The 71,448-nt window shown below is 39.2% G+C and overlaps 7 protein-coding genes and 1 long non-coding RNA gene across 8 annotated transcripts in view; 2 read left to right on the forward strand and 6 right to left on the reverse strand.

Moving 5' to 3' along the window:
• Positions 1–19,178: 19,178 nt before the first annotated feature.
• Positions 19,179–21,038, reverse strand: LOC129746434 (zinc finger protein 501-like). Its single transcript, XM_055740085.1, has 3 exons — positions 20,751–21,038; positions 20,544–20,689; positions 19,179–20,485 (listed from the first exon to the last, which is right to left on the reverse strand). Exons 1-3 carry the CDS (start codon positions 20,871–20,873, stop codon positions 19,234–19,236), a joined length of 1,521 nt encoding a protein of 506 aa, XP_055596060.1. The 5' UTR covers positions 20,874–21,038; the 3' UTR covers positions 19,179–19,233.
• A 494-nt stretch (positions 21,039–21,532) lies between these two features.
• LOC129743437 (uncharacterized) lies at positions 21,533–22,543 on the reverse strand. Its single transcript, XR_008736606.1, has 4 exons — positions 22,424–22,543; positions 22,180–22,351; positions 21,847–22,126; positions 21,533–21,785 (listed from the first exon to the last, which is right to left on the reverse strand). It is a non-coding gene; the product is annotated as an uncharacterized LOC129743437 (long non-coding RNA).
• Positions 22,544–22,695: 152 nt separating this feature from the next.
• Positions 22,696–54,646, forward strand: LOC129742179 (zinc finger protein 587B-like). The gene is made up of 4 exons (XM_055734040.1): positions 22,696–22,769; positions 53,528–53,746; positions 53,817–53,944; positions 54,016–54,646. Exons 2-4 carry the CDS (start codon positions 53,618–53,620, stop codon positions 54,644–54,646), a joined length of 888 nt encoding a protein of 295 aa, XP_055590015.1. The 5' UTR covers positions 22,696–22,769; positions 53,528–53,617.
• Positions 29,192–35,524, reverse strand: LOC129742176 (uncharacterized). Its single transcript, XM_055734037.1, has 2 exons — positions 32,642–35,524; positions 29,192–31,498 (listed from the first exon to the last, which is right to left on the reverse strand). The coding sequence occupies exons 1-2, from the start codon at positions 35,522–35,524 to the stop codon at positions 29,192–29,194; spliced, it is 5,190 nt and encodes a 1,729-aa protein (XP_055590012.1).
• On the reverse strand, positions 45,029–46,660 carry LOC129742177 (uncharacterized). Its single transcript, XM_055734038.1, has one exon. The coding sequence runs from the start codon at positions 46,658–46,660 to the stop codon at positions 45,029–45,031; it is 1,632 nt and encodes a 543-aa protein (XP_055590013.1).
• LOC129742178 (uncharacterized) lies at positions 46,657–50,178 on the reverse strand. The gene has a single exon (XM_055734039.1). The coding sequence runs from the start codon at positions 50,176–50,178 to the stop codon at positions 46,657–46,659; it is 3,522 nt and encodes a 1,173-aa protein (XP_055590014.1).
• Positions 54,647–63,717: 9,071 nt separating the features above from the next.
• Positions 63,718–65,566, forward strand: LOC129748691 (uncharacterized). Its single transcript, XM_055743370.1, has 2 exons — positions 63,718–63,821; positions 63,902–65,566. Exons 1-2 carry the CDS (start codon positions 63,807–63,809, stop codon positions 65,189–65,191), a joined length of 1,305 nt encoding a protein of 434 aa, XP_055599345.1. The 5' UTR covers positions 63,718–63,806; the 3' UTR covers positions 65,192–65,566.
• Positions 65,567–70,463: 4,897 nt separating this feature from the next.
• LOC129748690 (adhesive plaque matrix protein-like) overlaps positions 70,464–71,448 on the reverse strand; it is an 11,629-nt gene continuing 10,644 nt past the window's right edge. The window contains exon 2 of the mRNA XM_055743369.1: positions 70,464–71,448. This exon is cut by the window's right edge and continues 1,701 nt beyond it. Within this exon, the coding sequence (XP_055599344.1) occupies positions 71,038–71,448 (411 nt within the window). The 3' untranslated portion in view covers positions 70,464–71,037.

Raw genomic sequence — 71,448 nt, forward strand, 5'->3', positions numbered from 1 at the left:
CCAATAAACTGCCTAGAGATTGGATTTGGAATGAATCAACGAGTGTACCTAAATCATCGTTTGACTGATGCCAATCAACGCCTACTGAGTGCCGCCAGGAGATTTAAAAACGAAAATCATTTTCAATTTGCCTGGTTCACAAATGGTTTTGTATATTTAAAAAAGAATGAACACTCCAAGCCTATAAAAATATGTGATATCCGTGATCTACCAACAAATTATTAATTTTGAATTCTTTTTATGCTATTATGAATTGTTATTTCTTAATTGTTGCGCTAGTTGAAAACTGAAAAATTTCCCCATCACCACTGAAAATATATAAACTTGTGTTAGTTTAAGATACTTGCTCCAGAAATTGCGCCTAATTGGTAGCTTCAACAGTTATGTAAACTTCTTAGCTACAAATGTTCGAATAAAGTAAAAAAAAAAAAAAAAAAAAATCCGATCACCGTCGCTACAGCCAGTTTGTCGGCACGCGCGTTAGTGAAATATTAGAGCTGACTGACATCAGTGAATGGAATTGGGTACCAACCAAGGACAATGTTTCTGACGACGGTACGAAATGGAGAGGTGTTCCTGATATCTCCGAGAACAGCCGATGGTTCAAAGGTCCACCATTTATCTACCAGCAAAAGCAAAAGTGGCCTAAAATTCCATCGACTCTAGGGGCTACCGAAGAAGAACTACGACCGAGATTGATGCTGCACTACGCTACCTGCCAGCCGATCGTTGAAGTTGCAGGGCTGGTAGCGAGTCACTTTTTAGTGACTTGGTCACTTTTTTTGGGTCAGTCACTAAAAAGTCACTTTTTTCATCATTTGGTCACTAAAGTCACTATTTTCCGAAAAATGGTCACTTTTATCACCAAAAGTCACTTTTTTCACCGAAAATAAACCAATGAAAGAGTAATTTGAATTGCGCGTGTTAATATTGACGGTAGTAACGGTTAATTACTTGATTAGTCAGTTAGAAATTTTTTTCGCCTCCGGCGGAATTTCGGCATGAATCACCCTTGGCTTGAGACATTTCGATCTACGACATTATTTGACGTTCATGAATTGAAACTAACTCTGATTGTAGATTTTATTTTTTAGTTCAATCAACCTTTTGTATTGGAACTCAAAACTTGATATACAAAAATCCTATCTCGTCTTTAGAATGGGTTTTTATTAAGAAGTGTAACTAAGTTTGAGATTGAAACGAACCCTTTTTTTTAATCTTTTATGTTATAACAAATGTTATGTTGATATGAAATATTCTTTAAAAAAACAATTTCATACTCAAATTTATTTCGTGTCTTTTGTTCTTCTAAATACTTAAAAAAAGGGTTTAAAAATTTACACAAGGCCACAAAACTTACATTTTTCTTAGGTGCAATGAATTTGAACGGTAATTTCAACTAATTTAGGTTCTCCGAATCTAAATATGTATGCAATATTTCTATCAGCTTTTGTTATTGAAATGACTTTTGAAAATAATTAAAAATCTTTAGAGAAGTTTCTGCACTTTTTTTTTTACAAAAACTCAAATCAAAATCATTGAATCAATTGATGAGCTTTAAATAAAATCAGGTTTTTTACACTTTCTGCTGTGATGTCAAAAATACTTGTAATGACATTTTTCCATTATCAGTTATCTATAAATGATTGATTTTACTAGTAATAAACTCTTTATTATTATGTCCTGCAAAACCGGACTTAACCAAGAGGAACCAATATAGAACCACGCTAGTACTTATAAGAAATAGCCAAACGGGAGGGCTCGGATAAGGCACTAAAGACAACTAGTTAGGTTATAGTCACGAATAGAAGTGACCTGTTTATTCCAATTTGACAACGAGCTACAAAAGGCACTCGCAAGAGTGCTTCACTCATCTTTCCATTCTCCCGAATGGAACTCAAAGGGATTAGCTCGATTGCTATAAAACAACTTGTATAATTCTGGATACTACAACTCCTCATCCCTTAGGAGCAAACTATGTGTAGCTAACAAACTTAAATTTGTATTTTTTTTTCTTTACAATTAGGTATATAATTCATTTTCAGGCAGTGCAACACAGTGCTCTTGAAGTGGCTTCGTTCTTTGCATTTTAATTGTTCCAATTCAATCATATTTTCAAATTTATGCTATTAGTTTTGGGTTCTAGATAGCTGAAAATATATCCGAAACAATTTTTTTGTGGATTTCGAGGAGGTTTGGAAGGAGGTTTTGATGGACTGTTGGCGATATTTAGTGTCACAGAATTGGAATTTGTGCTTTACGCAGGAAATGAGATGTTTTTTGAAAATCTGGGAGGATGGACTTGAATTTTTATGAAGGTTACTGGTTAAGTGAAGTTTAAGTGGAATAGTTTGATCAGATTGGTTTTCAAATGGAAAAAGAAACCAAGCGCTGATAGTGCGGGCGAGCTGTTCGAAATGCGGATCACAGAAGGCTGGGCCCCATTTGCTGGGACGCCCAATTTAAAGATGGCGGAAAGGAGAACTTGGTGAGAGAATTCCATTTAGTTGTCTTTTCTGCACTTTTTTGCGTGCTGCTTTCACCGTGTTCTCGTATATTATTGTTTGTAATTTTGAAACCAGATTGAAGTGTTTTCGGAGCATGATTCAGTATTCCAAAATCATGCTAGTTGTTCCATATATTTCGACTGATCCTTCTTGCTGTTTTAGTATTATTATTTGTATAAAAAAGCAGCATTTTTTCAAAACTTTATCACCAAACACATTGTGCCTCACCTAACAATTCATTATTGATATTTTGGTCAATGTAAAATGTGGTGAACAGAGACCAAATGTTCTCATGCTTAATCAATTACATGTGCTAATCAATTTTTTTTTTCCAGACTAGTATCCTTTTATTAAAAAATAGTGAATAAACAAAATAATCGTTTTCATACAATATTCAAATATATATTTCTATGATTTCTGAACTAATTTTCCTTACGGCCACATATTATATTTTGGGAAGGGAATATTTTTTGTTAAGAGGGAATGCATCTGGGGATAACCTGAAGAAACTATTACAAGCGGAGTGGGTTGCCAACCATTGTAGGTTTCTGAAGGTTGGATGTCTTCTTTCGACGAACCATCGGCCGTGGAAGCCCTAGAATATAATTCGAAGGCCAAGCCACACAGACATAGGCAGGACCTTGCTACCGATGGGGGACCCATACATACATATACATTAGACCGCTGCAAAAACTGACTTTTTGCTCCCATGTGTTTTTTCGATTCCTTTTAGCTCTCCAATCATCTCTGTTAAATATAAGATGATTTGGTTCATCCCTGAATTAGCGCAACGGGTTTTAAATTTGTATGGAAATTAGTATGGGGAAAGTTTTTTTTTGAGATTAAAATCGCTAGGGAAGCGATTTTGGGTTTTATGCAAAAAATAACTTCTTCAATGGGTTACTGTATTCTTAAACTTCAATTTTTACTAAGGTTACTTTAAGCTAGATGCTACCAGAAAAAAGTTAAAGCAATCTGTAAAAAAAAAATCATTCATAGTAGATCAACAGTCAAAACTGTCAGCAGCACTGGAAACCTGAACTTGCGTGCAATATTCCTAGATGAATTCTTGAATACAAGCTAATGCGTGGCATACACAAAGGCGTTTTTAATCGGGTAACGCAGATAGAAAAAAACTGCAGCACTATGTAGAAAGTAAAATACAAACTTTTTGAGATTATTGGAGATACATGGTGATAGATGTGGTGAAACGATCCCGAAATTCACAACCAAGTTGAAAAATAAGATTAAGTAACGCATGTGGTATACCTTTGCATACCGCGAGCGGTCAAATGACGGCAAACACTTTCCCCTAAAACTCTCTTGTTTCTCGACCGATTTCTACAAAGTTTATAGTTTTGGAAACTCGTAATGTGACTCAAATACGATTTTCAAACAAAATTTAGCTACAATTATTTTTCTCAAAGTTATTCAAAGTCAAAGAAAAAAAAATAGAAAAACAGGCTTCGGAAAAAGGCTATAAATCAGTTATTAAGTACTCGGAAAGAATTTCACTTAGTGCCTGAGAACGCTGCGCTCCAGTGCAAAGCCAAATCTAGGTGCTAGAATAGTCTCAGAAAAGGCAGATTGATAAAAAGCAAAAAAAGAAACAGCTACCTTTGAAAAGTCGTCAAAAATTCTGTGTTTTAGAAATCTAAAGGTGCCAAAATGTCAATTACGTCAAATTTCCAGTTCACTTTACAAGACTTTTCTACTGTAACGAGAACAGCTTTGGCGGTTGGTTGGTTTTATACATTTTTAGTGGCCGTGATCTTAAGAGATTTTCAAAAAATATTTCCATATGTGTAACTTCAGCTTCTAACTTCAGCGTTCTCAGGCACTAAGTGAATTTTTTTTTCGAGTAGTTAATAACTGATTTCTAGCCTTTTTTCCCGAAGCCTGTTTTCCGTTTTTTTTTCTTCAACTTTGAATCATCGTATTTGAGTCACATTACGAGCTTTCCAAAACTTTAAACTTTGTAGAAATCGGTAAAGAAACAAGAGAGTTTTAGCGGAAAAGATATGACTGCTCGCGGTATGAATAGGTATATAAAAAATGTCGGTATGTTTAGTGTTAAATTTGCAATTGATCATCTGAACTTCATTTTTGGGTAAATTTAACACAATACACACAGTATTTGTGAATTAATGATAGAAAACACGATAAATAACGCATTTTTTTGTTAGAAAAAATCAACTTTAGTTATGGTTTTGGACCTGATTTTAACATTTGAAAAAAAATCATTTCCTGTGGATTCTGTGAATCAGTGAAAACAAATGATTCAAGAGGTTTTTTACCGAAATCGATTGAAAATTATATAAGTTATGATTTTTTTCACTGTAATAATGGTGCTTTTTCTCTTAATAATACCACCATAGTGTAAAGTAAAGTTACTAAACTAGTTTATGAAGAATTCAACATTATAAATCTTCACATGTTAAACGGACTGACTTTGGACTAATTTCTGACCGATTTCGGGCCGATTCGGGACCGTTTCTTCGATCTGGGAAGGAATAACTTGCATGCAAGTTTTCAGCCAGCGATGCCATGAGTGAAGTAAACTCGTCTGAGTTTTTAATAAATCTTTTCTAAATTCCAAATATCTTTGTTGTGTTACAACTAAGCATCATAGTACCTTCACATCATTTGTAGAGATTAATTCGAGGAATAGTATTCAGCCTTTTCTTTATTTTTCCGATGTTTCTGTAAATCTGTAGCGATTTTTGAATAAAAAAAATTGATTCCCCATGTAATTCTCCATACAAAATTAAAACTCGTTGCGCTAAATCAGGACTCAATGTATCGCTTCCAAACTTTACGGAGATTTTTATGTGTGAAAATTCCGCCAAAAAATGGTATGGGAGTTGTGATAACTTATAAATTTCAGATTTCCTATACAAAGCCTGCAGCGGTCTAATGGATAGTTCCATGACGTATCTTTGGAGCCTAGTAACTGCCATGGTATTTCTTCCTTCCTTGCCTAAAATACCTATTAAAGGCTTATGGTCTGTATAGATTGTAAATTTTTTCCCATATAAAAATTTGTGGAACTTTTTCACAGTGCTAACTACCGCAAGAGCTTCTAAATGAAGAATTGGATAATTTTTTTGAGCATTATTTAACGAAAAGGAAGTAAAACTGATGGGTCGTTCTTCTCCTTTGATCTCATGAGCAATAACACCACCAAGTCCGTAAATGCAGGCATCCGTAACCACAACAACAGGTTTATCAGGGTCAAAATACTCTAATAACTTAGGCTTCAGTAAGAACTGTTTACAATCGTTAAAAACTTTTTTACATTCTTCAGACCAGATAAATTTTACGTTTTTCTTTAAAAGTCTGTATAAGCAGCTGATACGGCTTGAAAGATTTGGTATGAATTTTGAATAATAAGAAACTAAACCTAGAAAAGCTTTCAGCTCTGTTATATTTTCTGGAGCCTTTGCTTCTCTAATTGTACGAATTTTATCGGAACATGGAAGAAGGCCTCTATCCGTCAAAACATGCCCCAAAAATGGTAAACTGTTAACGAAAAATTTGCATTTTTTTAAGTTAACCTTTATATTTGCCTTGGCTAATCTTTCCAAGACTAAAAAAAGGTTCATCTTGCATTCTTCCAAATTTGTTCCCGAAATCAAAATATCATCCAAATAACATACGACACTTTTCAAACCCCGAAGTACCTGATCAATGACTTTCTGAAAAATTGCTGCGCTGGATGACGCTCCTTGTGGTAATCTTTTGTAAACATAAAGCCCTTTTATAGTATTTATTACCATTATTTTTTTTGAACGTTTCGAAAGAAGCAGTTGTGTGTAAGCACCTGCCAAATCCAAAGAACAAAATACCTTTGACCCAGAAAGTGTAGCGAAAAGATCTTGAGGTAATGGTAATGGGTATGTATTCGGTACGATGACCTTATTAATAGAGACCTTGCAGTCAATAACTAAACGAATACCTTGGTCTTTTTTAACTACTACTATCACCGGAGAAGCCCATTCGCTAGCTTCAATTGGCTCAATAACACCATCATTTTCCAACTCATCCAGATAATCTATTACTTTCTGTCTCAACCGTAGTGGAACGTTATAAGCTTTCTTAAAAATCGGGTTATTATCTTTTAAAACCAGATCGCCAACGAACCCCTGAATGGGTTTGGAAAAATCTTTATCAAATACCGAAGGAAACTTACTTTTTATTTCACCAACAGTAAATTCTTCCTTAATCGCGTTTGAATATCCAACTGTAAATCTTGAAAAAGTGTCTCTCCAGCCATCGTAGAACAAATCCAACCAAGATCTTCCCATGAGTGGAATGAAATCGTTTTCGCAGGAAAGGACCACCAGGAAAAGCTGCTTGCGAATTCCATTAAGCTGTGCAGTTACTCGAATCTTTCCTAGAATTTTCAGTTTTTTTCCGTCAATTACGACCAAACGCTGATTACACTCCTGCAGGTCGAATATTCCGAAAATATTTTTGTATAACTTTTCTGAAATTACTGATTCTCCGGAACCACAGTCTATTTCCATTTTTAACCGTTTATTTTCAATTAAGACCTCAGTATAACATGGCTCATTAATGCGGTTAATGGATGATACCATCATGCAGGAAATATCATCATCGCTTTCATCTAGATCCTTTTTGAGACGCTTGAATAGACCAGAAGAACTTGATGCTTTAGGGGAGTCACAAAAGTTTACCACCGACTGTCGTTTACGTGGACTTCTACGCCTAAGACGGTAACAAAATTTTCTTGTGTGGCCCGGCTTATCACAAAATGAACATACGTACTGAGGTTTACTATTTCTTCGATTATCTAGTCTACTGTCACTCCGATCACGAAATGACCTACGATCTCGACTATTACTGTGACTAGATCTATATTTTGATTTAGGAGGTGATCTAGATATTCTGCGGCCCAATCTAGCTACCAAACTACCATGATTGTCTAAACGACTGTTCAAATGCTTTGCTCTGTCTTCAGCCAATTCCTGGTTCACCACTATCTGTTCCGCCTTCGCTGCCGTCAAATTTTCCTCATTAAAAAATCTTTTGCGAATCTCGTCATCTCTTACCCCGATCAATAAAAGGTCTCGAATATTCCGCTCTTTCCCTTCGCCAAAATTACATTGTTCCGCCATGTACTTTACATCAAGCACAAAATCAACATTCCTTTCCCCCTCTTGCTGTCGACGCAACCAAAAATCAAAACTTTGAGCTACGTCCGAGCTCGTATTATCATAACATTTAGTTAACTCGTCTATAATTTGCTTGTATGTTAAATCTTGTATGGCTTGGCCCGCAAAAATTAATTTAATTTTAGAATATACAGCTTGCCCACAGACAGCCAAGAAAGAAGATTTGAAACGATCCTCTTTATAATTGTTATGAATAAAAATCCACTGTAACTGTTCCACATACTGTTTAAAAGGAATTGATCCTGGTATATAAGGCTCCATCGTAGCAGCCAAAGACATCCTTAACAAGATAAATGTACAAAACCAACAGCGCGGTGAAAAGGGGAAAAAAAAATATATATAAAAAAATAAATATCAATGTTTTGCACTCGTCAATAAATAAACTCAATAAAGAATAGAAAACAAATCACGTACCTGTACTGAAAAAACAGCAGTCGTCCAACCAACTCGAATGCAAAACTAAATCCAGTCAAAATCCAACAGCGTAAAAAACAACTCTGAGTTGCAGTTTCTACAAGCTGTCCCCTCAACAGCAGCAACTCCACAGAATACAACAACAGCAGCTCCAAACAGTACCCCAACAGCAACAACTCCACGGGATACAACACCAGCAGCACACCAGCAGTTTCCTCTCGACTGTAAATTCGAAGCAATTCTATGCTTGTGAGATTCTCGTGCTTTTTTTTTTTTACACACACAAAAATCTCACTGGTGAATGACTCGGAAATGCTCACTGCCAGCTCACCTTGGTGTCTCACTCACAAAACTTGGTGTCTCACTAACCAATGATTCAAGCGTTAGCTACTGCCGAACAAAATGGCGATTAAAACGCGCTGTGGAAAGATAACAATTATACTCTAGAACAAAAGCCAAAATGGCGGTGCTCTAAAACACAATGCTCTTTTGAAGAACAAAAAAAAAAAACGTGCATTAGCAATTTGAGTTTTGCTGCAACCTAAATTACACTGCGCACAATTAAAAAATCTAGAAAAAGCGTATAATCCACTTTCCAGATCACTTAGGTAAAATTACTTACAAAACCGTCGAAAAAACACGTTTCGTTACTACGGAAAAAAAATTCCAAGTGCACTTTCCAACCAGCTCTCCGCTAGAACTTAATCCCGAATCGTCGCCAGTTATTATGTCCTGCAAAACCGGACTTAACCAAGAGGAACCAATATAGAACCACGCTAGTACTTATAAGAAATAGCCAAACGGGAGGGCTCGGATAAGGCACTAAAGACAACTAGTTAGGTTATAGTCACGAATAGAAGTGACCTGTTTATTCCAATTTGACAACGAGCTACAAAAGGCACTCGCAAGAGTGCTTCACTCATCTTTCCATTCTCCCGAATGGAACTCAAAGGGATTAGCTCGATTGCTATAAAACAACTTGTATAATTCTGGATACTACATTTATCACCAAAACTAAATGTTTTCGGTCGAATTTGACAAAATTTCTGGTTTAGGACACTATTTACCAAATCAATAATTTAAAAAAATATGCACCAAAATGGTTATAGTGAAACATGTTTATTGAAAAAACTCTTCCTGAAATGTTTTTAAAAACTAATCTTTTTTATTTCCATATTGTTTTTTCAATCTTCAAATAATTTTACCGGATTTCATTGAACAGTTTTTTTTTTCAATTTTCTAATCAACTTACCGATTTTTTTTAATCAAACTTTTTAAATTTTTAAGACATATTTTTAAATATTGTTTCCTTGTTTTTAAATTCTGAATTCTCGTGTTCTTCAACCATAAGCCTTTAACTCCCAATTTTTAATAATAAATCATAATTTCAACCTTCTGTTCTTTCAGGACCCAATATTTTAATCAAAAGAGACAAAATACTCAGAGCTTGTAATTTAAAGCCTTAAAACCTGCGATTGAATATTTAAAAACTTTTTGTTAATATTTTTTATATGAAATCATGTTTTTTGGATCGATCATGATTTTTAAATTAATCTAAAAAGTTTGAAAAATTGTTCTAAGTAGCAACTTTAAAAATAAATTTTAATACGCAATGTTAACTAAATTTGTACTTGATTTGCGCTTTCAATATTAAAAAGTTTTGTACTCATTATTTTTAATTTTTCATCAGTTTTTATCATTCACGTAATTACTCATTTTCTAACATTTCTGTGTCAGTGTAGTGGAACATGAAGTTATTATTTAAGCTTAAAAAAAGAAATTTTGATAACTGGAGAATTTTACTTTTTTAAAGGTTTTATGTCTGGCTTATATAACTGGCACTTTTAAAATAATCATAAATATATTCTTCTTTTTATCAAATTAAATTAAACCATCAAACATTGAATAAATTCTGTTCAAAATTTATTTCTTATTCAGTAATCGGTAATTCACATTTTAAGTCGTGATTAAATATTTTTTGTTGAAATTAAAAAATTACAGCATTCGAATTATACCTTTTCCTTAAATCTATCGATCTCCGTGTATAAATTTCTTTTCCCTTTTCTGTTCCTTTCTCCAACTACAATAGTAAAATAATGAATTGTAAATACAAAAAACAAGAGTTTGGCTCCGTAAAACCAACAGTCCGAGCCGTTTCAAATAAACGAATTGTAAAAAAAAAAAAAAAATTACAGCGGAATTTCTCACTAAACTTTCAGTTGAAAATGAGGAAAAGAATTCCAAATTAAGATGAATAAAAATTAACAATTATTATCATTTTCCTAACATCGATTCATGGTAAGTTTTGTACAAGATTGGACATTTATTTTAGAATTCAGATTTTTTTTAATTTTAAATTTGCTAAGAAATTCTTTAGAAACTAATTTATTTCTTACTTTCTTGACTTATCGAAAATTTGACACATTCATTGTAATATGTTTCCAAAATTTTGTTTATCAGTCTTTTGTTTAGTTTGTGTGTTGAACATGAGTGACAAATGGCCTTATTCCGAGAGTCACGTTAGGTGATATGTAAAATTCACATCGTTGTGCCGACTCCAGAAACCACTCTAGGCTAGAAGTTTCAGCTCAAATGTCCTTGGATCGATTTATGGAGCTCATACAAACTAACGTTTCTTCTCTGAAACATTTCTTGGAGTCAGGATGAAGAAGTGATATTTTGTGAGTCACGTCACTCGACTCGCAGAATAACCCCCAAACGGTGTAAGAAAACCTTTTCCTTTTCAATTTTTTATTTGTTGTATTGTTATTAAGTTTATCTAAATTTGAATTTCGAAACCCAGCCCCCCCCCCCCCTGGACGGGTCCTTCGTACGGGCCTGATTTGGTCACATTTTTTGTAGTTCAAAGTAACTTTTTTCGTTCTACATAGTCACTATTTGGTCACTTTTTTCGGTCCTCAAAGTCACTATTTGGTCACTTTTTTCCAAATTTTGGTCACTAAAGTCCCTACTTTTTCATTGTCAAACCGCTACCAGCCCTGAGAATCTAAAAACCCAATAGTTTTGCCACCCACGCACCATCTTACCAAACTAATCGCACAACATTACCATCGAAATCTGCTACATCGCAATCATGAAACCGCAATCAACCGTCTACGTTTACGTTATTATATCCCAAAATTGAGAGCTTTCTTCCGTAGAATGAGAGGAGATTGCCAACAATGTAAAATCGCAAACGCTAAACCACAACCACCAGCAATGGCCGATCTTCCTGCTTCGAGGTTGGCTGCATTTTGTCGACCTTTCACGTACGTGGGTGTGGACTATTTCGGTCCGATACCAGTTTCTGTAGGTCGTCGGTCAGAGAAAAGATGGGGCGTCTTAGTCACCTGTCTAACAACCCGAGCAATCTACATCGAGCTGGCGCATTCCCTTACAACAGATTCCTGTATAATGGCCCTAAGAGTGTTCATGGTTCGACGAGGTGTTCCTGCAGCCATTTACAGTGATCGTGGAACGAATTTTATAGGAGCTTCGAAAGAATTGTCCATAGAACTGGATAAGATGTGTTATAATACTACCCCAATCTACCTTAATAGAGAAAGCACTGCCTTAGGATTACTTAACATATACAATTAAGCTAGAGAGAGAGAGACACGTCCGACCAGTCAATCACACAAAACTGTACTTTGTAATTCAGTCCCAAATATATATCTAAACCGTACCCACGTGAGTTTTATTACCGGTTACTGTAAAATACTACATGGTATCAGAAGTGAAAATTTGGACTTAAGTTGTTGAAAACTTGTTCGGCCAGGTGGATAATTGTTGTCGGTAGTGCAAACGGTGATATTGCTCGATTGAGTTTAGTGTGGGACTAAAATAAATCGAAAACTTCTTGTGAAAGAAAAGCAAGATGGCGTCGTCTTTGGAATTGCGACTCCCGCAGCCACTGGATTGTTCGAACTTGGCTGCTGAGTGGCCAAGATGGAAGCAAACTTTTTTCATCTACATGATTGCCAACAACAAGGAAAATGATTCGGAACAAAGCAAAATAGCCACATTCTTGTGGCTTATCGGACAGCGAGGAGTTGAGATTTTCAACACATTGTTTCCGAACGACGGAAGCTTTGACAGTATGTTTGTTGGTGGTGTTGTGGCTGGTCCTGCTCGTGTTGGTGAAGAGGTTATCCCCGCTGGTGGTGGTGGTGAAGATATGGCTGACGGAGAGGATGCTCTTGCTGATGGTATTGGTGCGGTACGAGGTGCTGCTGGTCGCCGCTCACTTGCTCAAGTCATTATTGCTTTTGATGATTATTGTTTGCCGAGAAAGAATGTTGCTATGGAGGCGTTCAAATTCAATATGATTACACAGAAAGAAAAGCAATCGTTTGGAAGTTTCGAAACTGAGCTGCGGACGCAGTTGCAATATTGTGAATTTGAGTGTTCCAATTGCCGTACCTCGTACGCCGAACGGATGTTGAGAGATCGCATCATCCTAGGAGTTCAAGACAAGAAGTTGCAGCTTAAACTTTTGGACGGAAAAGATGATCCCCTACCGAAGGTTGTGGAAGTTTGCAAGGTGTTTGAAGCTGCAGCAGCAAACAAACAATTATTAGATCGAAAGTTTGTGGGTCCAGCCGAAATCAAGACACTAAAGGAGGAAGATACTAGTCGTGAGCCTGCGGAAGTGGCTGTTGTAAAGCGTAACTGTTACAACTGTGGACAAGTTTTCAATGCCCAGCATCCGAAGGTTTGTCCTGCAATTAAAATTAAGTGCCACAAGTGCGGAAGAACCGGACATTATTGGAAGTATTGTCGGATGAGAGGTGCCGGAGAAGACACAATCGTCGATCGTCGTGCTACGAAGGAGGACATCAAGAAGAAGACATCTGTGAAAGCAATAAGATCGATTGACTGGCGTGACTCAGGTAATTTTATTGTTAAAAGATTAGAACAGGATGGCAGTGCTGGGCAGGTTAGCTTATCAGATATGTTTTATTACAGAGGAGGTGTAGATGACCGGGTTGTTAATCGGATCAGATGGATCAAAAAGTTTTTCATTCACGATAACCCAGTTGCGTTCAAACTTGACACCGGGTCAGATATAAACTGTATTCCATACAATTTAGTGCAAAGATTGAAAATAAAAATGTCGGATTTCAATCGATTCAAAATTCTCGATTATAGCTCAAATGAAATCAAAGTTCATGGTCAAGTTTCACTATTGTTGAGGGACGAAAATAAAACTGAAGGTCATTTGGTCTCCTTTATCGTTGTAGATAGTTCATTTGAACCTTTGTTAGGGTTGGAAACTTGCGTTACCTTGGGTTTGATAAAACGTACTTATGCTATTCAGTTTGGGAATACATTGCCGACTAATGCTGATGAGTTTATAACCATTCATAAAGAGATTTTTGAAGGTTTGGGTAAATGTCCAGGTGCGTGTTCAATTGTCATCAAAGAAGGTTCAATCCCCTCGTTACACTATCGTAAGAGAATCCCTTTTAGCTTGCTCGACAGACTCAAGGATCAACTAAATGAAATGGTGGATCAAGAAATAATATCTAGTGTAGATTACCCTACGGATTGGGTCAATAATATTCAGATAGTGGAAAAACCAAATGGAAGTTTGCGAATATGTCTAGATCCTAAACCGTTGAATGCGTGTATAAAGAGGGAACATTTTCTAATACCGACTGTGGAAGATATCATGAGCCGACTTTCCGGGAAGAAAATTTTTACTGTCCTTGATCTTAGGAGTGGGTTCTGGCAATTGGAGCTTGATCGTCAGAGCTCTGATTTGACCACATTCATGACGCCTTTTGGAAGATTCCGCTGGAATCGGGTTCCTTTCGGTCTGAACAGTGCGCCAGAGATGTTTCAGAAAAAAATGGTTCAGCTTTTTGGAGACATCCCTGGCGTGGAGGTGTACTTCGATGATATAGCGGTTTCTGGTGAAAATTACGAAGAACATGATCGAGTTTTGATGATGGTAATTGAAAGAGCAGTGAAAAACAATATTCGTTTTAACCCTGAAAAAATTCAATACCGGTGTAGTGAGATTAAGTTCATGGGACACATTATCAGTGATGGTGTTATTAGGCCGGATAATAAATACATTCGGGCAATAGCTGATTTTCCGATTCCAACTAATAAATCGGAAGTTATGCGATTTCTTGGGTTACTCAAATATTTAGCCAAGTTTATACCGAGTTTGTCAAAGAGGACTGCTCGTTTGCGTGACTTAACCAGAAAAGATAAGGAGTGGGAGTGGACTGAAGCGCATGATGAAGAAATGAGAGATTTGACAGCGGCTATATCGACCTCTCCAGTTTTGGCAATCTATGACCCAGTGAAAGATGTCGTTGTTCAGACCGACAGTTCGAAGGATGGTATGGGCAGTGTGTTGCTTCAAGACGGAAAACCAGTAGCTTATGCGTCTCGGTGTTTAACTAAAAGTGAACAAAAGTGGGCTCAAATAGAGAAGGAACTGTTGGCCATTGTGTTTGCCTGTGAGCGGTTTCACTATTTCTTGTACGGCCGAGAGTTTGTTGTGCAGTCTGATCACAAGCCCCTATCAACTTTGATTACTCGTGATATTGATGCGGTGTCCCCTCGCTTGCAACGGATGTTTATGTTCTTACACGCAGAGAAAACTTGGATTTTGAAACAAAACAAAACTGACTTTGATTCAAAACACTCAGTTTTTTTAATCAAACTCCTGTTTTCTTTGAATCAATGAATTCTCGTTCTGATTCAAATGAATAATTTTTGAAAGAAAGAATTAATTTTTTGAACCGAATAATTTTGGAATTTGATTTTAAACAAATTCTTTGATTCAAAAGACATTTTTTCAATTGCATATGTCTTTTAAAACAAAGTAAATTTTCTTTCAACCAAAGAAAAATGTTTTCAACAGAAAGGAATAATTTCTTTAAGTTAAAACTTCAAACTTAGAAGATAATTTGGATTGAGCAAGTACCGAATTTCGAATTAAGTTTCGCCGGTCGTGTTAAAAATCAAAACTAGTGAATCAGAGATAGCTATTTAGGAGGATTCAGGATGAGGAATGCATACCATGGTAAGTGCGTGTTAATCCATTAGTCAAAAAGTGAATATTTAAGATTTTATATAAACTTTTACATTGTTACAGGACCACGGCTGATTCCGCCCAAAATCCAGCGGTCTGATTATCTTCGGGCCGATCTTCAGCGGCAATCACCAGTTGGATGACCGGAGTTGCTTCCGGAAGTTTATTGAGCGGTCCAAGAAGAATGCCCTCAGGCCAATATTTAGGACCGGTTAATTACATTATAGTGAACCAGTGTTTGTGTTAAGTTTGTAATAAAAATGAATTTAAGATGTAAATTGTTTCTTTTTATTGTTCAAAATTCCTAATTGGAACTTCTGAACAACAGAAAATATTTTTTCCAATTGGAATAAAAGGAAAATATTTCAATGAACCAATGCTTTTAAATCTAAATCTAAATTTCATTGTAGCAAACGAAAACAACTTTGCATCAAATGAAACTGTTTTTTGTTTCAAAGCATTAAGATTTTGACTCAAAGATTTTTCAAAAGAAAAATTCTTTGAAACAAAGGAAAATGTCCTTGAACCAATGGAATTTTTATTTATCCCAAAATCAAAGGAAAAAATCCTTTGTTTTTGCGGCACTTTCCTTTGAAATAAAAAATCTTTTTTCTGCGTGTACTTAAGTATGCCGGTATGACTATTGTCTATACTCCGGGCAGAGATATGTTGATGGCAGACTGTCTATCGAGAGCTCCACTTGGTGACCCTGTGACCGATAATTTGAACCTAGAAGGATTAATTCATTCTGTGACTCGTCGTATTTGCATGTCAGAAGATAACTATAAAGCATGTGTAAGAGCTTTAAGGAACGACGAGAAATACCAACGAATTTGCACATATGTTCAAAAAGGCTGGCCATCATTCCATCAACTTGATGATCTGTCCCAACAATTTTACAGAATTAAGGATGAGTTGCACTATGAGCAGGAACTGCTTTTCAAGAACTTCAGGTTGGTTATTCCAACGGAGCTACAGCAAACAATATGCAAATGGTTGCATGCTCCTCATATGGGAATTGAAAAGACATTATCTCGTGCACGTTTACATGTATTTTGGCCTGGGATGACAAAAGACATTTCTGAACTTGTAAACGATTGTGTGGTCTGTGAGAAGTTCAAGCGTAACAATCAAAAGGAGCCGCTTGTTCAAGATGATAAACCAGAATATCCATTCCAAAAAGTGTCTATTGATATTTTTGATTATGCGGGAAGTAGCTTTTTAGCTTTAATAGACTCCTACTCTGGTTACTTGTGTTCAGAAGTATTGATTGATAAGTCCGCTTCATCGGTTGTGAAAGTTTTAAATAACATTTTTTGTCGCTATGGTTATCCAACGGAGATAAGATGTGATAATGTGCCATTCAACTCAGATGTGTGTGATCGTTTTTCTAATGACTATAATTTGCGGTTTGTTTTCTCTAGTCCTAGATATCCTCAAAGTAATGGGCTAGCAGAGAAGGGTGTTGCTATTGCAAAAAATTTGCTAAAACGTTGTCTTGAAGAAAACGCGATGAATATGTATCAGCTTAGGTTGCTCGAGTATAATGCAACCCCTGTCGCAAGTATGAAGCTATCACCAGCACAACTTTTCTTTGGTCGTATGATCAAAACAACTTTACCAATTGATGCTAAACTGCTTCGTCGAAACAATATGGACGAGGCTGTTATCCAGGATCGAATTGATCGAAAACGTCTAGTACAGAAAAAGTACTATGACCGGCATGCTAAATCTTTGCCAGTACTGAGTGAGGGAGAAAGAGTCATGTTTAAAAAGAACGGAAAAGAGTGGCATTATGGTAGTATTGTTAAAAAAGTTAATGATAGATCATACATAGTCGAGGATAACTTCAAAAACTTGTTTCGTAGAAATCGACGTTTGATATCTAAAACCAAAAATAATGACATTGATCCAGGGGAGTTGCTCTTGGAAGAGCACTTGATGAATCGTTTGAGTCCGCCGAATGATGATGTTATTGTTACTCCTAAAGTATCTGATAGGGGTGGTTCGACTCTAAATAATGTATTAGAGGGCAAAGATAGTAGTGATCCTGATACTAGTTCAAGTTCTTTGTATGATACGGCATCTGAAGGTTCCGGGGACTTTAGAGGGTTTGATTCAGATGGGTTCGAGGGATTTGAACCAGAAGTGTCTCATGAGGAGATAGCGGTTGATGAACCAAAACGCACTCAGAGTGGTCGTATCGTGAAACCTCCACAGCGCTATGGAGACTGGTCTGTCTAGAATATAAAAGATTTTTTTTTATAAAAAAAAGAAAGCGTGTTATAATACTACCCCAATCTACCTTAATAGAGAAAGCACTGCCTTAGGATTACTTAACATATACAATTAAGCTAGAGAGAGAGAGACACGTCCGACCAGTCAATCACACAAAACTGTACTTTGTAATTCAGTCCCAAATATATATCTAAACCGTACCCACGTGAGTTTTATTACCGGTTACTGTAAAATACTACAAGATGAATCAAAACAAATTGATAGCAGCAATCGTATCTCCAGATACCAGATGGGAGTTCAATCCGCCAGCTTCTCCGCACATGGGCGGTTCGTGGGAGAGGCTCATACAAAGTGTAAAAAAGAACCTGCAAAACATGACGTTGACTAGACTGCCATCTGATGAAGTACTCCGGTGCGCATTGACCGAAATTGAAGGGACAGTCAACTCCAGGCCTCTCACCTTTGTTGCATTGGACGACGAGGATTCACCTGTTCTAACGCCGAATCATTTCATCCTGGGATCGTCGGATGGCCTGAAACCGTTGGCTCTCTTTGACGATAGTTCTAAAGCGTTGAAGAAATCCTGGCACACCTCTCAGTTGATCGCGAATATTTTCTGGAGACATTGGCTCAACGACTATCTTCCGTGTCTTACACGGCGGTCCAAGTGGTTCAATCTAGCTCGTCCGATTTCCGTAGGAGATGTCGTCGTGATTGCTGATCCCAACTCACCCCGGAATACGTGGCCTAAGGGCAGAGTCATCGGGACAAGCCATGCCAAAGATGGACAAGTGAGATGGGCGGTCGTCCAGACGGCGCATGGTATTTATGAGCGCCCTGCAGTTAAGATCGCGGTTCTCGACGTTGCCGTTCAACCTATTGCGTCCCAGGAGGAATGTGGCCGCACTACCGGGGGGACTGTTATCGGCGCCGTGTCGAATCCCTCGATCAGAAACGTCCGATCGTAACCACCAACACAATTGTACGATGGAAAACGTCATTAGACTTGTCAAGTGATAGGCGGAAAACGAGGGTGATTTTTTTAAAGCTGGCGTCTTAAATGATAGCGTGATTTTTGCGAGAGTTCCGAGTTGAATACTCATTGATTATATAATTAATTCGAAAAGTGTAAAGTTATAAAAAGGTTAGTAGATTATATAGATATTTGCGAATCGCCTCTAATAATAATAATATCTAAACAGAGGGCAGATTATCGAAGGTTTTCTTGTGAAGGTTAGGAGTTGCATTTGATTGCACTCGGTGCAGCAACAAACGGTGAGCAACCATGTGGAAAATAAAATGAACATAATGTTATCAAAGTTTATATCCATATAGGAACCGATTATATTTCAAACCGACGAGAATAGTACAGGGAAAAAGGATTTAAATGTACACTAAACGTAAGTTCTTTCTTATAATTCGCGATTTATTTGCTAACCCTAAACTACTATTGCAGGAGAATTTTAATCGTTCCTGAAATACACGATTAAAAATTCCGGAAAAAAGCATTTCATTAATCCGAAGTTGGCACTATCAACACCTTCCTTTTCCCTTGTTTAAAGTTTTTTTTTTTAACTGTTGAGTCGCCGCGACTATTACGGCCCCCTTCCCTACTAACCTAGTGAAACGAATACACTCGGCACATTGAAACTTTGTAAAAGTAAAAGGCCTTTAATAAACTAGTTTTTTAAATAAATAAAAAAAATAAATAAATAATATTTTATTAATTTATTAAATCTTAATGATTTTATTAGAATAAATACTTCACGCTTGATGCCTTAAAATTACAGTACACACAACTTTACCATATATAATTTAACTATCATTCCGCGCTTTCGTGCGTTTTCATATGATTCAAGCATCTCGCCTTGTGGGTGAAAGCCATCGAACAAACCTCGCAAACATACGGTTTGACGCCTTCGTGCTTCAAGCGAATGTGTCGCCGTAGATCACGCTGATAGATATAGGTCATTGGGCACTGGTTGCATTTGAATTGCTTCTCCCCTAAATGTTCCTTCATGTGATGGTCCAGTGCTTCCTGGCGCTTGAACGTGATCGGGCAAAGGGTACATTTAAAAGGCCGATCTTCGGTCTGGGTGTGTATTATTTGATGCTCCCGCAAGGCACACAGCTGCCGGAAGCCCTTGCCGCAAAATTCGCACTTGAACTGATCCTTCGGGGTGGCATGAAGTTTGACGTGGGTTTTGAAACAATTTTTCAGTGCAAATCGCATTTGACATATGGGACATTCGTACTGTCGAATGTTGGCGTGACTCCGCTCGTGATCCTGAAATACCGATTTTGATCGGTACGTTTTCCCACATTGCGAACATTGGTAACGATGTTTGATGAAAGGTCGACGTTGGTGAAACAACAGTCCTTTTTCGGTCATGAATCGACGTTTACAGGTTTCGCATTTGAACTGACTCGTTGAGTGCAACTGATTCTCATCCAGAGGATGCTCTTTTTCGATGTGTTCCAGCATGGATTCTTTTTTCTCAAACTGTTTCATACAAACGCAACACTTTGGAATTTGCTGCCGCAACTGATCGGCTTGATCGCATATTTTCTCACGCTTATGGAACTGTTGCATGTGTTTAGACAGCTGAAAATCGTTAGCGAATTCTTCGGGACAACGTTTACATGGATGCAGTTCCTTGGCAAACATCTTCCGTTGATGTTTGGTTAAATCTCTTAAACAAACAAATCTCTGGAAGCAAACCTCACATTCTATTGGCCTAGCCTTCATTTCCCTGACATCTGTAATCCGATGTCTAACGTGATACCTTTCCGTGTGCTCCTCGACCTGCGTGGCACAAGTCAGTGGCTCCTTACAGCCACAGCACCGTTTTGGGTCTTTTTTCTTCCAGTTCGATTCCCGAAGCCTTTTTCTCTTGCGCTCCAGCTTCTCCAACTCTGTATCGTCATCCTCAGGTTCCCACACACTGTGGTCCGAGTCGGAAAAGCCTTCGGAATCCAACGAAGGTTTAACTTCGACGATTTCTATATTTGCTATCGGCTTCTCTTCAGCGAGTTCAGATTTAATCGTAACCGAATCAACATCCAACGGGTCGCTTAAATTAAAAATGACATTAAATAAATAATATTAAACTTCCGAACAAAATCACGTACCTGTGGTGGACAATCTGTTCCTTGGAATCGATACTTCCCAGTTTGAAGTGTGCTTGCTCTATTTTTTGGATAAACTCAAAGGTGGCTAACAATTCGTCCCTACATATCTCGCAACAAACGGTGATCGGGGAACCGTAATCCTCGATCTATGGCAAACGGATACATTAGTTGAGTAGTTGAAACAATTACTTGACCAAATTTATTTACTTTGAGTCTGTTGAAGATTTCGCTCAGCATCTCCTCGAGGCTGATACCTTTAACAATTTCATCTAAAGACTTACATCCGACTGCTGCTACACAAATGCGGCAAATCTTATCCTCACTGTCCATTTTTTGCTTTGCCGGGAACTTTTAAGATGGCTTTTCAGTTGCCAATTTGGTGCATAATGTTTATTTAATCTAACTTTTGGAAGTTTACAAGAACATTGATGTAAATATTTGTTATGAAAACGTCTGCCTCCGAGAATGATTTCTATCTTTTTTTCTACTTTCTGACTCCTCTCGATTTTCAGGGGTGTGTTTCGCAGGATGATCTGCTATAAAAATGGTGCGAGAGAAAAAAGGAGGAACGGGAGAATTAAAACAAAATATATGATACTCTCTCGAATTCTCCGCTGTTCCAAAAAATCCGAATCTTGTAAGCTGACATTAACCGTTTTTTAGAATCACAACACGGACAGAAAAAACAACCCACTCTAGGTACTTTTTACGTAAATCGCCACTTCAGTGCAGGAACTTACTAGTAGGTTAAAACACAACAACCTACAAGTAGGTAGTTGCGCTTTAAGGTCCCAGTGGGTGAAAATGACTTACTTCGTCAACTTTCGAGAAAATCAATAAAATTGCAGAAAATGATTAAAAACAAGGGAAATTTGGATTTTTTAGCATCGTAAATAGTTTTAAGGCTTTCTTTAGGTCATGAGTATTGTGTTGATAACAAATTAATTCTTTTTCAAAGTTAATTTATTAAATTTTATTATATTCAGTATCACACGGTTCTCTGGATTTTTTTTGTCTGATTTTAATGTTGCAACCTGTTCATAATCAAACCTCTATTTTAAAAACTACCTTTCCTGTCCGGACAGTCGCCCGTCGCTTAACTGATGAAACAGTTCAGTATTTCGTTGCAGCTCGTAACTTTGTGCTGTGTATTTTAGTATCATTCCGATACTGCCCACTCATGTTGTCGGTCTGTACGGTTACTTTTCCGGGCGGATTGATTCGAAATGCGTTTCAATACACCTAAACGAAATAAAAATTAAATTAAATTTCTACTAACAATCAAGTTAGATCAAGTTTTTACCATTCCTATGTATAATGCTCGCACAAGTCCGAGCGACTTTTCAAACTTCCCGATTGATGGGCCCAGGCTGTGGCTGATTAAGATTCCAAAAAATGCTACTACCACTAGGAACGATTCATCCATTATTGGTTTTGTTTCGACGTGACTCGTAGGTTCCGGAATATTTTTTTTATATTTCATTGAACACTTCTGTTGCTTCTTCGCAATTAATCGGAATTATTTAAGACTTCGCTACGAGAATTCGAATAATACGGGAAAGCAGATACGGGTCCAGTATACACTGAAAACTGAAAGATTTTTATATTTTTCAACAAAAAAAAACCTCCAACCTACCTGGATTTTTGGAAATTTGGAAATAATGAATATTTTTTAACGAAGGAAGCAGCACTCGAAAATATACACCGCTGCTTCGTTGATGGTGACCATCAGATTCCGGATTTCGTTTTACTGCCATCTTCGCTTATTTCTTCCTGATAAACTGGCGTTCGGTTTGTGGATTTTTTCACTGAAAAAGAGAGAAAGAAATTTTTGAATTCGAGCATTACATTTTTTATGAAATACAAACAGAATAACTTACCTGACTCGCTCTATTGTCGGGGATATGTGGCAAACTATATTTAAGTTATGGAGAACGGTGTCTAGCTGCGCAGAAAAAGTTTCACACACGATGCGTCTAAAAATGAGAAACAAAATGTCGGACCACGGAGTGGGTAGTTTTTACAAAATTTAGGTTAATCGCAAAAAACCTTCAAGTGAACTAAAACTACCCACTCAAAACAACGTACTTTGGGGTTAATGCTAATCTACCCAGCAGTGAGTAGTACAGTGGGTAGTTTGATTTTGTCCGTGAAGAAGTTATTTCCACCAGTTTTATGAAAATACATAGTTTGTGATAAATCCTTGAAATACGAAATTCGTCACAGGTAAGCTGTTCGTTGAATTTTTCTTTTGACGGTAGTATTCCTATTTGATAAAGTATCACAAAATGAAAAAGTTTGGCGAGCACGTTTCGTAACAAGCGTTGAGAAAATATGACTGTGCCGTTGCATTTTTGCGCGCTTTTATTCTATGGATTCATAAGAAATACAAAAGTTTCGTATATATTCTAGTTTAGAAATTATTTGAAGATCTATCGGGTGTTCCGGATCTCAATTTTATTTTATTTTTATGATTAAACGAACACACATTTAGGATCGCAATTAAATTTCAGTTTCTTTGGAGAGATTTATTTTTCCTTAATACGTTTGTAAATCGATTTGTTTTTAGATGATGCATCAGTCGATCGGTTTTTTTTTTGGTAGATGTCACTTTCCAATGCTTTTGCATACGTTTGTGTATAAGGCCCTTCGAAATTTCCAAAAAAAAACCCGAAGGGGGGAATAAATAAAGTTTTATGTATTCTATGGAAATTTCGAAAAATTTATCAAATATCCGAAAGATTACAAGGGCAAAAACCAATTTGTTTTTTTTCTTTTTTTTTTAAATTTAAAACTAGTTTATTAAAGGCCTTTTACTTTTACAAAGTTTCAATGTGCCGAGTGTATTCGTTTCACTATGTTGGTAGGGAAGGGGGCCGTAATAGTCGCGGCGACTCAACAGTTAACCTTCCTAGCAGCGGTGTTTAAACTCGCCTCGGAAAGAATCATTCGGCTGATTTTTTCCGAGTTTAACTTGTTGTGTGCAGATCGATTTTATCTTCGTTCCAATCATGACGTGATTGCACACAAAACAAAGAGAACAGTTCCGAGTTGATGTTTTCCCCTCCTCGCAGGAATAAAATCACACCAATGAAACAACAGAACGAAGCTTACCGTAAACGAATGCTCACGAGCGATTGTTGCCCGACGGACCGAGTTAACATTCCTCGCACCCTTCTCTCGCTCGTTTCCCGTTCCCTTGTATCTATCACTTTTAGCCACGCCCCCATGCGTTGTCCGATTGATGTGTTCGGCTGCCGAACGAAAACGATTTTTTCTTTAATTCGCTGAACTGTTCGTTTGCTTCGCTGATGTTTCTCCCCCGATTGCTGTTTACTCCTGCCGAGTTTACCCGAAGCTTACTTCCTGATGCTTTCCGAGTTGAACTTTAGATAGCATCATTGCAGATTGAGTTTAACGAAATAAAATCGTTCTGCAAAGAAGGGCAAAGTGCGAGTATGTAGACTCGCGATTTTAACATCTCTGCTTCCTAGGCCGTTCGCAAAATTTTGAACAAATTATTTTTCGCTTGTTTTGACTAGTAAATTGATTTCGTTCCACTGGTCACATATCTTGACCGATATTTAAGACTTTAGATTCATTGTTTAGGTAATTTATTCAAGATTTTAAATATATAAAATTTAAATCGATTTGACTGAGCCTTAACTTGGCATGCTCCTTATCTTGGCATGCCAAAATGCATTTTGGTAATTTATATGTCAAACATATGCCTAAAAATATAAAATAAATCAAACATAAAAGAAAATCGCATTTGTCTACATTCTGCATAGCATTTGTCCGCAATTGAATATAAATAACTGCGTAATAACTTTTTTTCACATGACGAACTGGAAGTAAAATAACGATTTTCGGAAAAAAATCTGAAATGAACCTACCTTGCTAGTGCATCTGCCACTTTCGGATCGATTTAAAAAACACACTTCCCTATGAAAAAATCACTGAAAAATACCGTTGGTTACAGCAAAACGTGGCAAAAAATATAAAATTTTAGCCTACTCCAAACAACGTAAATATTTGATCTAAAATTGAAGAAAATATAAACATTTTTTTCGCCTAATCTTGGCATGAAATTCCACTAATTGAAGTTTGTATGTATGTGTGAGAACGAAATCAGAAAGCAGACGGTAGCCGGAAGCCGGCAGCCGAATCGTCGGCCGTTAGTGCACAGTGGTCTGGAAATTTAAAACCGGTCGAAAGTAAAAAGAATGATTGAAATAACTTAAAAATACCATTAATGTATTTCGGACTATAATCAATTTATTTATCTCTCAAGCGTATTTGGCATCTTAGTTGGAATTATAATACTAAAAGTTTAGCTGCCTTTTTTTTGGTAAATTTCTAGAACTTTTCCTCTCAACTTCCGAGCACGAAATCAACAGGATTCGGATCCGAAACGATATCTTGGATCTCAACGTTGAAGTAACTTTATCCATACCAAAAAAAAATTACAATTGGAAATAAGGTTCAACGTATTTTTATTTCATTTTATTTGTGCTGGAGATGAACATTTGCTGTATATGTGTCGCTTTGAAAGGAATGGTTACAAAGTTCAAATTATGACATTCTAAATATTATGTTTATTGAAAAAAGTAATGGCATTACAATGTTGAAAAATAATGTTATTTAGAGCTAAATTTTATTGTTTTCAATTTCATGTGAAATCAAAAATTATATTTTGACCAAGTTTGTTTTATATTATGGATCACTGTGCATCAGCAGAGGTGACGCATTTGTTTTCCGTAGGAAAGGAATATGCGAAGGAAGCGCTGCCGAGTTTGGATGATGATTTTGCATGAGTGCGAGTGAGATGCAGCTTGAATTTCACCCAGCTTGAAAATTTGTTGTTCGCTTCCATTGGCTATAGTTCCCAAACGAACGAGTGAGATGCAATCTATTTCAATCAGGCTGGCTGGAGTGAGCGATAGTTTGTCTTGTTTTGCTATCCGGGTGTACGCAAACGATTGCTAGAAAATTCCTAAGGGCGACATTTTAAATATGTAGGTATGATTCAAAGAATCGTTAGCTTACTTGAGTTTTAGCTTTAGCTTGCTTCTTGCCTAGGTCATAATGGTTTTTAAAATGTCTCTCCTCCTTTTATGGGAGTGGAATAACAAAAATATGAACATTCACTATCGTATGTTAACTTCAATGGAAACAGATCTACCATGATTTTATTTAAAAAAAATTGAACAAACGATTTGTTTGCTCGGTTAATAAACATATTTATGTTAACCAATGCAATATTTTGGAACCTATTTGTTCTAGATTGTCATTCTGATAATAGAAATTTTAAACACATCAAAAACTGAAACGAACAAGTGAAACTTTTTTACGTTAGTTTATAATTCTGCACGGAAATATCAATTCTAAAAATTGGTTGACATTTCGTACTTTCGACTTTTTGAAAACAACACAGAACATTGTTGTGCTTCTTTCCAGGATATTATCAACGAATTCGTGGGGGCTGTTGTTGTATTAGTGAGGCAAATTTCTTCCAGAGGCGGCCAATTTAAGGAACTCATAAAGGGCCACAATTCGGAACGGGGGCCACAATAAGGAGCATTTCAATCAATAGTTTGATCAGGTTTATCTCAAATTATCCACCGCTTTAAAGCAAGGACATATTTTTACTACATTTCAGGCTAGTAAGCAATCATATTTGTCGAAGGACTTTTGAAGGTACATATAACAGGGAGACTACAATCATGGGAAATATAGTCAACCATGCCTTAGGGGCCAAGTTCGGGTACATTTACCCTATGACATATAGAATGCTTTGAACGGAAAAACTCCGAAAAAAGACATCATTTTAAAATTCTTATATCTGCAGTATATGTTGGTGTATCAATTTTTTTTTATATGTTTTGAAATTGTGAAAAATAAATCTTTTCAAAAATATATAAACATTTTAGGGTCCCATGGGAGTTTTGACCGTAATCTCGGAATTACCGGAAAAAAAATTCTCACTTTTCAACAGAGGTAACATTTTTTCTTAGCAGCGCTGTATCTCATTCCTAATTGAACCGATTTCCAAAATTCAAATTTTAGTTTTATTTTTATAACATGATTATCATTTTCACTGAATACTTATAGTATCTCAAATATTACTGTTATTCGTAATACGAGAATGAAAACAAGAAAAAAATCGTGATTTTTGAACCCGTCTGTTATGATGCGCACATTTCTCATTTTGTTATCGTGATTTCTTAAAACTTTTCATAAAACCTGCCCACTTTTTATATACCCAATGATAGATTTTAATCTCTATAATCGATTGATATGCTTTTTATGTGGTTTTTCAAAAATTTGTAGCAACGTTTTTCGAATTTACTAAAAGATATTCTATTTCTACCAGATCTTCAAACGTTTGCAGCAAGCTAGCACAACCCCCCGAGAGAATTTAGATCGAACAAAATAAATTGCTCTCCCGGTCGTGCTCTCGAAATCTGCCTTCCTAAAGCAGACTGAAGGAATCGCCCGCATGGTTACGTAGGGTGGTTTGTGCTGATACTTATGAAAATGTTTTACGTAATTCATAGCTAAGTCATTGTTTTCATTATTTTGATTGTTTTTCAGCTTTTCAAAGCTACAGAGACCTAGTTCAGAATTTATTTTATCTTTATTGCATAGTGTGGTTTCAAAACGACGCTTAATTTAAATTATTTCGGAAGCGCGTGGATATTGTTATATTCAAAACAATCACAACCAATATTACCACGATTTAATCTTTAAGTTTATAATACTATAAATATCGAGTTCAAATTTACATGTGAAATATTAGACAAAATATGCATAAAAGTAGTTTAAATCATAATTGGAACTCTTCGTGGTGTTATGAGAATTGAAAGATGCTTTTGATGAATTAGTAGTTCTCATATCAATTTAAAAAAAAGTCATGTTTTAAAAGGTTAAGACATTGTGTTCCAGAAAATTGTCATATTGCATAATATTTTGAACAACATTTTTTGTTTCAGAGATATTATTTGAAATAGACATTCTTAATTTATATAAGTGTGATTTTTATTATTTTACTCATATTTTCTTCAAAAAGATTCAAAATTTTAACTTAATATTAGGATTCAGAACAAAAATTTGAAAAAAAACTTCAAATAAATTATAAATAACTTATGATTCAAACTTCACAAATAATTTTATGGATTCATAATACCGTGCTTCGAATTGTGAGATATAAACCAGTTTTTCGTGTTTTATTATTAAAATTTTTGACTTTCCAAGTATGAATTATGCAATTCAAATCAACATTTTTCTAAGAGTTCCGAATCGGAATTTATAATGAAAAAATTCATAATTGAAAACTAAGAAAAAAGAATTGCTTATTCTTAATTCTAAATTCATAACTTGTAACCAGCCTTCTGCTAGATACAATTAAAATTCTGCTGTTCGGGTAAACTGGTTTTGATGTCTTTGTTCGGGCACGGCCGATGGGGGGGTTCGGATTTCGGGGAATTTCTTTCCGTCTCCAGTCGACGGCATCCACCAACACAGGAACTCCAGGTAAGTCGCACAATTGATGGCACAGCAGTTGATCGCCCGCTCGGGGGAAGATTTTGTTTGCACTTGGGGGTGTACGTTGATGTGTTGAAAACACTTCGCAATTCAATTGCGGTTCTACTACTATCACTTGATTTCGGATGCACTTATTGAAAGTCGCTTTATTGGACTAATTACTAATTTATTAGCGAAGTGAAAAATCCGTGTGTAGTATTCAACGTTACAATCTATTCTATTCTAAAAATGGCTAACTTTCTATTCTATGAGCGGTTTCATACTCTCTCGAAGAAAGCTTTTATGTTAAGAGAGAGTTATGCTTATCCTAGGGTACATATACAAATAGTGGTGTTTTCGAGCAAATTAATTACAGTGTCAAGTGAACATAAATTAGACACATATTAAAAACTAAGAGTATGGATGGTATTTCCTGACCGGTACAGTACCGATCATTCCGGCCACCTTGAAACTGCTGTTTCAACGCATTTCGGACCACTTGATTACGGCCTCCTCAGTCGGTTGGACCATGCGACACCGTTGGATCAGGGGACATAGTTGGACCAAGGTACCCGGTTGAACCAGGAGACACGGTTGGACCAAGAAACGCAGCTGACACGTCGCACATCGAGGACTCTGCTTCGGCACTGGTGCAGAATCTGTGAAGACAAAAAAGACCCGGTAGACCGAACGGCGTAGGGTAAGGTTATAGGAACGCTAATCACCTGTTAGCGCCCCATTAGCGCGTTGAGCAACGTTCGGCGTGCTCTACCGATCTTTGTAGATTCTGCTACCTTGTGGATGTGGCCGGTCTTTGAAGATTCTGCGTTGCGGCTTGGAACACGGTGATGGAATATTAATGGAGTAATGTTTGAGATAGGATCTTTTAGCGCTTGGAATGCGCATCGAGACACATTCGGCGTGCTCTGCCGGTCTTTGGAGATTGATCTCGTTGAAACAAACAATGGCTAGGCTCTACAGGACACATACGGATCTGGAAGCAGCAAAGACCCGGTAGATCGAACGGTTTAAAGAATAAATTTGGAACGCTAATCACCTGATAGCGCTCCATTAGCGCGTTGAGCACGTTCGGCGTGCTCTACCGGTCTTTGTAGTTTCTGCTAATCTTCGGTGGTTGTTGGGTTAACGTCTTGGATGCTGGCGGTGGGTAAGATGGCTATCCGGTTCACCGCTCTGATGACGTCATCACGCTTGGCTGTCTTCAGTCCCACAACACGAACAACTCCATCTCGGCCGGGATGAAGTTTTGTGATGCGACCTAGTGGCCACAAGGCTGGTGGTAAGTTGTCTTCCTTGATTACCACGATTTTTCCAACCTCCACCGGAACCGCCGATTTGCTCCCCTTCCTAGCGCGAGTTTGTAGTTGGGCGAGATATTCGGGATACCAACGAGCCCAGATACCCTGCATCCGTTTTGTGGTGAGCTTCCAATGGTCGAGATGGTTGTCGGGCTTTGCAGTAACATCCACATCGTCAACGGCTTGCAAGTTGGTGCCCACAAGGAAGTGTCCTGGAGTTAACACCTCGAGATCATCGGTTTCCGTCGGGATCGGGGTGATTGGACGTGAATTAAGGCACATCTCCACTTCAGCGAGCAGTGTGGTCATGTCCTCGTAGCTCATGTTCGTGTGTCCTATCTCACGTAGAATATGGTGTTTGGCAGACTTCACCGCAGCTTCCCATAATCCACCGAAATGCGGAGCTCGCGGAGGAATGAATTTCCACTGGATTCTTTCCGTTGCACACCAGTTGAATATCTGCTCCCTGTCTTCGCTGTTTTTCTTCAGCATGTCGTACAATCGGTGAAGAGCGTTCGATGCACCTTTGAAAGCTGTCCCGTTGTCCGAATGAATTTCCCTCGGGCGACTGCGACGGGCAACGAAGCGACGAAGTGCTGACAGAAAGGCGGGCGTTGACAGATCCGACACCAACTCAATGTGAACGGCCTTCGTAACGAAACATACGAAAATGGCACCATATGCCTTTGTTGGACCATGACGACGAATCGGTGACTTGATAAAAATGGGCCCGAAATAGTCGACTCCACACACAGCGAATGGACGATCTTGGATCACACGGGATTTTGGTAGATCTGCGGAGCTTTGCTCAACGAGGGTCGGCTTCTGCCGAAAGCATTTCATACAGCCATGGTACGTTTGGCGAGCTAAATTTCTTCCTCCATGAATCCAGTATCTCTGGCGAATAGTGGCAATCATCAACTGCGGTCCAGCATGCAAAAGCGTTCGATGGTAATGCTCCGTAATAAGCCTTGCCAGTGGATGCTTAGCCGAGAGAACTGCTGGATGTTTGACACTCTGCGCAACGTCTGCATTCCTTAGGCGACCACCAACGCGAATAATACCATCATCACAGAGGAAAGGACGTAGGTATCGTAGCTGCGACGACAGCGGATTTCTCGTACGTTTGGGATTTTGGAACTCGGAGAGCTCTTCCGCGTATAGCTGTGACTGGGCTAATCGGAGCAGCGCACGATCTGCCTCGGCTAAATCTTCAGCTGAAAGGTAGACGATCGCTAACTCATTGGGTGTAGGGAACGGCGTAATTAGTTGATTTTTCCTCCTTATAGCTGCAGCTTGGAGTGCCTTGATGTATTTGATACAAGCGGCTGTTACCCGGTTGAGTCGCTTGAACGTTGAATACCGAGTGAACAGCTGGTCTGCAAAATCCTCTTTTTCGGAAACGGTGGCAGCTAAACTGACAGAAGGACTTTCTTCAGCGACCTCTGGTGAATCATTCTCCGGCAAAACACATCGTGGCCAATATTCCGATGACGACGACAGCCAATCTGGACCGTTCCACCATCGAGCTTGGTTGAGAAGATCGGAGGGCTGTAGTCCACGAGAAAGTTCGTCGGCTGGATTCTGCACTCCCGGGACGTGTCTCCAATTGAAACCTTCAGTGCCAGTCTGGATAGCAGTAACGCGATTGGCAACAAAGGTTCTCCATCGATGCGGTGGCGACCTCAACCATTGGAGGACTGTGGTTGAGTCAGACCAGAAATAAACGTGTTCTGATGACCCAATCGCGCCTTGTACCTTCCGGAACAACTTTGTGGATAGAACAGCTGCGCATAGCTCCAAACGTGCAATCGAATGTTTCTTGGCCAAAGGAGCAACCTTGGATTTGGAGGTCAACAACCGCACTCTGATTTCGCCTGCAAACTCGGAACGAACGAAGCAACAAGATCCATATGCAGCTTCAGATGCGTCACAGAAGAAATGGAGCTGGATCGAACAATCTGCATATCCGTTGACAAACCGAGGAATTCGAATGTCGGCTAAAATGTAGAGCGTTGCATGGAACTGCTTCCACTCCTCCTGCAGCTTCGAAGGCAGAGGCCGATCCCAATCGTACGGTTCGTCCTTTTCTGATCTAAGTCGCCACAACTGTTGCATGAACAGCTTGGCCAGTGTTATAGCTGGTCCGACGAGGCCCAACGGATCGAAAATCCTCGCTATGTAGGAGATTACTTCCCAAGCAACCAAAAGTCGCGTTTTTACTTAACTCCGAACTCCGAAGTTCACATTTGGCTGAAAAAATGTTTTACGGGAACTTCAGGTGACTCTTGTCGCGTAAAAGTTACTCAGGAACTTCTATCGCCCTTTGAAAGGATAAACTATCGATAACGGAACTTCTAAGCGCATTCAATAGAACTACTTTCAAGAAGGTCGATAACGTTCGCGTAACATTCTAAAACGTACCATTAAGATACTTGAAGGTGTTTTGAAGAACCTATATGGGAATACTAAGCGACATGTCAAAAATGTCTTTCAAGAAGGTCGATAACGTTCGCGTAACATCCTAAAACGTACCATTAAGATACTTGAAGGTGTTTTAAAGAACCTATATGGGAATTCTAAGCGACATGTCAAAAATGGCTGTCAATTTCTTGTCATGGTATTTGTTTTGTTTATATCTGTACTGATATTTACCAAAGGAATTCAAGATTTTTTCGAATTTTTCTTATAAATGTTAAGATATTCGAATAAATTTTTGATGATGCGAATTATTGTTATTATTCATATTGTGTACTGAAAGTCCTTCAAATGACATAAGGAACAAACTATTGACCAACCTATTCAATCATCTCAAATGATATTGAGTTTAAATACTAATTATTACAATGGCAATGATCTATTGCTGGATTGGTCGAGAGGCTGGTGAGTTTCATCGCAATCTAGAGAGCAGCGGTTCAATTCCCTAGGCGTGTAAGCAGATTTTGTAATCAAAACAATATAATTAAAACCAATGAGATAGACCATGATAGACCGGCAACCTAGCAATCTGACATCTGGTTGTCAGAACAATCTGTCAATCGGATTTTTTTTCGGCGCGTAGAAGTTTCTTGACATTCTCTTAGAAGCTGAATAGCGTTCTCTTCAGCTACCTAAACGAACTTGAAAGTAGCTTTAAGAACTTAAATTTTGGGCTGATTAGCATTCCCTTCAGACACAAACGAGAGCTGATTAAGCTTCTGTGGAACCTTTTTAAGGGAATTCTGGTTGCTTGGGTTTCCTCTTGGTCAGCACCGACGCAGGAAGTGGAAGGTTGATGTTGAACCGCAGCATATCAGTTCGAGTATCCCAAACTAGGCCGAGAGTCGATACCGATTGATCTTCGTTCAAGTCATGCAGTGGATCGATGGCAAGGTCTGCAGATGGAACGTCTACAAGAGCCGATCGGTTGTTAGAAGCCCACTTTCTCAGCTGAAATCCTGCAGACTGACACATCGCGGACATCTGGCGGCGTTTTTGTACAGCGGACTCTAGATCATTGGCACCGGATAGTAGATCATCCATGTAGTAGTCATCGATGGCTTCGGCTGCGACTGGGAACCTATCTCCTTCATCAATGGCTAGCTGCTTCAAAACACGAGTTGCCAGGTACGGAGCTGAAGCGGTTCCGTAAGTAACGGTGCGGAGTTCGTAAGTATCCAACGGTTCAGAAGGGTTCTCCCTCCAAAGGATTCGATGAAAGGGCTGATCATCGGGATGTAAATTAACTTGACGGTACATTTTTTCAATGTCCGCCACAAGAGCGATGGCCTTTGTACGGAATCGAAGGGTGATGGACAGCAGATCCTGTTGGACGACCGGACCGACGAGCAGCATATCGTTCAGCGAATACCCGGATGTGGTCTTGCAAGAAGCGTCGAATACCACGCGTACCTTGGTGGTTGTGCTGGCTTCCTTGAAGACCGGGTGATGTGGCAGATAGCAGTGTGGTTTGTTATCGACGACAGGATCTATCTTAAACATGTGTTCAAGTTGTGCGTATTCTTCGATGAATTTGTGGTAGGCCATTTTGGTGGAGTCATCTCGCTGTAGGCGGCGTTCTAAGCTGTAGAACCGGCGAATTGCGATCATGCGAGAGTCTCCAAGGGTGATCTGGGAATCATCAGTCCGGGGCAGCCGTACGACGTACCTTCCATCGTGATTTCGAGTGGTGGTGCTGGCAAAAATCTCTTCGCACTTCCGTTCTTCTGTTGAGAGGTTTTGGCCTTCATCGACGGTGTCCAGCTCCCAGAAACGTTCCAGAGTAGAGTCCAAGTTCTGGTCAACGGCGGAGATGTAGCACGCTCGTGGTGCGGTGGTGGAGCCGGTCGTTACCTTGCCGGAAACTGTCCAGCCAAAGTGTGTGTCCACCAAGAACGGGAAGCCGTTGCCAAGAGATTGGCGAACGCCGGTGTGGAGCTCGTGATAGCACTCTCCACCGATGATTATATCGATCGTAGCTGGAACATTGAAATGGACATCCGCCAAAGGCACTTCAGGAATGTTCCACGCAGATGTGTCGATAGGTATTGTGGGCAGATTTGATGTCGGCTTCCTCATAACTAGAAAATCGAGTGTGGTGGAGAAGTCACTGTTCCTGGAAACAATTTTGGCCGTTAGCTGGTGCTTGATGCGCTTGACGGACTCTCCTATTCCTGCAACTGAGATGTCCACGGGGCTTTGTCTAGTGGCGAGCTCGTTCGCCAGCTTCTTCGTGATAAAGTTAGACATCGCTGCAGAATCCAGAAGAGCGCGTGCTGGAATTTGCCTTCCATACCGATCGACCACTAGAAGCGCAACTGTTTCCAGTAGAACCGTCGAGTTGGAATGCACAGATAAGTTGATTGCTGGCGGGCTGAGTGAACCACTGGTGCCTTGAATCGCCGACGTGGGTTGCGGGGCTGGTTGATCGTGCAACATAGTGTGGTGCTTAGCTTGACAGTTTCTACAAACAAACTTCGACTTGCACGCTCGTGCCTGGTGATTTGAACGGAAGCAGTTTCGGCAAAGACTGTGTCTCGTGACTAGTTCTCGCCGCTGGGAGATCGACAGCTTCTTGAATGCTGGACACTGGTGCAAAGGGTGCGTTTTGGAACAACAGTGGCACTGTTGTGTGCTGGATTGCGACTCGGATGTTGCTGCGTTGACGACGGATTTGATCGCTGACGGCTTCTTCGGTGTTTGTCCGGCCACCCTGGAAACAGTCAACACTGTTGAACGGTGCTGCAGATCACTGGCAACGGATTTCAGCATTCGAACATGTTGGATCAAAAAATCGATGAGCTCGTCGTACTTTACTTCGTCTTTTTGACGAGTATCTTGCTCCCAAGCGCGGATCGTTGCTGCATCCAATTTATTCGAAAGAATAAAAATAAGTGGAGTGTCCCAGTGCTCTACTGGCTCGCCCAATTTTCCCAATGCCTTGACATGTCGCTGAAAGTCATCAACCAGAGTGTTGAGGTCCTGTGCTGACTCACGCTTTATCGATGGGAGATTGTACAGGCCTCGAAACAATTCCTTCCTGAGAAACCGTTTATTATCGTACCGCTTCTTCAGTGCATCCCATGTCGACGAATAGTTGTCCGCTTGGATGTCCACAGACTCAAACGGCTTCTTAGCTTCTCCCTCCAGTGACTGTAGAAGATATTGTAGCTTGTTCACGATCGGGATATCTTCGTTGCAGTGGATCATTGAGATAAAGTTGTCACGAAACGAGATCCAACGCGACTCATCTCCGCTGAACTTCGGCAGATCGATTTTCGGCAAACGATGGTGGAAACTAGCAGACATGTTGTGTGAAGACGATGCGTGCATGATCGTCGAACTCAACGGATGCTCCCTACTTTCCAGTTTGGACAGCAGAAAACCTTTCGCCCTGCAGAATCGATCCTCAAAATCCGCCCGAAACTCTAGATGACCTTCAAACCTCTCCTCGTGATCACCCAGCTCAATATCATTCTGCACGTTCAGGAACAGCTCGTTGCATTTGTTCAGCGCCTCCAAACGCACCGCAACCTGGCAACAATCTCGTTCATAGGTGTACTCCGCGATGAACTTCTCCACCACATCTCGCTCGGCACACGCTCGTCGTCGCGTCAGAAGGTCCGCTGCTAATTTCTTCTCCGCCTTGCTAGCCATATTACCACCACTCGAATCACACTTGTTGACACCAAAAATACCGGACACACCACCAATGATTGACTTTCGGATATTTTCTCGCAAATAAAATTCCCAAATTTATTTTTATTTTGTAGATGTTGCTATCTTTTTGGACCGTACTGTAGTCAGCAACTCGTATGAACAGCACCCAGCAATGTTGTAACACAACTGTTACGATTTGAAACCAAAAGTGATTTGCAATTTCTCCAAAAAATGTAGTTTCCGAAGTGTCGCTATTATTTTGACCGACACTGTAAAGTGCAACAGGCTAAATGCACTTGCAATTCGTTCTACAGCACGCCTTTATTTATCCAATGCAATTTCTCCTCAAAAAGTTTTATTTAAAAAAAACTTGTTCCGAAACTTTTGTGCTCCAGTGTAAAACCTCAAAATTTTGTGAGACAGTGTAATTGCCGTTTGTTTTGGTTCTAATAAATATCAATCACCAACTTGATTCTAATTGCTGCTGTTGCAATTGCAATAATTGGACAAATTTTCGTTGGCCAAGTGAATAATGGGCCTGAATATTATATTCACGGTGAGTATATCACAAAATGGCCTACCTTGATGTGATTGTACAAACCACAGCTGCTACTGCGCTTCCGAAGATGGCGAATGTTGGATTCCAATGCTGGTCCAGATGAGCTTCTGTCCTCGAATCCGGCTCGAAGGACCAAATGTTCGGGCACGGCCGATGGGGGGTTCGGATTTCGGGGAATTTCTTTCCGTCTCCAGTCGACGGCATCCACCAACACAGGAACTCCAGGTAAGTCGCACAATTGATGGCACAGCAGTTGATCGCCCGCTCGGGGGGAAGATTTTGTTTGCACTTGGGGGTGTACGTTGATGTGTTGAAAACACTTCGCAATTCAATTGCGGTTCTACTACTATCACTTGATTTCGGATGCACTTATTGAAAGTCGCTTTATTGGACTAATTACTAATTTATTAGCGAAGTGAAAAATCCGTGTGTAGTATTCAACGTTACAATCTATTCTATTCTAAAAATGGCTAACTTTCTATTCTATGAGCGGTTTCATACTCTCTCGAAGAAAGCTTTTATGTTAAGAGAGAGTTATGCTTATCCTAGGGTACATATACAAATAGTGGTGTTTTCGAGCAAATTAATTACAGTGTCAAGTGAACATAAATTAGACACATATTAAAAACTAAGAGTATGGATGGTATTTCCTGACCGGTACAGTACCGATCAGTCTTTAAAAAAAATTGTTATATTTTTTTTGTAATTGTCCGTAAATTCCTAAATACAAATATGTCATAATTTGTGTTTAGTAGCCTTAGGTTGGTGTCGCCATTAGATAAATTAAATTTTTGTTATTTATTAAATTTTCCGTATTACTTGTTTCTTGTTGTTTAGTTTTTTTTTTATAATTAGGTAGTTATTTATTCTATTCATTATATATGTAAAAATAAAACATTTTGTTAGGGCATCCGCAGCAATCGCGAGCAAAGTGAAAATGCTCGCGAATTTAATCACTTCTATACCGCACCGGGGGTTAGTATCAAGGTGAGCAAAATAGGGCCGTTGCCGTCGGGACCATGATGGCTCTAGATATGGTGGTCTTACTTTGGCAAAAAGTAGACGAGGGTTGGATGCGGAGGAGGAGCCGAAATTTGACAGCTGGCTGTTCGGCTGGCTGCTGTCTGGCTGGGATGCCAGGTGCTCTGATTTTTTGTAAAACACGAAGTTTTTCCAATCATCAAGATATTGCTTAGACAAAAATTGCGCCTTGATTTTTGCAAATATAATTCATAGAATCGAAGCAAAATTTTCCGGCTGAGTTCCGGGCTAGTAAGCAAAGCTGGAAGAAGTTGGACCTATAAACGACGGTGCCAGCTTTGTCGGTAGCGGTTAGTAACATTAATTTTGCATTACTTATGACAAATTTATGCTTATTCAACACTTTTTTCTTTCAAGAGCTATCTAGAAGCAGCAGAAAGTCATCGAATCGGATGGTAACATGGCGAGGCGTTACATTCCATCGTCCGAGAAGCGGCTGGCCCTCCTGCAGGAACATCCGATCTTCATCGAGATGAAAAAGCTGCTTCAGGAGGACCCCCGTCTGTTGCCATCGCTGCTCCAGAAGATCCAATCGAGTAATCCGGATCTGATGGGTAGCATTTGGAAAAACCAGATGAAGTTTTTGGCACTTTTGAATGAGGGAACCGATGAGCTGAAATAGGAAAATAGGGGCAGCGTTAGGCGCCTGAGCAACATGACGATGAGTGGGTTGGGGAATCAGTTCGATCCACTGCAGACTGTTGATTGTCCGGAATGAATTGAGCCCCTGAAGGATTCTGCAGGTGATGCTGTCCAATTGCTAGTCATCCTCAAGTGCAGCAAAGCTCCAGCTCAGCGCTGCTCGTGGGTGGTGGTGAAGGTAGATTAACTGAATATGTTAATATTAAAAAAGGCTTAAGCAGTATTTACATGATGCAACAGTTATTTGAAAATAAAATTTCGAATCATAAAATCGTTTATCATTTAATCATGAAAATAATCAATAGCAGAATTTTTAGCATTCCTTTAGCAGAACCGATTTACGTTTATTTTCATCCAACACTTTTCGATTAAAGGGAAACAAAATAGCTCTTTGGATAAGGTAAAAAGAATATATAAGGAGCAAGCAACATCCGGTTTAGGGTTTTAGTTGTTTGTTCCACCCTTTAAGATCCTTTCTATCATAAAGGTCAATGAAAAGTTTTTTTTCGGAACATACGGATAGACCGAACTGTATTGTAATTTTATTAAAAAAAGCGTTTAGAATACAAATCAATTCATTGAATATACTCATATCATTGCTTTTTTCCGAAAACTCAATTTAAATATAATAAAATAAACTAAACCCCAGTACGGTTTTAAATCTTTTGATCTTTCGTTTACGATTGGCTTCTGCACATACACACACTTTTTTGCCATCTGATTTTTTATCACTAACACCTGGCATCCCTGGATCCCTATTTTCGTAAACACTACAGCCAGCTGTCAAAACTTTTTTCAATATGGCGGAATGGCGATTTGGCATATGAGATCACCATATCTAGAGCCATCATGGTCGGGACCGACAAAATCACCAAATTTGCTCACTAGAAAGGGGCGAGAGCAAACATGCACTGAAAAAATTCTACCGTTTTAAGCAGAATTAAACAAACGAAGTTGTTTACTCGATTCTGAATCAATGCGAAGTGGCCAGCAATATGGCTCGTTATGACGGAAGCGAACCACTGTATGTATGTCAAAACACGAGCCGAGGGCTTCAACGGAGTTGTTAAAAATCGCATCTTGGGCAGAAACTTTTTTTTATTGCACAAAAACTAATTCCATGCAATATTTCCAAAAAGCCCTTCAAGTCCGACGATTGCTTCCTGAAGATTTAATGGAGTAATAATAATCGAGACCAGTGCGCTGTGCAGGATATTTGTATCCAACCGGCCAATATGGGTGGCATTCCAGTACTGTTTTTCCCCGTTTTTCGGAGCAGCAACTATTTCAGTCAGCACGTTGGATAGAAAAAAGTTGAAGATTTTTTAGAAAAGTATGATTTTAATAGAAATATAATAAATAAATAAAGTTGAATTTTAGTTGAACTGTTTAGTTTGTTGAATTTTGTTTTTCGGGTCCATGTGTTAGGAAATATAAGTGCCCGGCGTTTTGAAAACAAAATCGAGCTTAATTCGAAAATACATTCTTATCTGAACTTATTCTATTCAATCAAGTCGTCCTACAATTCAATAAGTTTTTAATCACAATCCAGCAAACGGGTGACACGGAATTGGAAACACCGTAAGGGAAATTCAACGCTTTGCCGAAAGGATCAAAGTTGAATCGGTCGCCGAAAACAACCACCACCGGTTGAAAGCGGTGTCCTATAGATATGATAACGAGGTCAAGCGAAGCAAACATCCTGCTAACTGCTAAGAAGTTCTTGCTGCATCCGTCATCGGACCCGATTGCTGGTCGTCTAAGGTGCTTGGCCTTAAGTCAATTGCTGCTGCTGTACGGCATGTTCAACCAGGATGTAGACTTTGACGTCACGTTACGGATAGCAGCTTTTAAGACCAACATTAATCGAAATTTTAGCAAAAAAAAACTGACGACTCCGAAAATTTACTCGGTCCGTATTAATTTAAGATTAAGATTTTCTTCAAAAGTTTTCCCAGTGCAATGCTGAATTTGAAAATATAATTATGCTACCGCCCGGTGCGCGAAAGAGTGTGTATCCTAAAACCGGTCCGCTGAAATGAGCAAAACCGGGCCGCGTATACTCACTTATTGGTGCGTTTGCTCTTAGGACTTTTAAAATATATTACTATTAATAATTCATAAAAAAAGGGAACATCGTATTAAAAATTTGAATTTGAACATGCCATAATGTATATTTTGAAAAAAAAAACATCGAATTCGAAAAAAACAGACACCAACCATAAAAATAAATTGTACTGTTCCTGTCAATCAATGAAGACGTCAACGATGGGGACAGGATTTGATGGGCGGAAATGAAAAGGAAAGGACGAGAATCAAAGGTACACTCAGGCAAAATCTTATTATAATTTTCATAAGATACGTCTTATGAACCCCTTTTTTGCGCCCAAACTAAGTTTTCATAAGAATCTTATGAAATTCTTTCAATTTTCATACGAAGTTATTATGAACACGTCCTTTCCATCAGTCATTTTTCAGTCGTCAAACGAAGTTGTGTAATAATTAGTTTCATTCTTTTAAATGGTAAGTTTGAATTGAAGTTTATTTTTGAAATCGTTAAACATATTTGTAAAGGTAAACTCTAATTTGTTTTTTGTTTACTTTTCAGCACGTTGACCGGGAAAAAATCCAAGTTCAAAATAACGTATGCGGCCGAACAAATTCATTGGAACCGGGTATTGAAGTGCTGCTGATGTTGACCATAATGTTTGTAATTCCAAACAAATTAGCCGAACAATAAAATAAATTTTTAACATCAATTGTTTGGAATTATTCTCATCGAACGTGACATTTCCTGTTTTTATAAGACCCTCTTATGAAAAGCCACAACCTCTCATTGGAACAGGTGTTCATCTGCAGAGTTCATTCGCGTCATAAGATAATCTTATGAATTTCATTGATTTTTCTTATGGCGCCACTTCATAAGAGAATCTTATGGCATGTATAATAGAATTTTTCTGAGTGTATATATAGGACCTCCGAAAGTAAAGCAGGTCTCTTTTCTAAAATATCGATCGATTAGTCCGGGAGTGAGTTTAGGAAAAACGATAGTTTTCCGCGCCATACCCCGTTTTTTTTGTGACAAGTAATTCACTGGTGAACCGCGAGTGCGCAATTGGATTAAGCCTCTCAACCACTATATGAAGATGGCAAATCGTGAAGTGATGTGACTAGGAAAAAACCAAAATATATTTCACCGTACATCCCAAAAATCCGCGAACGGCAAAGTCATCGCCAGACCTGCCGTCTCGTAAGCCACGCGCGAGTTTCCTGTGTTCACCTTGGCACCACTCCCTGGACATGATTAAGGTCCCCGTAAAAATTGACCTTAAGTTCACGTGGACATTATAAAGGTCTCCGTCAACATAGACCCAAATTCCACGTGGACATTATTCTGGTCTACGTCAACACAGACCATTACTGCCTGGAAATATTCGCCTGAAACAATCAACTCAATTTCTGGATCGTCATCGTCGAGCTTGTCGTTGCCAGCCCGTCAACCGTCCCCCAACGAGTCGACCAACGAGCATCACGGCCGCATCGAGTTTTGCAAACACATCAATAAATCTACCAAGCGCAAGTACATATTCCACTTTTTTTTAATCCTTAATCAGTGATGTTGTGGTAAACTTGCCCTCTCATGCAAAAAGTGACACTTTTCCATTAAAACCCCAATACGATGAAAAATAAAATCAAATTGTATGGTCCCCATCTAAACCAGTTCTAGTGTGCTATTTTTTGTATATATGATGTTCCCAAAGTAGTTAAATTTTCTCACGAAATTCATAGTTTCATTTCACATAACCTTCATTTAGTTGACATAGCTCCACCCGTGCAGCAGAGTTTGGGAGAAAAGTCCCGCCAAAATCGTCATCTCCTGGAGACCAATATAGTGAACGCCCAGCCGGGCAATCAAAACGTTCGTAAAGTAGCTTATCTAGCCCTAACAAATTGATACGTTTCAAACTCAACAAAAATCAGAACGTGAATTCCAATTTAACATTTTCGAATTTAGTATCCTAGATATGAAACTAACAACTTTTTAGTACGATTTTTCAATCGTGAATTTATTCTTTTTTGAATCAGGTTTTAAAAAAGAATGGAAAATTGTGGATTTTTAATTCAAAATTCACCATTGGAAACTTAGTATTGTGAACAATGAATTTTTAAAAGTGAATTAGAAGCTCATTATTTCGATTTAAGAGTTTTGAATTCAGAAAAAAATAATTGTGAACAAAGAAATATGAATCGTGAATCTTGAATTATTAATTCTAAAATTTTATTCATCATTCGGATTTGAAGTTCAGATTAGTAATCTGAAATATAAACAGCAAATCTTATTTTAATACGTATGGTTTTGAAATATTTCAAAAATTAACATCGAAAACATTCACACTTGTGTAAAAGTAGTATGTATGTATGTAAATTTTATGTTATAATAAAAATCAAAGAAGATGCCACCGTAATTATTTTGCAAAATGAGGATTCTTAAAAATATCTTAAAACATTTATGAACTAGGTCTCTGTAACTTTGAAAAACTGAAAAACAATCAAAATGATGAAGACAATGACTTAGCTATGAGTTACGTAAAAATATTCATACGTATCAACACAAACCACCCTACGTAACCATGCGGGCGATTCCTTCAGTCTGCTATAGGAAGCTAGATTTCGAGAGCACGACCGGGAGAGCCATGGATTTTGTTCGATTTATGCTCTCCCGGGGGGTTGTGTTTGCTTGCTACAAAACGTTTGAAAATCTGGTCGAATCCGATATCTTTTAGTAAATTCGAAAAACGTTGCTACAAATTTTTGAAAAACCACATAAAAAGCATATCAATCGATTGTAGAGATTAAAATCTATCATTGGGTATATAAAAAGTGGGCAGGTTTCATGAAAAGTTTTAAGGAATCGCGGTAACAAAATGAGAAACGCGCGCATCGTAACAGCCGGGTACGAAAACTACGATTTTTTTCTTGTTTTCATTCTCGTATTACGAATAACAGTCATATTTGAGATACTATGTGTATTCAGTGAAAATGATGATCATGTTATCAAAATGAAACTAAAATTTGAATTTTGGAAATCGGTTCAGTTAAGAATGAGAGACAACATTGCAAAACAAAAGTACGAAAAAAGATGCTTTTTTTCAGAAATTCTACTCTAGCGACAGAAAATTCCATATTACCTTCAATTTTTCTATATGTTTGAAAAGATTTATTTTTCACAATTTCAAAACTTATAAAATAATTTCAATACGTAAAAGCAATTAGAAGTAATGGGTATTCTGAGAAGACATTATTTTCGGGGTTTTTTTCCATTCGGAGCAGAATCCAGACGTTCGGATAAGTTAAAACTACTAAAATTTTATAGATTCAGAAACTAGAATAAATTTCCTAACTAATGAATGTAAAATCATGAAAATCGGTTAACATATTTCATCAGGGGAACGCGCGCAAACTCTCGGGTCATATTGACCCGAACGGCTTATGTGTAACTTTTTTTTTCGGCTTGCCAGTTGTGGCATTTCCGGTGGTCACCGGAAGCTGCTTTTTCTACAGGTTATGTATCTCGTGGTTTTAGTAATATGTTCCAAATTTCATATTTTTCCGATTTTTTCAAAAGAGTTATGACGATTTTAAAGTTCGCTTCGGGTCATATTGACCCGAACGGCCTAGGAAGGTTAAAAAAACTTTAAACAAGGGAAAAGGAAGGGATTTGTAGGGGTTATTCTCCAATATCAGTTTTCATTAGGGTCCGGTGGTGGCCTCCTGTAGCTGTGGTTTCGGTAGCTACGGTTTGGTATCGGTTTCCGATCTTCTGGCCAGCTTTCTTCAGGAATGTGTCGAACCCGTTGGATGAGAGGTGGTACTAATAAATAATTAAAAAAAAAAAAAAACAGACATTAAATGAAGAACACACAAGGGGAGAGTGTTGAGGATTCAGGGGGTAGCTTACCGGGTTCAATTAGATCGGAGGCTTTACCATTTGCTGCTTCCGCAGCAATCAACAGCAACAGCAGCGGGTGCACCTCGGGTCGATCAATCGATTAGCGCTGATGGTTGGTTGGCTCGCAGCTTTTCCACTGCCGACGGGTCAGGAGGAAGGTATTTGTTGCACCCTTTTTAATCCGCAGTACAACACACAGCACAAATCTGTTTCGGGTTTCGGATGTGCTTAAAAATAACACCGAATAGACGACCGATTGAACAAATTAAAACACCACTTTATTAACTTCTACAAACTCGACCGACGGAACAAACAACGAGTAGTACGGAGCTGATGTTGCCGCTACGAGATTTATTTTCAACTGGTTTATGCTGACTTGTTGTTGTTGCATCAGCTGGTTGGTGAGTTACCGTTTCAAAACAGTTCATCCGGTAACTCACTGCTATGCTATTTCTTATACTAGGATGGTTCATTTTTTACATTTTACAATAAATAGAAAATAATTATAGAAATTTTACACATAACAATTAATTAATTTAAGGTTGCAAATATTGTTACTTTTCGTTTCGGTATTAGGTTTGGTAACAAACATTCCGGCCACCTTGAAATGGCACGGACATTTCAACATAAATTTCGGTGACATTGGGGAGCCTTCATCTGTTTCCTTTATCTTCGGCTGCGTGGACCAACGAGACGCATCATGGCACCAGGGGAGCAGGAGGAGCGATTGGTACTGGGCGGTACGGACACCATCTGGAGCTTTGCTTTCTGGAACAAAGAGGAACCCAGTAGACCAACAAACATAAAATAAAATGATTGGAACCGCAATCACCTGGTGCTAATGGTTTTCATACAGGAGCTAACTTAGAGTGTAGCTCTACTCATATAAGCTGCGACCACCGACTACTGCTATCAATAAGCCAGTGCTAGGAATCCGATGGGAGGAGATGTCCACCACACGAAGCCGGAAATGATGAAGTGCGACCACACTTGGAGCGTTGATTTCTGCGGAGCAAGAAGGAACCCAGTAGCCCAACAAACAAAATAAGGGGGTATTGGAATTGCAATCACCTGATTTTCAAAATTGATATACAGGAGCTAACTTAGAGTGTAGCTCTACTCATTCAGGCTGCAATCTGCGACTACTGGATCTGGGAGGTCCGCAATATACAGGCGGAGACGACGACAAGTGGTTCTGGGAAGCAAAAGGGAACCAAGTAGACCAACAAACAACCTTTAAAAATATTGGAACCGCAATCACCTGATCCATGAAATTTCGTACAGGAGCTGTCTTAGAGTGCAGCTCTACTCATTGGTTGTTTTCAGGAACTGCGGTGACCGGTTCTCCAACGGGCTGCTCATCAGCTGGATTGGGTTCGGGTTGTTCTGGTACGGGTAACAGAGCAAGTTTGTTGACACACCTGGAAACGACATCTCGCTTCGCAGTGCGTAAGGTGACCACTCGTACGACGCCGTCTTTCCCAGGATGAACGGCTGTGATGATCCCTAGTGGCCATTGGGCTGGCGGAAGCAGATCGTCTTGGATGATCACCATTTGGTTGGGCTGGATTACAGTTGATGGTCTACGGTGCTTGGTGGCTCGGGCTTGAAGCTGCTGCAGATATTCTGGGTACCATCTACGCCAGATTCGTTGGAACCGTTTCTGCGTGAGCTTCCAATGCGACAGTTGATTGTCCGGAACAGTTGCGACGTCTTCTTCGGGTGGAGATCGCAGGCTTTCATCGACAAGGAAATGTCCAGGTGTCAGGGCTTCTAACTCGTCGGATTCGGTTGGCATCGGAATCAAGGGTCTGGAGTTCAGACACATCTCCACCTCGGCTAGTAACGTCGTCATGTCTTCGTAGGAAATGTTGGAGTGGCCTATTTCTCTCAATAGATGGTGCTTCGCTGATTTCACTGCTGCTTCCCATAGACCTCCGAAATGGGGCGATCGAGGTGGTATGAAATGCCACGCAACTCCAGATTCTGCACACCAATCCAGGATGTTCTTGCGTCCTCCGTGTTCGGTTTTCAGCATCTGGTAAATTCTGTGCAACTCGTTGTTTGCACCTCGGAACGCAGTGCCATTGTCGCTGTGGATCTCGTGGGGAAAGTTTCGGCGGGCAGAAAATCGGCGAAGAGCAGCGATGAAGGCCGGCGTGGAGAGATCAGACACCAACTCGATGTGAACGGCACGTGTGGTAAAGCAAACGAAGATGCAAACGTATGCCTTCGTTGGGCCTCGGTTACGGACGAGAGACTTGATGTAAACTGGTCCGCAATAGTCCACACCAGAAACGGCAAACGGTCTTCGGGGCGCAACACGGGACGTAGGCAAATCTGCGATACTTTGCTGGATCATCTTTGGTCTGCATCGGAAACATTTGTGGCACTCATGGAATGTGCGGCGCACTAGATTGCGTCCACCAATGATCCAGTACTTTTGACGGATCGTGGCGAGCATTAGTTGTGGGCCGGCGTGAAGTAAATTCCCATGATAATACTTCGCCAACAGTTTTGAAAGTGGGTGTTTCGCGAGCAGAACAATTTGATGCTTCGTAGCTTCTGGAACGATTGCATTGGCCAGAACTCCTCTAATCCGAATGACTCCATCCGAATCCAGTTTTGTGCGAATGTACTTCAACTGCGATGAAGATGGAAGGCGGCCGGTCGATGCTAGGGTGGCTAACTCCTCAGGAAAACTCTGTTTCTGGGCAAGACGACAAAGTGTCAAATCTGCTTCATGCAGATCGGCGGTGGTAAGCGCTTGGATTGGTTCCTTTTTCGTCTTCCGTGCAGCAGCTTTCAACAAGCGAAAGTATCGCATGCAGTGAGCGATGGAGCGCCTAAGTTTTTGGTAACTGGAGTACATTCCAAAGATACGATCTGCAAACTCGTCATCCTTCACGACAGCTGGAAGCGCAGCAACTGGAACTCTCATCTCACTCGTCGAACTGGTTTGGCAGGCTGACAACTCGGTTCGTGGCCACTGCGAAGGCGGTAACTGGAGCCATGGAGAACCAGTCCACCAAAGCGGATGATTGACGAGCTCACGTTGAGCTTCTCCGATAGGCTGACAGACAGAACGGCTCCACAAAGTTCCAAACGGGCAATGCTATGGTGGCTCTTCAGCGGGGCGACCTTCGACTTCGATGTCAGCAATACGACACGGACGACTCCATCACATTCCGACCGAATGTAGCAGCAGCTGCCGTAGGCCTTCTCCGACGCGTCCGAAAAGAAATGCAACTGAAAGGATGTGGCATTGGCGGAAGACACGTATCGAGGAACTTGGATCGTGGCGATGGTATCCAGCGTGCTATGGAACTCCTTCCAATCGGCCTGGTACGACGCTGGTAGTGGGCGATCCCACTCGAAAGATTCTCCGTTCTCTGTTCGAAGTCCCCACAAACGCTGCATGAACAGTTTGGCGACGGTTATAATCGGTCCAACCAAACCAAGTGGATCGAAAATCTGGGCGATGTACGACATAATCTTGCGCTTTGTGAGTACTGGAGCTGGCAGGGGCAATTGGACTCGAAATCGTAGTACGTCAGACCTTGTTTCCCAAACAAGTCCGAGCGTAGAGACAGCCTGATCGTCCTGCAGGCTGTGGATTTCGGATACGGCTAAATCTTCTCGAGGAATACCACGAAGCGCTTCAGGAACATTGGATGCCCATTTCTTGAGTGGTAAACCGGCAGAAGCAGCTAGAGCGGATGCTTCTCGGCGGAGTTGAACAGCGGATTCGACATCTTCGGCACCAGTCAAACAATCGTCAACGTAGAAGTCGTTCTTAAAAGCTGGGGCGGCAACAGGAAAACGACTGATTTCATCCTCAGCGAGGCGTTGTAAAGCGCGGGTGGCCAAAAATGGTGCTGAAGCGAAACCGTACGTAACAGTCTGCAGCTCAAATGTTGCGAGAGGCTCTTCGGGACCTTGGCGCCAGAGAATTCGTTGGTACGTACAGTCGTCCAGGTGCAGTTGTATTTGGTGATACATCTTTTCAATGTCGGCTACGAGTGCGATTGGGTGGGTTCGGAAGCGCATAATGATCGACAGTAGATCGTCCTGGATAGTAGGTCCCACCAACTGCATATCGTTGATGGAGTAGCCGGTTGATGTCTTGCACGAAGCGTCAAAAACAACACGGACCTTGGTGCTTGTGCTTGACTCCTTGAAGACTGGATGATGTGGTAGATAGCAGTGGGGGACAGAGTCGTCTACTGGATCAGTCAACTTGATCATGTGGCCCAAACGTTCGTAGTCGGCCATGAAACAAACGTAGGCTTCTCGAGTGGCAGGATCTCGCTTAAGTCTCCTCTCTAGACTTTGGAAGCGGCGCTCGGCGATGGATCTTGATTCACCAACACGTACCAGGGGGTCACTAGTGAGTGGCAATCTAACTACGAAACGACCGGACGAATCGCGAGTGGTGGTAGCACTGAACACTTCTTCACACTTTATTTCTTCAGCTGACAGAGCTTGGGACGGCAACAGAGATTCGAGTTCCCAGAACCTTTCGATGGATTGTTCTAGGTCTCGATCGATGGTCGTAAGATGGCATAACCGGGGTGTTACGGAGGAATTTATCGGAGCCGATCCGGATACAGCCCATCCAAAAACAGTCTCCACTAAAGTCGGCATCTCATTGCCGAGGGAAATCTTGCTGCCGCCGTGAAGTTCATGGTACACTTCTCCGCCAACGATGAGGTCAATGTCCGCAGGAATGAAAAAATGTGGATCAGCCAGGTCAACGTCGGGAATTTTCCAAGCAGCAACATCAATTCTCACTGTCGGTAGGCAAACTGTTGGCCTTTTGAGGATAAGGAAATCTAGCTTCGTGGCGTACTTTGTTACGGTTGAGCGAATCTTCGCTGTTAAATGGCGCTTGATCTGCTTGGATGATTCACCAATCCCTGAAACAGCAATGTCAACGGTAGAACGGCGGAGATCGAGAGTGTTGGCCAACTTCTTCGTCATGAAGCTGCACATGCTAGCGGAATCAAGCAGCGCCCGCGCCGGAATTTCCTTCCCCGTACTGTCAACCACCAAAAGCATCACCGTTTCTAACAAAACTGTACTGTTCGTTGCCTGAACAGTCATACAAACTTGTTGGCTCGAAGTAGATGGTTGCGGATCTGAATCTGGAGGAGCGGTGCTACGTTGTGGAGCTGGGAGTGGTGGATTCGACAAAAGCGAAGTTGGTTTCGGAACCGAATTGAAGTTGGTGGTCTTGATCGCATCATGGAGGAGAGAATGATGCTTTCCATTGCAGAAACGACAAGTGTGTCTGGAGGAACAGGATCGTGATAAATGGCCGGAATTGAAACAATTCCAACACAAACGATGGGATGTGACAACTTGCCGTCGGTTGTAGGGAGAGAAACTTGCGAATTTCCTACAGCGAAATAGATGGTGTCGTTCCGAACAAACTACACACACGGGTAAATCGGGTTTTGGATCAGACGCAACAGGATTGGCCACTAATCGGAACGCCTTCTTCGGTTGGGATCCCGTCATCCTCGCTGGAATAGTTTGCAGGTTGCGCTGTTCTTCTGAGACGATGGTCTTCAGCATCATCGCTCGAGAATACAGGAAATCGATCAACTCTTGGTAAGTGATGTCTCTCAGGTCGCTTGTTTTTTCCTCCCAGGCTCGAAGTGTCGTAGGATCCAGCTTGTAGCACAGTAGGTTCACTAGCGGAGTATCCCAGTAACCTACCGGCTCACCCAGTTTAGCCATGGCCTTCACATGGCGGTCAAAATCATCAGTCAACGTATGAAGATCCTTTGAAGACTCTTTCCTTAAAGGCTGGATGTCGTACATTGCCCTGAAGAGCTGTCGTTTCAGGTACCGCTGGTTATCATACCGCTTCATCAACGCGTCCCAAGTTATAAGATAGTTGTCAGCCTCAACGTTCACGGACTCGAAAGGTTTCTTGGCTTCGCCTTCCAAACTCTGAAGCAGGTACTGCAGCTTTGCAACCGCTGGAACATCTGGGTTCGAGTGCACCATGGACTTGAACGTGTCTCGGAACGACAACCATCGCGAAAAATCACCATCGAACCTCGGCAAATCTATTTTGGGCAGGCGTAGGTGAAACATAGCTGTGCTGGTTGGTGCGGTCGGCTCTGCTGATGTAGAACTGCTCAACCTTTCCGGGATATTGTTCAACAGGAATGCTTTCACCTCACAAAACCTTTCCTCGATGGTCGATCTCTCAGCCAAACGCATTTCAAGCCGGTCTGGCCCATCCCACTTCTCGATGACGGTTTGCGCCTTTTGAAACTGGTCGTAGATCCGATCAACTAAATCTTGTCGAACTTGAAGGCGCCCTGTGTCTCGATCAACGTTGAATTCCTTTGTAAACCTCTCAACATCCGACAGGTTTGTCAAAATAGCCTTGCGACGAATAATGGCATCCTCCACCCTTTCGTCGGATTTGGTTTTCGGCATGATGAAATACACAGACACTTGCTACCACCACTGTACGATAACGAAAACACAGCACAAAAAACGCAAACGAAATCCTTCCCGAACCGATGTACTGGTTTTTAACACGACGGCGGAAGTGTAAACCAATCGTACGATTAAATCCTTCCCGTCGCGGATTTACACTTCTACACGACGAAGAATGATACAAATCGTACGATTCAATCCTTCCCGTCGCGGTGTATCAATCTTTGATTCGAAACGGAACCGAGAATTGTGTGTTAAAATCGACGAAAAAATCCTTCTCGACGCGACACACAATTCTTTCGCGAAGACTGCCACCCACTCACACCCAATCGCATATAATATTAATCAATATTGCCAATATATAAGCCTCAGGTGCATAAGGACTGAATTTGCCAGAAGAATTCCAAGTCCAAAACTTTTTCGCCAAAAATCAATCAAATCCACTTTCCCAATTTTTGCTGACCGGTGTAAAACATCCACATAGCAGCAGGTCAAAATTAGCAGCTGTTGGTGGCTTTGTGCTGTTGGCTTGGCTTCACTTTGCGCTTTCTTGGCTCGAAAAACAATGTACAGCAGTACAAAAGGCAAGCAAAATGGCCCAACTTGATGCAGCCAGCGCGTCGAGTAAAGAAAATGGTGTACTCACCGCTACCTTCCGTGTGGGGAATTCCTCCGATCCGGCTCGAAGGACCAATGTTGAGGATTCAGGGGGTAGCTTACCGGGTTCAATTAGATCGGAGGCTTTACCATTTGCTGCTTCCGCAGCAATCAACAGCAACAGCAGCGGGTGCACCTCGGGTCGATCAATCGATTAGCGCTGATGGTTGGTTGGCTCGCAGCTTTTCCACTGCCGACGGGTCAGGAGGAAGGTATTTGTTGCACCCTTTTTAATCCGCAGTACAACACACAGCACAAATCTGTTTCGGGTTTCGGATGTGCTTAAAAATAACACCGAATAGACGACCGATTGAACAAATTAAAACACCACTTTATTAACTTCTACAAACTCGACCGACGGAACAAACAACGAGTAGTACGGAGCTGATGTTGCCGCTACGAGATTTATTTTCAACTGGTTTATGCTGACTTGTTGTTGTTGCATCAGCTGGTTGGTGAGTTACCGTTTCAAAACAGTTCATCCGGTAACTCACTGCTATGCTATTTCTTATACTAGGATGGTTCATTTTTTACATTTTACAATAAATAGAAAATAATTATAGAAATTTTACACATAACAATTAATTAATTTAAGGTTGCAAATATTGTTACTTTTCGTTTCGGTATTAGGTTTGGTAACAAACAGAGAGTTTACGTGGGTAAGCGGAATAAACGACCAAGTCAGACAGCTTGAGATATTTGTAAATTGGGAACAAATATCCAAAATCTAAGTTTGCCAACATGATCGATGTCGTGGTAGCCATACCCACAAACGCAAACATTGGTTGCAGCGAGATTAATACGAAACGAGTGCGCGTCAAGCCGGTAGTGATTTGACATGAGCCGAGAAATCACGCGAATGAAGTCGCGACTCATGTTAAAATGCTTCAACCATGCCTTTGTCGGAACCTTAGGAATAATCGTATGGAGCCAACGTCCCAGTGTGCCATTATCCCGGCTAGACTGCCAAGCGTTAATCGCTCAAGTGCGAGGTATTGAAAATTATTCGTTGTAAGTTATTATCCTCTCAAAGATTTCACCTTGTAACGCACCCACCTTAGCCAATGAGTCCGCCTTCTCAAAAAAAAAAAAACAAATTGTGAAAGATAAGAGTTGTGAAAGATAAGGGTTTTTTTTACCTTTTATATTCTTGGTTTTATTAAATTTTTCGATATAAAATTACTTGATTTCTCATCCAACGGGTTCGACACATTCCTGAAGAAGGTTGGCCAGAAGGTCGGAAACCGATACCAAACCGTAGCTACCGAAACCACAGCTACAGGAGGCCACCACCGGACCCTAATGGAAAACTGATATTGAAGAATAACCCCTATACACCCCTTCCTTTTCCATTATTTAAAGTTTTTTTTTTAACTGTTGAGTCGCCGCGACTATTACGGCCCCCATCCCTACTAACCAGTGAAACAAATACCCTCGGCACATTTAAACTTTATAAAAGTGAAAGGCCTTTAATAAACTAGTTGTAAATAAAAAAAAAAAAAATTTACTTGATTTATAGGTTTTGTGCAATGATATAGTATGTAATTGTGTTGCATACAAGCTTTCGTGCAATTTATTCCAATTTATTGATTTTTCGCATTATTTTCCCCCTCGCGATGTTCCACGTCAATCCATTCAGCGGGACAATTTTAGAATTTCGACCTGAAATCAAGTTTTTCGGCATGTACCAAAAAGGTACATATGCGTACCTCCTCTCAGAATTGAACGTACCTCAATAGTTTTAGAGTTATAGAACTATGCGATTGTCCCGCTGAATAGACGGTTCGATTTCAGGATTTAGAGTTTTGAAAGAGGAAAAAACATACTTTTTTCTGAAATTTGATGCACCTCGGAGGAACATCAAATTTCAATAACAATTTTTTACCAAACTTTGAAATTTGTCATACTTAGTTATATAAACTTTTTCCAGTGACTTTATATACTCGAACAAACATAATATTTGAGTTGCTTGAACAATTTCAGGGCGATTTGATGCATTATTTGCTATACTTAAGTGTAGGTACTTAGGTACTTTTTTTTAACTACATAAAAATGAGTTTTAAGTTAAAACTCATTTTTATGTAGTTAAAAAACAAATGTTGAAAAACTTTGCACCTGCACCTGCACAGAACGAATGCACAATGTTTGGAAGGATTTGCAAAATCGTATAATAGGAATATATCAACAATTTCAAAAATTATTTTTAAACTTTGATGGGGTATAACTTTTAAAAGACTCAAAACAACGGCTTCAAACCTGTTCAATTGTGTTATCCGAATTTCACTCTCACAAAAATTGCTATCCTCAATAAAAAAAAATCATGCATTAAAGAGTTAAGGATCATACTCCAAAAAAAAAAAATTAAATGGAAGCATTGAGCGAGATTCTTTTCCAATCAACAATGAGATATGGAGAACATAATTTGTTTTTCAAGATTTAATATTTAATCTAATTTTCGGGACCTTTTTCGCATCAGTAATGTCTCTTAGGTTTTTTTTGAACTCGTCTCAAATCCAACAAGATAGAAGACGAAGCTTAAGATCAATTGCTCTTTTTTATGTATTTCGAAGTTCCAAAAAGTAACATTAGTTACTCCAATTTCCTTTCGAGCCCATCTAAAAACCTTTTCAAACCCACCTTAGAAAATTAAAAATACTTTTAGCCTAATTATAATCTCATTTTTTTTCAGACATACTTATAAAAATTGTAACTTCTCTGTTTAACATATATTTATACAAAAAGTTAAATTTTCGAGATTCCAAGGCTGCTACAAATAAAAATGGGTAAAGGCTCCAAAAAATGCAGCTTGTGTGCTAGAACCATTTCTGCGTCCAACGGCTGGCTTCCGTTAAAACATTGTGCATCGATGGTACGTGATCGACTTGATGATATTCTTTCAAAACTACAGGTAAGATTTCGAAATAACCATTTTCAAAAGGAACAAGTACAACAGGTATGATAAAAGTTTTAATTTCCAGCTTCCACAGGTTCAATCGACAGGATTATTTTTGTGTAATATATGCAAACAAGATTTACAGTCGGCTAAAACGTTCATTTCAAAAGTTGAACTGGCAGAACATTTGTGGTCAAAGGCTTCTCGCAAAAGGTAAGTTGCATCACTAATATTTGAAGAAGTTTTTTGAAAAAGAATATCGTACTAACTCAAATTGATTGCAGCCAATCCACGCAAGATATTAAAAATGGTTTAGTTGAGGACTCGGCTATGAATTTCGAAAGTTTTTCGGAAGATGATGATGCCAAAAAGTTACGACAGGAGCAGAGGCAGGCAAAAATCAAACTCCTGAATCCAGCTGACAATATTATTCGATGCTGTGGTTGCGAGGAATTTCTGTCTAACCTAGAGAGTGTACAAAGGCATTCGGAGATAAAGCATTTTGGAAACCGTAGAAAGTTTTGGCCGTTGAATGCAATGAAACCTTTTGAATGTGAATTTTGTTTTAACCGATTTGCTAGTTCAGCGCAGCTTGAAGAACACCAACAAAAACTGTTCGAAGCTGAATATATTCTTCGGAAACATCAACATCGCCTGGGCAGGAACTCTGCAGATACAGCCCCGTTTTCAGGGCGAAAATCGGACGGCTTCAATAGTAAAGCAGGGCTTCTAAAATGTGACTTTTGTACGGATTGGTTTGGATCGAAAAGAGCTTTCCGGAAACATAAGCTGATTCATCGAAGTTCCATAGCATATGGAAATATTGAGTGCAGTGTTGAGCAAACCGATTCTAATGAATCAACTTCTGCGATGCACGATGAAGTAATGGCGGCTGTTAACCGGATTAATTTTTAATTGAGCAATAATTAAAATTGGTTGAAACTTCTAGAAGCTATGATTATAAATTTAATTAGGTTATAGTTGAATAAAGTAATCAAATTAAATAATGTCGCTTCGAAGATTTCTTCATGCCAGTCTTTTCTAAAAGATGAATGTTCTTTATATAAGAAAAGACAGATATTATTTCATCTAAAAAAACCAGAAAAAATACCTTTCAGATAACTGACACATTTGTAGGTGGAATCATATAAATCTTCACACTAGCTTCGATTAAATTTCCTTCCGGAAAACCAGAACAGTTCCTTATATTTTATAACCTCTTCTTGTTATCGCCCATTTGTCGAAGGAAACTGGGAAAAGATGTCGGAGATAGGAAAACCTTCCAGCAGGTAAATTGAAAGGAATAAGCTACCGACTCTAACCTAATTTCGTACAAACTTTTCAGGAAGTGAACAAGCCAAACTTTAGAATAATAAATCTAGAGACGATGGAACTTATTTTGCGCCGACAACCGCTGCGCAGAATAAGGATCGATGACTTCTCATTTGGCATGCCATGTTTCCGTACTGCTTCACCAAACAATAGAATGGCGGCCAAGGCACATCAGCAAAATGCATGTAAGTTTCGCTTTGACATTTTTTCAAGAATAATTTATCGCATGAAGTTTTGAAGTGAAATATATAAGAATATATCGAATAAATATAGAAATGATAGACAAAATTATATAACGGATTTGAAATCAGTTCGCTAAATTCTTGCAAAAACAGGCACAAAACTGTGGTGTGATAGAATATTTTTTCTTTACTTTTCTTGTCTACAATCAACTTGTTTATTCTTATCATTTTTCAAATGATTTAGCTAACAAGAGATTCCTTAAAATATTTGTAAGTTTAAGTTGCTGATTTTTCAACTGTGTACCTATATCAAAATTTGGAAATAACCTTTTGATCAATATTTTCTCTTATAGAAAAAAGGTAAGTTTCAGATCCGTAGTTTGAAGTTGTATCTGAGGACGCCAAAATTGAAAGAATTTCAAAGAAATTATTTTCAAATTTTTCCGAAATCACGTTCAAGCAGGGTGAGTACGGTGTGCAACAAGAAGGCCTTCATTCCATTCTCTCTCCATCCTTGCTCCTCTGAACGTTTTTCATAGTTTGGATAAGTTGGTGAGAGAGCTCAACGAGTAGAAGTCAAATTTCACTGTCTGAAGCCATTTCGAAATTCGCCTCCGCTTATCTTTAAAATACTGTAAATGATTGAAGATCGTATTAAATCCCCACAATGATGTGAAAGCGTTGAACGTGTTGAGAAATGCAGGCAAAACATTAAAGAACAAGATAAAACATGTCATACTTGGTATGAATCTGAACTAAAGAGGATAGAACAATATCAAACAACAAAACTGTAAATGAGGTAAAACAAGATAAACCGGATTAAACAAGATGAAGAAGATTACACAAAATAAAACTAAAAAAATGTAAGAAAAAAAAAGATAAACCAGAATAAAACAAGATGGATTATGCTAAAACAGGGAAAACAAACATTATGAAAAAAGAAAAGAAGAAATTTTTAACAATATTCAATTATAACTAGCAGGAAATGCTACATGAACCAAAAATCATTATATAACAATGTAAATCAAGATGGAACAGAAGAAAACAAGCTTAAATAAAACAAAAAAAAAGATTGAACAGCGAAAAAAAATTAACAAAACAAGATTAGATACAACCATATTAACTATAATTAAACAATATAAAAAGGTTGAAACATGTATACAGTAAAAGGAATAAAATCAAGACGAAACAGAACACAGCAAGATAAAACAAGACTAGGTAAACATAAGATAAATACGAAAATTCAAGTTAAAAGCAGGAAAAAGGGTAATGAAAAAATAAAACAATATGAAATTTGAAGCCAATTCAATATAGAGGCTTCCGTTAACTTAATTTTTTTTTTCAAATAAATCTTCCTTGTGGCTTATTTTCAATAACTTAAATTATTGTTTTATGTTTTGTAATGTTTACTTATTTTCCTTTTTTTTATTTGTCTTTTGCATACTAATTTTGTTTTCTTTTGTCTTATTTAAACTTGTTTTGTTTAATATTAACATCCCTTATTTTATCACGATTTACCTTGTTTCATCTCGTTTTGTTTCGTTTTATTTTGTTCCTAAATGTATATCCTTGTTTTACCTTTTCATACACAGTAAACAAAAATTACCGAGTTCGGTAATTTTTTTTACCGAAATCGTAACATGTGTAAATCGTTAAACTGTTCGGTAACTCTTTCGGTAAAAAATAAACGAACATCGGTAAATCGATTCTTCATTTACCGATGTTCGTTTATTTTTTACCGAAAAAATTACCGAACAGTTTCACGATTTAGGCATGTTAGGATTTCGGTAAAAAAATTACCGAACTCGGTAATTTTCGTTTACTGTGTATGTTTTGTCTTATATTAATGTTGTTTTATATGTTTCAATCTTGTGTAGTCTGGTTTCAATTGTTTTTTTTGTTTGATCTTGTTTTATTCTAGTTTATCTAGTTTTTACATGTTTCATCTTATTTCATGTATTTTTTTTTCTCATACACTGCAACAACAAGTTTGTAATTTTCTTGCTATGTTCCTGAAAGTATTTTACATTCATCTTTCTCAATTGAATAATATCGAAATTCCATAAATCAGTAACGAATTTGAATGTATTAAACCCATTGAAGCGATTGAACAGAGTGTTTTCATATTTTTGTTTTATATATTGTAACAGTTCAGCCGCGACTTTCTGCAATACACAAAAGAAATTAATTTAACACATTAGTTCTTTTCTGTTTCCAAGCACTACCTACCACAATTTGTTCGTCAAAAGTGATGTCCTTTTTAGTAAGAAAATCTCAAGAATTTGAAATTTTTTAGACGTATATAAAGTTAGAAGAAACGAACGATGGTGAGAATTTTATTTAGATCATCTCATACTAAATTTTTTTTCAACACGGCCAACTACTATGAAGAAGTGAATACAGATAGAGTTGCATCTACCACCACACATTAGTAGGCCAAGCGTGGTTCGCCCACGAGTGGAAACTTGCAGTGCGAATCAACAAAAAGACGGTATGTGGTCCTTCAGATCAGCTCCCTTTAGCTCAGAAACGGATCTATCGATGTGTAGCCTTCTCAGTTCGTTATCATCGCGTTCGTTACAACCAGGGTTTGGTTGCACGTTACGGTCGGTAGTTTGATAGTTTCCGCTTGCGGGGCGATCCACGCTTGGTCTATTAATGTGTGGTGGTAGTTGCAACTCTATCTGTATCTGCCACTTCTTTATTGTAGTTGCCACGTGTTGAACAAAAATTTGGTATGTGATGATAATGCTTCTAAATAAAATTCTACCCGCTCATTTCCACCATCTTTCATTTCTTCTGACTTTCTATCCGTCTATAAAATTTCAAACTCTTGAGATGTTCTTACTCAAAACGACATCACTTTTCATCAATAAGGCCGATAAAATAAGCAACAAACATAAATTACGGTGATTAGGTGATTAATCTATATATATAAAAAGCAATTTCTGTGGGTTTGTTTGTTTGTTTGTTTGTTTGTTTGTCCTCTATAGACTCAGCCGTTTTAGGGGCTAGAGAGCTGAAATTTGGCATGGATGCTCATTAGGACCAGGAATGATGAAAAATGTTTTCAGATTTTCGGATGGCCCCTTTTGAAGGGGGTCGTCCATACAAGACAAATATTGTTTCCGCGATATTGACGTTATTTTTCGTCGGATTGAGATGAAAATTTGCACGTGGGGGTTTTGAGAGGTGGGCAATTGATTCCAGGAATTGCATTTTGGGTCAGGGGTCGGCAAAAGGGGTCGTCCATATGAACTTTTTTCTGTTTTTGCAATATTGACGTTATTGTACATCGGATTCAGATAAAAATTGATCCACGACAGTTTTTAAGGACGGTCAATCGATTTCAGGTTTAAAATTTTGTGTGAGGGGCCAACAAAAGGGGTCGCCCATATTAACTTTTCGCTATTTTTGCGTTATTGGCGTTATTATACATCGGATTCAGATGAAAATTCGTACACGAGAGTTTTGAATGACGTGCAATCGATTTTAGGTATCAAATTCAATAATGTAAGGGACCGACAAGAGGGGTCGTCCATATTACCTTTTCAATATTTTTGTGATATTGACGTTATTACACATCGGATTGAAAAAAAAATTGCGCTCGGATATTTTTAGGGACGGGCAATCGATTGCCGGTATTGAATTTTGTGTGAGGGGCCAAAAAAAGGGGTTGTCCATATTAACTGTATGCTATTTTTGCTGTATTGACGTTATTATACATCGGATTCAGGTGAAAAGGGTTGTCCATATTAACTAATCACTGTTTTAGTGATTTTGGCGTTATTATATAATGGATTGATTTGAAAATTTGCACACGAGAGTTTTGAGGGAAAAACAATCGATTTCGAAGTTTGTAAAAGAGGCCACCGTGAGGGGTATAATTTTTTGGCAATAATTCCGTTTTAAAGCAACGATCGAGTCGAAATTTATGCACGGGGGTTGGGACGATCAATTGATTTCTGATTTCAATATTTGTATCAAACAACAAAAAGGGGGTCTTCCGTATTAACTGATAAATTTGTTTTTGCAATAATTTAGTATCGCATCGAGACGAAAATTCATCTAGGGGATTACTGATTTCAAATTTAGTAGCATACGACAGAAATAGTGATCGTCCATATTACGTGTTCAACATTTTTGTAGTTATTGCCTAACAATGCATTCGGAAAAGCATCTGAAAATGCCTGGCAATTGACATTCATTCAAACTGTTCATGACGTATTATAAATGAAATGCGAAACGAAGTTCGTATGGGATCAGCTAGTCTCCTTATAAAAAATGACCGCAATTGGTGCTTTATGCGTAATGATATCGCAAATATATCAAAAACTACTGTATAAATTTCCATACGTTTTCATTTGATTTTGCTTTAAAAACAAATTTTGTTGCAAGTTATTCCTTTCTCTTTGTAGGGTGAATGTTTTTTGCAAAATTAAATATAACAGGTGAAACCAATAATTTTTAAGATTACTTCTATTTGATGTCCATCAACCTTAAAACTTTTGATGTTTAAGCGGTATGATTTTCTGTGGACATAAAGTTTTTAGAAGCCATTGAAGTTGAAAAGCTTTGCATGATGCCCCAGAATGATAGAAAATTACTCAATAACAACGTGTTTGCGATGGTGATTAAAAATGTCTAAATAGTCGATTTGGATTATCGCTTCCCGATCAGGAGAGCACATCAAAATAAGAACTCAAACGTATCTCACCAAGATATTTACATCTGATTCAGTTATAATTAAGTACTGAAAAATTTAGATTTTAAGTTTCTCCAATCTGAATTATATCTTATTCTAATTGACAGACTTGAATGGGGTTGAGATAATTTTCAATGATAAAGAATTGTTTAGGGGTTGTCCCAAAATAAAATGATTATATCTTATTTTGATATATGTACAACTTTTTCTGAAACACGGACATCGAAGTCAACGGCCCAAACCGTACATCAATGAGTTTCGCTCAACAGATCCTTAAAATTGGATCCAATTTTTGGGAAACCAAAAATGGAACATGGTTTTAGCAAATAATATCCACTAGTAATTTTTCTCGAAGCACTCATATCTTGATAGCTATAATTTTGATAGGTTTTGTTCTGCCCAATATCAAACTATGCTATCTGAACGAGATATAATCTTGAAAGGAGCATATCTAAAATTGATATAATTTAGCTATGACCGTATAGATTTTTTGATATAATTCGAGATATTTTTACATCCTACGAGTACTGAATAATAACTCATTTAGATAGGAAAAAATTAGTATCAAAATATCTCATCCTGATATAATTTAGTTTTTCCCTCCTGATCGGGTTCTGTTACGATTTCATGTTAGTTGGGGTAACTGGGTTAAAACAAATCGCCAACAAATGTTGGTAGACTTTTGAAGTCTTCGACAATTAATTCTCCCTCAATTTGGGAATTCGTTCTCCGAGGGTTTTCTAATCATTTCTTCGTTATCAATCAAATGTGTCATACGTTCACTGATATTCAAAACATTTTGAAAGCTCACTCGTGGTCGCCATATCAGCAATGCATCTTTTATGCAAGCGCTTTATTTATGAATGCGTTTGATATGATAATTTGCTGGAACTTGCTCATGACGACGGACGGTAGACATGCAGGAAACTCGACCAGCCATTCCACACCCACCTGATTCTTCCACGCCGCACCACGAGGTTGCCACAACATAAAGTTTCCACGTGGACCCTCCGATGTATGCGTAGATAGAACTCAGTCAGTCACGCTGGAGGATGTTCGTAGACAGCTGAGGGTCTCCTGCAGCACTAAATACTTAGCCTAACAACCGGCGAGACTAAGACATCACGGTCTCTCCTCAGCCCTTTTTCCTTCCCCGAGTTGGTTGTTATGCAAGCGCGATAATTGAGCATAATTTGATGCTTGATGGAATGTGCGTTCATTGCCTGGCCTGGCTGACTGACTGACTGACTGACTCAGTTACCCAGTTTATCGATCGATCTACATACAAAACGGTAATCTATTAAGAAATTATGCATGGTGATCGAAAGTGATACCCTTTACGTGATATTAGATAATAACTAGGGCCGGTTCTGGTAGAAAGTGAGCCTCCGGGGTGATGTCTGGGGTATTTCAAATTTAAATAGTAGGTACTTTATGGTATTCTGTCAACGTGATGATACGTGGTAATTTATCAATGATTTTATGATTCTTTTTTTAAAGAGTTTGATGAAAAGCGTTTTTAATTTTCTATGCAGGTGGTATGTATGAGGACAGAATACTTGTTTGTTCTCCCAGTAAGCTGATTTTATTGTCAGAATCTACAGATTGTATACGGAAATCATCACTTTGAAAAGATGTAGCAAATTTATGTCGATATTTTAATGCATGCTTCATTTAGAATTGTAGCAAACTTTTGCTCATATTGTGACGCTCCTATTTGGAAGTTTGGAATTTGGATTTGGAAGTTCTTGGCGCCCACGTGTCGGGAATTTTGTCAGCTTTAAGTATGTATTTTTGACATTCCGCAAATCGACTGCACTTTGTAAACAATCAACATGGAAGCCGAAAGAAGGGAAAAAATTGTGCACAGTTATTTGGAAAATCCATTGTGGTCTGCATCTAGGCTAGCTAAACAGCTGAAATGGCCCAGAAATACCGTATAGCGCTTTATCAAACGGTATAAGGAAACATTGACGACGATTCGGAAGCCTCAAGCTAATCGTCGAAGTGGAACTGTCGACCGGAAACTGCGTGGTAAGAATCCTTTTAGGCGACTTAGAGCTATTTTTCGACTGTCCGGGAAGCGTATTTAAACTGGGCCATAAACTTTAAAGAACTTAAAATTCATTATGGCTTGATGTGTTTTATTTTTATTTTTGTAGTATTCCATCTCACGACATAACTTGCCGCACATAATTCCTAAGTTCGATCGGTCTACGGCAACTGTCCTCTAATTTCCCGGACATCCCACATTCGCCAGATCACGCTTCACTTGATCTAATTACCTGCTCGTCTTGTTTCTACCAGATTCGTAGCGAACACCTGTTTTGCAGGACAGTCGTTCGGCATTCTCGCAACATGTCCTGCCCAGCCTATCCGGCCAGCCTTCACCACCTTCTGGATACTGGGTTGTTCGCCGTAGAATCGCGTGAGCTTGTGGTTCATCCTTTGCCTCCACACTCCGTTCTCCTGCACGCCGTCGAAGATGGTTCTTAATAATCGTGGCTCGACTACTCCGAGTGTACGCAGGTTCTCCTCGAGCAATATCCACGTCTCGTGTCCGCATAGAACAACCTGTCTATTGAGCGTCATATACAGGTTACAATCAAGGTTAATGATCTTCGCTCAGAATGGTTTTTCACCCCAATCTTAGTCACCAACGATTTTACTCCTCAACAAAGAAAGTTTGTTTTCTTTAGAAACGACGCTTTTCAGCGTCGAACGACGCAAACCTTGTTTGGTTTTCTTCCCCTCTTTAGTGATCAGTTATTTTCTGAGTTACTATCGGAAACCATCAAACAATCATCATTCGCTTCTAATGAAAACATTGCGCGAAGACGGCTTCGAATTCTTCGACATCTACTCGACTCGCTGACGATCATGCTTCGCCGCGAACGCTTCATGAAGGAAAACGATTTAATTCTTGGAACGCAAGAGATGCCATCCTAGGAACATGCGAATCATGTCATACTGTCAGATTTTATTATACGAATGAGGTCGATAATTGAGATTATTACACCTTTTACAACGTTGAAAAACTTCACGAATGATTGTTATTTCAACACCTTTGATGAAATCTAATCCAGTATTCAATTATTCAATTAACTTATGTGATAATTGATGACCATAACGAATATGCGCCTAGAATCGGTTGCCTAATGTTACACATTTAACGAGACTTGGTTGCACACCTCTTGTACTGCGTTCTTGCCTTTCTGGTGGGCCAATTGAATTAGTAACATACGCACGAGACCCGCGATAATCTTAAGCAGATCAGCCTCAGGTATGTACATTATACATCCGAATGTAAGGAGGTAGGTTTTCCCCCAACGCCGTTGAACAAGATACATATGGATGAGCCGTTTTATTTTGTCGCGCGCGCTTTTTTATCATTCGACCGGGTGTCATAGGCGTTTCCTCACCGACTTCATCAACGATGACGACGACAACGACAACAAGACGACGCGCGCAGGGCCACCTCTTATGTGGATAAGTTGGATTAATTGACATAATTGCATGCAAATTCTACGGGGGTACCTGAACTAGGCTGTAGTTGAAATGCGAATATATGCTATGCGCTAAGGGACTGTAACATGCTGGGTGATTGGCTTTTTCTCGAATCTGTGACCTAATGTCTGGGCCTGATGGGTGATGGAAGTGACTTGACAGGTCCCTCCGCATGTTTGTTATTTGCCCGGTGGTCGGGAGATCCGAGATTTGTGGACCAAGATTGGGCTTTAGAGTTTGATCATTTTCATGGGAAAAGGTATAAAGGTGAGGGCAGTTAAGATAACCACTGGTAGTGTTTTGCGGACCGTGCGTGTGATAACCGATAAGGTTAGCATATGGGTTAAGCATGGAGGGCTTAAGGGTGAGTTACGGCGTGTTTTGATGTGTTACTAAGATTGGGTTAAATTCAACAAGTGTTTTTGGTGTGTTTTTTTTTCATAGATATTGTTCTTGGTGTTGATCATATGCGCATCGGTGATTTGTGAAGACGTACCCGAGAACATCCAGCTAAATACCCAAGATCAGCAACAGGTGGTACAATCTGCTGAAACTGCATCGTCTGTTGAAGAAGTTAAGAAGACAGCTAAGCGTCATCTTTCACTGGGTATAGGGTACGGAGGCGGAGGAAATGTTGGATTCCATGGTGGTTTGTACGGAGGAGGCTATGGAGGAGGGTACGGTTATGATTCCGGATTTCACGGTGCGAAAATAGGTGTCGGGTATGGTGGGGCTTATTTGGGTCATGGAGCAGGCTTCCATGGGGGAAAAATCGGCTATGGCTACGGAGGAGGCTACCTTGGCCATGGAGGAGGCTACCTTGGCCATGGAGGAGGACTGTACGGTGGCTATCACGGAGGACATGGAGGACTATACAGTGCTTATCATGGCTATGGATACCCTAAGCCTATTTACACGGCGACCATCAAAGAACATATTCCCGTGCCTATCCCTAAGCCTTATCCAGTGTTTGTGAAGAAACATGTCCCAGTGCCTTACCCAGTAGCGAAACCAGTGCCATACCCAGTCATCGTGAAAAAACCTATCGCAGTTCCTGTAGATCGCCCAGTTCCTGTAGCTGTGCCGTATCCAGTAACGAAACACGTAGGCGTTCCAGTTCCACATCCTTATCCGGTTCCCGTGAAAGTGCCTACGCCAATTGTTGTAACCAAACCTGTTCTAGTTCCTAAGCCTGTAGTCATAGCCAAACCTGTCACTACTGTGCACTACAGCCCGGTAGTAAGCCATCCGGTAGTCAGCCATCCAGTTGTAAGCACTCCAATTGTCAGTACTCCAATCGTGAGTTCTTCGGTTGTTGCCACTCCCATCTACTCCGCACATGCTCATCCAGTTCTGGCTTCAGCTGGACACATATCCGTATCGGACCATGGTCTTCACCAGACCCACGGAACCCACCTACAAAGTGGCCATTATGGGGCCCACTACGGAGGATCTCTTGCCGCAGGTTATGGTTCCTTGGGACACTTCGGAGTGTCGGGACACTATGGATCGGCAGGTCATTACGGAGGAGCTGGCCATTATGGAACGGCTGGACACTATGGATCGGCTTACGGAGGAACTGGCCATTACGGTGGAGCAGGACACTACGGATCTAGTGGTCATTATGGAACGGCAGGTCACTATTCAGTCGGTGGACACTATGGTAGCCAATATGGTGGTCACTATGGAGTAGGAGCACATATAGGAACTGGAGGGGTGATATGCGATCACTAGACTTGCGTTTAGATTTAGTTTAGGTATAGTGCACTTGTAGAAAATTTTCAATTTAGCCGTAGATCTAAAATGGAAGAGGTTGTTAGAATTATGTTGAGTCATTTCGGGAACACAAGTTATTTATGAGTTATAATACGCGAATGGTCTCGTCCAAGACTTCTAGATTTGTTTACACCATCCAATTCAGTTTAGGCATCTCTATTCATGGGAAGAAATTTCCTTGTATTTAGATGAATGCAAGCCTTGTAGTCTTATGCAAACATACAGAAGCTGAAATTTATGCTATGATTTTTCAGTTTAGGCGAATAACAGTTTATAAAAAGCTAAACAATGTGAAAATTTACAAAAATAAATAAGATTTGAAAAAGTTTATAATCTTTTGTTTTACCAGTTTAAACTTCTTTCTGATTAAACTGAGTTACTGGGGCTGTTAGATTGTTCATCAATGTAATTTTTAATAGTATTTTAAATTTTAAACCACCAATATTTTATGCAAACCAACGGCTGCAGCAGATATAACAAGTCTTAAAGAGTTTTTTCACAAAAAGTTTTATTTTAATCATTTTTAATAACTTAGAAAGCTTGGGTGAATCTGAAGACGTCCATGCATTTCTAATTTCGTTGAAAGTTTCAGGTTGCTATTCAAATTAATAGCAATAAATGGTTCTCTAAGGTAGAATAAACATATTCAAGTTGGAGTAATATATTCCCCAGATTTCATTATGAAAAATATGAATGAGGCAGAGGTGGTCAAATGCGTCCTAGGCCTCTAGACTTATTCTTTGTTCGGCTTTTTTCCGCTAATAACTACAGAACTTACTTGATCCTCATCCAGCATAGCATCATGGTAAAAAACCATAAAGTTTAGTTCTGTTAAGAAAAAGGTCACTTTCTTTTGCTTATAGCTCATTTACAAGTAATCGGACATTCCAATTTTTGACAGCATTTTGCCGCCTGTGAATAGTACTTTTAGACCTATTTTTCCAAAATTTAGGACTCACGCATTGAGAAAAAGAGAAAAAAAATTTGCACAGTTTCCTTTAAAATCAATCATTATCAAATTGATAGCTGACAAAACCGTTGATTATTCAAAAAATTACTGTGTGTGAGTAGTGGAAAAGTATGCAAACTCTTTTAAAAATGTCCCCAAAGTTCAAATCAAACATAGGAATGACGCACATGATCGGACACTTCGGTTAAGGGTCATAGGGAAGTCAAGGCTTATACCAGAATTTTCAATTTGGAATAAGCGAAAACTTAATTCCCGAGCAGACTTTGATGCCCAAATTGATAGTAAACCGAGACCATAATAAGGTATTAACAGCAAACTGATAGCATCATTTGCTGTTAAATTTTGTCCGAGAGCAAAATTAGACATAATTAAGCTTTCATATGCTCTTGTTTGACAGCAAGCTGAGACCACATTTAGGTATCAACAGCAAACAATCAGCAAAATCGAGTAGATCGCTGAAATGTTCAACAATTTTTTCCCCGATAAGCTGAAAGTGTTGTTGTTATGAGTCATCCAAACCTTACCTCAACAACACATTTTGGCTTGTTTCAGAGCTCTGAAGCTGTATAGCCGGTACCGAGCCTTTGAGACAGATGATGATGATGGACGACAAAACTTAAGAGGAACTCTTTTTCAAACAAATTCCAGCGTTTGAATCCTATATCATGTCTGCTCGTGGCAAGGTCCCTAGCATATTAAAGTATGTATTAACTGGTTGCCCAGCAAACATAAAATCGCATTAGAAATGATAGATTAAGTCGTTAATAATGTTAATGCGAATCGCAATTCCTACCCAATAAGTAGCGATCGTAAAAATGGTCACTTAAATCGGATCTGATAAAAAGTTCGTTATGTTTGCAAATTTGTTCTCCCGCGCAGGATTCAAGTGAGAAAAAATCCTTGTTGCTCTCTCTGCGAGTTGCAGTGCAACCAGATTACTAAAAATCCGATGTTTCTTTTGAAAAAATTGTCCAATGAGAGAAACAGCAAATATTGTCACTGGCAACGGTTCGCATGAATTAAGAGCAAAACTTGCTTACTTTAGGATGTATGTACGAATAATATACGAATATAATTCGTATCGCTCCAGACAGAATTTTGAAATCTTATATATATAAAAATGGAGGCGCTATCTTTGTGATAACATCACGTATGAACGGGCGGTCGGAATGAAGTGAAACTTGGTATCCGAGGGTTTTTGGGGCCAGAGATGGTTTGTATAATAGTTTCAAGAATCTCACTATTTATAGAAGGGGGGCTCCCATACAAAATCAAATTGAAACGGGACATAACTTGAACAATTTAAATGCGATTTTTATAAAAATTGGTTCACGAGATCGAAAAGACACAAGAAGTTGATTCATTATGCAGACTGCAATTGCTCGCTTTTAAAACGTGGGGCTCCCTTAAAAAAATGTGAAAAAATTTGAAAAAATGTATACAACCCATACAATTCACATGGGATATTCATGAAATTGTGTACACATGCATGTTTTGATGTGGAAAAACAATCTATTTTACTAAATAACACATCCTACCTTTAAAACCAGAGGCTCCCATACAAAATCAACGTGAGTTATAACATAACTTAAACAATTGCCAAGCGATTTTGCTTAAACGAGTCAGGCAGCCATGTTTTGACAGTAAAATATGATTTATTGTAATAAATAACGCTTTCTCCATAACCCCCCCCCCCCCATTTTTGAACTAAAGGTGAGAGGAGGGGAGAGAATCTTATATATAAAAATGGAGGCATTTTCTTTGTAACAACATCACGTATGAATGGTCGATCGGAATGAAGTGAAATTTGGTATCCGAGGGTTTTTTGGGTCAGAGATGGTTTGTATAATAGTTTCGAGAATCTCACTTTTGATGAAAGGGGGGTCCCCATACAAAATTATCTCTTCACATCTTATATATAAAAATGGAGGCATTTTCTTTGTAACAACATCACGTATGAATGGTCGGTCGGAATGAAGTGAAATTTGGTATCCGAGGGTTTTTTGGGTCAGAGATGGTTTGTATAATAGTTTCGAGAATCTCACTTTTGATGAAAAGGGGGTCCCCATACAAAGTTATCTCTTCTTCACATCTTATATATAAAAATTGAGGCATTTTATTTGTAACAACATCACGTTTGAATGGTCGGTCGGAATGAAGTGAAATTTGGTATCCGAGGGTTTTTTGGGTCAGAGATGGTTTGTATAATAGTTTCGAGAATCTCACTTTTGATGAAAGGGGGGTCCCCATACAAAATTATCTCTTCACATCCTATATACAAAAATGGAGGCGTTTTCTTTGTAACAACATCACGTATGAATGGTCGGTCGGAATAAAGTGAAATTTGGTATCCGAGGGTTTTTTGGGACAGAGATGGTTTGTATAATAATTTCAAGAATTTCACTTTTTATGCAAGGTGGTCCCAATACAAATTCAACTTGAAATGGGACACAAGCCGTACAATTTTGTTAAGATTTCATTAAGAATAGATTCGCGAGCACGATGAAGTAAAGGACGTGTAGATGAAATCAAACATTCATCACGATTTATACATAAGTTGGTAAAACGAAGTTTACCGGGTCAGCTAGTATGTATATATATTGCCTCCACTTTGGTAGGTAAATGCTGTTGATTTGAGTATTATACGATCATTCTATAATGTATATGGACCGCATAACAAAGTTGTTGAGAAACATACTTTCAAAAATGTTTGCTGGGTGTTTTAAAAAAAAAAAAAATAATAATGATTTGTCATGATTCTGCTCTTGTGGAAAAAACACAATTTTCAAAATGAAAACTTTGGTTTTTACTGTTTTTAATAGCCTAAAAAGTGTAATCTTTTATGTACCCTTCGTAATCAACGATCTATACTAACCGATAATACTTAAAAATCATTTTAAACGGTTGAAAATGATTAGTACATCAAGAAAAAATTTTTAATAAAATACGATTTTTCCATACATTGATTGTTGCAAATTTGTTACTTTATGAAACGAAGGGTTAAAAAGGTCAAACACAGCTTAATCAGCATAATCAATATGCTGAAGTTCGTTTTATTTAGCCCAAAATTTAAGTTCTTATTGAAACTTTGAAGTTCCATTACAGATTTTAACGGCCTTCTGTTCAGCTCACAAGACATCTTTTAATCAGCAAAAACAAAAAAAATCTATTCTCTCCTCTCTTACTTCGGTCACCACCAGCCCATGTGGTGCTGCCGGTTTCTCGGCATCCATCTTCATTCCTCCCATCACCACAATTCATCTGACTTAATTGCTTTGTTTTTGACTTTGTCCGATACATGCCGGCCCGCACGCCATTTCTGGTACACATTTGATTTATTTGCTTTCTCAAGCAATCAAACAACCTAATGAAAAAAATTAGTCCTGATACAAAATTTGAACCGCGATCCTTCGAGATGATAGCCAAACACGCTGCCACGAGGTCACGCCTAGATGTTGCCTTACCAGCAGCTAAAACTCGAAGTAGTAATAAGCTTCCCAAGAATACCTGCAGGGGCAGCCAGCGGCCAGCAGCGAAGACGCCAGACTATTTGAGGAATTTTTTGGACTTCGAGTCCATGAAAGGCTATTTGAGACCCAAATTGTAACTTTTATACTGAATGGAAGTGATTGACATGTCACAAAAAGGCTATTTAAGGAACTTTTTAGAACTTGAAGTCCATGGAAGGCTATTTGAGACCTTATTTGTAACATTTATACTGAAGGGATGCGATTCACATGTCACAAAAAGGCTATTTAAGCGACTTAGTGGAAATTCAAGTCCATGGAAGGCTATTTGAGACCCAATTTGTAACCTTTATACTGAATGGAAGCGATTGGCATGTCACAAAAAAGCTATTTAAGGAACTTTTTGGAACTTAAAGTCCAAGGAAGTCTATTTGAGACCCAATTGCAACTTTTATACTGAAGGGATGCGATTTGATATGTCACAAAAAGGCTATTTAAGGAACTTTCTGGAAATTCAAGTCCATGGAAGGCTATTTGAGGCCCTATTTGTAACTTTAACACTGAGTGATGCGATTGACGTGTCACAAAAAGGCTATTTGAGGAACATTTTGTAGCTTTCATGCTCGCATTCGAGAAAATTCGGTACCAATCTCTCCAATCAGGTCTCTTTGAAACCTTTGGCCAGCGAAATTCGAACTTCGTAGGCACGCGTTTAAGTAGATATGGGACTTTTGGTTGCTTGGGTAAGCTTTAACTGGAGCTTTCGGTGTAAGTAAAACAAACTACAGTGAGCTCTGATTGTATATAAATATTAGACTTTATTGAAAGTTGATTGCTTGATTCGTATACCGTTATTTGGTTGACCCGGCCACCTGGCCGTGGTCGTTAATACATACTAGTTAACAAATCCTAAAAGAATGTCCCACTGAAAATCGGACATAGATCACATTTTGTCACTTCCAAACCCAATTCAGCATCGTCATCAACGGGGGAAGGTCGTTTACAAATGGATTTGTTCATCGGTCGTTCAGGATAGTAATCTTCAGTTCTCACAGGTTCTGCATTTTTAAGCATTCGCATCGATCGATTCTCTTCACCGCCTTAGCTTCGGCGAAGAAGAAGACGAGAAGATCGCGGTTTTCCTCTGTTTAAGAGGCTTCTTGGGCCTCTTCTCAGGTAGCACTTAGCAACAGTAGCAGCAGCAGCGGCAGTAGAACTTTTGCGTCCGTGGGTTGGGTATATGTTTAAAGCGTCATATATTTTCTTTTAATTTTATACGAAAAATAATAAATACATGTTCCACACTAATTGGGAACACCGGGTTTTGGTTCTGTCCTAGACGTTCTTACAGTATCGTTGTGGAGTAGCTATTGGGATTGTGGGGGATTTGCCGATTGCGATGATCTCCGGTCTACATGATCGTGGTGTACGTGTTCGTGGCTGTACTCGACATAGGGGTTGTTGGCATAGGTGGAGCGAAGTTTCTGCTCAACGGCCTGTTCGTAGGCTTCGTTACCTTTGGAGGATGACTCGAGCATGTCCACTGCAGGCGAAGATGGAGCCGAATGATGATGGTGGCCTAGCGAATGGGTATAGTACTTGCTAGGTCGATGTTGGTGGTATTCGTAGGGTTCATTTGATTCGGCATGATCATGCCCGTACGCTGTTGTTGGAGAAGGAGAAGGGCTTGGCCGGTGGTGCTGTAGATGGTGTTGAATGAAGTATTTGTGTTCAGGTTCGTGTGTTTCTTCTTGTGAGGTTTGTTCTGCCTGTTGGCT

Source organism: Uranotaenia lowii, chromosome 2 (assembly GCF_029784155.1).
Source record: "Uranotaenia lowii strain MFRU-FL chromosome 2, ASM2978415v1, whole genome shotgun sequence".
NCBI classification, from domain to species: Eukaryota; Metazoa; Arthropoda; class Insecta; order Diptera; family Culicidae; genus Uranotaenia; species Uranotaenia lowii.

Bases quoted from the DNA above. Each gene is read 5' to 3' on its own strand.
- LOC129742179 (XM_055734040.1), top strand. From the start codon at position 53,618: ATGGGTAAAGGCTCCAAAAAATGCAGCTTGTGTGCTAGAACCATTTCT. The intron at 53,747-53,816 runs GTAAGATTTCGA...TTTAATTTCCAG, and splicing joins ATATTCTTTCAAAACTACAG to CTTCCACAGGTTCAATCGAC. The intron at 53,945-54,015 runs GTAAGTTGCATC...AATTGATTGCAG, and splicing joins TCAAAGGCTTCTCGCAAAAG to CCAATCCACGCAAGATATTA.
- LOC129746434 (XM_055740085.1), bottom strand. From the start codon at position 20,873: ATGGACAGTGAGGATAAGATTTGCCGCATTTGTGTAGCAGCAGTCGGA. The intron at 20,690-20,750 runs GTAAATAAATTT...CGTTTGCCATAG, and splicing joins AAATCTTCAACAGACTCAAA to ATCGAGGATTACGGTTCCCC. The intron at 20,486-20,543 runs GTACGTGATTTT...TTTTAATTTAAG, and splicing joins GAACAGATTGTCCACCACAG to CGACCCGTTGGATGTTGATT.
- LOC129742176 (XM_055734037.1), bottom strand. From the start codon at position 35,524: ATGGCTAGCAAGGCGGAGAAGAAATTAGCAGCGGACCTTCTGACGCGA. The intron at 31,499-32,641 runs GTGCTGACCAAG...TTCATGCAACAG, and splicing joins ACCTTCCACTTCCTGCGTCG to TTGTGGCGACTTAGATCAGA.
- LOC129742177 (XM_055734038.1), bottom strand. From the start codon at position 46,660: ATGAGAGTTCCAGTTGCTGCGCTTCCAGCTGTCGTGAAGGATGACGAG.
- LOC129742178 (XM_055734039.1), bottom strand. From the start codon at position 50,178: ATGCCGAAAACCAAATCCGACGAAAGGGTGGAGGATGCCATTATTCGT.